This window comes from Nansenia antarctica (assembly GCF_963989245.1).
Source record: "Nansenia antarctica genome assembly, chromosome: 18".
Classification (NCBI taxonomy): Eukaryota; Metazoa; Chordata; class Actinopteri; order Argentiniformes; family Microstomatidae; genus Nansenia; species Nansenia antarctica.
The window spans coordinates 18,277,651-18,349,739 of record NC_137691.1 but is presented as its reverse complement, the minus strand read 5'-3'; the positions used below and the strand labels follow the sequence as shown (position 1 = coordinate 18,349,739).

General features: G+C 45.1%; 1 protein-coding gene across 1 annotated transcript; it reads left to right on the top strand.

The window, feature by feature from the left end:
- Positions 1–51,519: 51,519 nt before the first annotated feature.
- LOC308173052 (monocarboxylate transporter 2-like) lies at positions 51,520–61,663 on the top strand (the record flags this gene model as incomplete). The annotated part of the gene is made up of 5 exons (XM_080548018.1): positions 51,520–51,732; positions 53,924–54,785; positions 59,862–60,005; positions 60,253–61,038; positions 61,250–61,663. The coding sequence occupies 5 exons, from the start codon at positions 51,520–51,522 to the stop codon at positions 61,516–61,518; spliced, it is 2,274 nt and encodes a 757-aa protein (XP_080404144.1). The 3' UTR covers positions 61,519–61,663.
- Between the last annotated feature and the right edge of the window lie 10,426 nt (positions 61,664–72,089).

Here is a 72,089-nt window from a genome sequence, read left to right as displayed (position 1 = left end):
CATGCCCCTCCTTGATGCACAGACGACACACCCTCTTTTGCCTGTCATGGATAACGCGGAAATATTCTGTGCCCTCCAGCGTTGAAAATTTCGTAGTATATGGCAGGGACTGGACCTGATCGGTGAACTCCACCTTGCAGAATCTGGTCCCGTCCACTATCTCAGTCCCCGGCCACATCCTCCTCTTAATTGGGGAAACTGCCTTTACCCTCCATAGTTAATATGGTTTATCCAAAATGTCACTGTCCTCTATATAAACTGGTAAGTTCATGAATGATACAACTAGTTCATTTTTGTTCATGTCTCTTGCCATTATTCTACTGTTTTTGATTTTGAACCCATCTATCATCTTCTCCTTTCCCTTCAAATGGCTCATTGTGACTTCATATTTTCTGGGTGACTTGTATCGACAGCCGATTACAGTCCCACATGCTGCCTTTATCCCACGCAATAACTCCATCATTGTTACTTTATCCTCCCCGACAATCTCCACTCCTACCGTCAGATCTTTTCCGTACATTGTTGTTTTCCCGTTTATGCCATCATCACTTGTCGTTGTCTTATCCGTTCCATGTTCATTTTCCATTATCAGTCAAGAAAAAAAGCGATATACGTCCCCCAACCAGCACTAAGCTGTCGGGGGAACGCACTCCAAAACGAAACTGAATTTAAATTGAAAAAAACAAATACGCATAAACAGAAAACAAAGAATTTAAACAAACAAAAAAAGTTTCTCAGTTAAACAGCTCAGTCACCAAACAAACGCACCTCCTCCAACTCACGCTAATTTAATCCAGCTACTTAGACCGCTCGGCCACGCTACCTGACTGTAGGCCTTTTAAAGCTGAGCCTGCCACTCTCCCTTTTAATGGAGTCGAGAAAAGAGTTTGGAGATTTGGAACAAGGTCAGAATGAGATGGTATTCTGTCCTCTTTCTCTGTGGAGCATCCTCGCTTCTCATCTTTGAAAAAATGGCAGTGGTTGGATTCGAACCCACGCCTCCGGAGAGACTGGAGCCTTAATCCAGCGCCTTAGACCGCTCGGCCACACTACCCCTTAGTCCCAACAGAAGATAGTCAAAACTCTTTCTGGGTTTAAGGATCTGATGAGAAAAGGGACTAGGCCAATAGCCTAGCAGGACGAGGGAGCCTAATTTTTAAGCTGGAGAAGAATACTAAATTCAATTGATGGAGATCACAGTGCTATTAGTTATATAATGCATAGCTTGTATTGGGACAGCTTCTTTAAAGATGGCAGCGGTGGGATTTGAACCCACGCCTCCAGAGAGACTGGAGCCTAAATCCAGCTTCTTAGACCGCTCGGCCACGCTACCTGACTGTAGGCCTTTTAAAGCTGAGCCTGCCACTCTCCCGTTTAATGGAGTCGAGAAAAGAGTTCGGAGATTTGGAACAAGGTCAGAATGAGATGGTATTCTGTCCTCTTTCGCTGTGGAGCCATCCTAGCTTCTCATCTTTGAAAATGTGGCAGTGGTGGGATTTGAACCCACGCCTCCGGAGAGACTGGAGCCTTAATTCAGCGCCTTAGACCGCTCGGCCACTCTACCCCTTAGTCCCAGCAGAAGATAGTCAAAACTCTTTCTGGGTTTAAGGATCTGATGAGAAAAGGGACTAGGCCAATAGCCTAGCAAGATGAGGGAGCTGAGTTTTTAAGCTGGAGAAGAATACTAAATTCTATTGATGGAGATCACAGTGCTATTAGTTATATAATGCCTAGCTTGTATTGGGACAGCTTCTTTAAAGATGGCAGCGGTGGGATTTGAACCCACGCCTCGAGAGAGACTGGAGCCTAAATCCAGCGCCTTAGATCGCTCGGCCACGCTACCTGACTGTAGGCCTGTGAAAGCTGAGCCTGCCACTCTCCCTTTTAATGGACTTTAATGGAGTCGAGAAAAGGGTTTGGAGATTTGGAACAAGGTCAAAATGAGATGGTATGTATGATGTGGCTCTTTCTGGAACCCCCCCCCAAAAATTGGGCTCTTGGTCTCCGACCGGTTGACCACCCCTGATCTAGTGGGAGGAGCCACCGACTTACCCGATTGGGAATCCATCCTGGGCCGCAGTGGTGAGTGTGGTGTTTGTCTTTTGCTAGATAATGTTCCAAGTGTCCTGACTCAGCACAGACATGATTGTCAACAGCTTACTCTGTGTCCCAAAAAGCCCTACAGCTCAAGGTTGGCGATGTAGCTCAGTGGTAAAGTGCATGTCTGAGGTCCATGATTCAATCCCCTGCATCTCCAAGAAGTTCTTAGATGATGCCTACATTTTCAGCAAAGGCTACTGCTTCTGTATCCAACAGTGACCCTCTAAGTTGGAAATGTGAAGACCTGGCACAATTCCTGTCACCCTTCGATAGCTCAGTTGGTAGAGCGGAGGACTGTAGGTTCAACAGCAGCAATCCTTAGGTCGCTGGTTCAAATCCGGCTCGAAGGAGGCCACCATTTTACTTCTGGATGACTTTTAACAACGTGTAGTGTAGGGATGGGAGGTGGAGGGTTGTATCTTGACAAAACGTGTTCCCTGACCGGGAATCGAACCCGGGCCGCGCCGAATCCTAACCACTAGACCACCAGGGACTGGCCCTTGTCCTGTGTCTTTGATGTTGTCTCCTTTTCTAGATAATCTTCCTGACTCAGGACAGACAAGAGGGTCAACAGGCTACTCTACCATTCTATAGCTTTGTGTCCCAAAAATCCCTGCAACTCAAGGTTGGGGATGTAGCTCAGTGGCTGATCTTTTTGATAACAGAGCCTGCCGAGCTTCATTTTCAATTGGTGCTGTGGCTTCGGTGCAGGCATTGGCTATGTGGAAAAGGGGACATAGGTTGCATTGGCCGGGAATCGAACCCGGGTCAACTGCTTGGAAGGCAGCTATGCTCACCACTATACCACCAATGCTTTCACATGATCCCGATATCATATGGTACGATCATGGAGGACCATCACGTTCATGTAACGATCGAGGACTCACCCCTTCAAAATTTGGCGGCGTCCTAGCTGTCACTTTAATTTCATGAGTTGCATTACTCAAATCTCAAATCTTTCCCCAAATGGAAGCGCTTTGGCTCAATGCTTCAACACATGCTGTCGGCAGGTGGCTGCAGAATTCCAAGGTCAAAAAGCATTTCATCACATCCTGGATTGAAGGATCTGGTGGGAGGAGCCAACGACTTACCCGATTGGGAATCCATCCTGGGCCGCAGTGGTGAGTGTGGTGTTTGTCTTTTGCTAGATAATGTTCCAAGTGTCCTGACTCAGCACAGACATGATTGTCAACAGCTTACTCTGTGTCCCAAAAAGCCCTACAGCTCAAGGTTGGCGATGTAGCTCAGTGGTAAAGTGCATGTCTGAGGTCCATGATTCAATCCCCTGCATCTCCAAGAAGTTCTTAGATGATGCCTACATTTTGAGCAAAGGCTACTGCTTCTGTATCCAACAGTGTTCGAACTAAGTTGGAAATGTGAAGACCTGGCAGAATTCCTGTCACCCTTCGATAGCTCAGTTGGTAGAGCGGAGGACTGTAGGTTCAACAGCAGCAATCCTTAGGTCGCTGGTTCAAATCCGGCTCGAAGGAGGCCACCTTTTTACTTCTGGATGACTTTTAACAACGTGTAGTGTAGGGATGGGAGCTGGAGGGTTGTATCTTGACAAAACGTGTTCCCTGACCGGGAATCGAACCCGGGCCGCGCCGAATCCTAACCACTAGACCACCAGGGACTGGCCCTTGTCCTGTGTCTTTGATGTTGTCTCCTTTTCTAGATAATCTTCCTGACTCAGGACAGACAAGAGGGTCAACAGGCTACTCTACCATTCTATAGCTTTGTGTCCCAAAAATCCCTGCAACTCAAGGTTGGGGATGTAGCTCAGTGGCTGAGCTTTTTGATAACAGAGCCTGCCGAGCTTCATTTTCAATCGGTGCTGTGGCTTCAGTGCAGGCATTGGCTATGTGGAAAAGGGGACATAGGTTGCATTGGCCGGGAATCGAACCCGGGTCAACTGCTTGGAAGGCAGCTATGCTCACCACTATACCACCAATGCTTTCACATGATCCCGATATCATATGGTACGATCATGGAGGACCATCACGTTCATGTAACGATCGAGGACTCACCCCTTCAAAATTTGGCGGCGTCCTAGCTGTCACTTTAATTTCATGAGTTGCATTACTCAAATCTCAAATCTTTCCCCAAATGGAAGCGCTTTGGCTCAATGCTTCAACACATGCTGTCGGCAGGTGGCTGCAGAATTCCAAGGTCAAAAAGCATTTCATCACATCCTGGATTGAAGGATCTGGTGGGAGGAGCCAACGACTTACCCGATTGGGAATCCATCCTGGGCCGCAGTGGTGAGTGTGGTGTTTGTCTTTTGCTAGATAATGTTCCAAGTGTCCTGACTCAGCACAGACATGATTGTCAACAGCTTACTCTGTGTCCCAAAAAGCCCTACAGCTCAAGGTTGGCGATGTAGCTCAGTGGTAAAGTGCATGTCTGAGGTCCATGATTCAATCCCCTGCATCTCCAAGAAGTTCTTAGATGATGCCTACATTTTGAGCAAAGGCTACTGCTTCTGTATCCAACAGTGTTCGAACTAAGTTGGAAATGTGAAGACCTGGCAGAATTCCTGTCACCCTTCGATAGCTCAGTTGGTAGAGCGGAGGACTGTAGGTTCAACAGCAGCAATCCTTAGGTCGCTGGTTCAAATCCGGCTCGAAGGAGGCCACCTTTTTACTTCTGGATGACTTTTAACAACGTGTAGTGTAGGGATGGGAGCTGGAGGGTTGTATCTTGACAAAACGTGTTCCCTGACCGGGAATCGAACCCGGGCCGCGCCGAATCCTAACCACTAGACCACCAGGGACTGGCCCTTGTCCTGTGTCTTTGATGTTGTCTCCTTTTCTAGATAATCTTCCTGACTCAGGACAGACAAGAGGGTCAACAGGCTACTCTACCATTCTATAGCTTTGTGTCCCAAAAATCCCTGCAACTCAAGGTTGGGGATGTAGCTCAGTGGCTGAGCTTTTTGATAACAGAGCCTGCCGAGCTTCATTTTCAATCGGTGCTGTGGCTTCAGTGCAGGCATTGGCTATGTGGAAAAGGGGACATAGGTTGCATTGGCCGGGAATCGAACCCGGGTCAACTGCTTGGAAGGCAGCTATGCTCACCACTATACCACCAATGCTTTCACATGATCCCGATATCATATGGTACGATCATGGAGGACCATCACGTTCATGTAACGATCGAGGACTCACCCCTTCAAAATTTGGCGGCGTCCTAGCTGTCACTTTAATTTCATGAGTTGCATTACTCAAATCTCAAATCTTTCCCCAAATGGAAGCGCTTTGGCTCAATGCTTCAACACATGCTGTCGGCAGGTGGCTGCAGAATTCCAAGGTCAAAAAGCATTTCATCACATCCTGGATTGAAGGATCTGGTGGGAGGAGCCAACGACTTACCCGATTGGGAATCCATCCTGGGCCGCAGTGGTGAGTGTGGTGTTTGTCTTTTGCTAGATAATGTTCCAAGTGTCCTGACTCAGCACAGACATGATTGTCAACAGCTTACTCTGTGTCCCAAAAAGCCCTACAGCTCAAGGTTGGCGATGTAGCTCAGTGGTAAAGTGCATGTCTGAGGTCCATGATTCAATCCCCTGCATCTCCAAGAAGTTCTTAGATGATGCCTACATTTTGAGCAAAGGCTACTGCTTCTGTATCCAACAGTGTTCGAACTAAGTTGGAAATGTGAAGACCTGGCAGAATTCCTGTCACCCTTCGATAGCTCAGTTGGTAGAGCGGAGGACTGTAGGTTCAACAGCAGCAATCCTTAGGTCGCTAGTTCAAATCCGGCTCGAAGGAGGCCACCTTTTTACTTCTGGATGACTTTTAACAACGTGTAGTGCAGGGATGGGAGCTGGAGGGTTGTATCTTGACAAAACGTGTTCCCTGACCGGGAATCGAACCCGGGCCGCGCCGAATCCTAACCACTAGACCACCAGGGACTGGCCCTTGTCCTGTGTCTTTGATGTTGTCTCCTTTTCTAGATAATCTTCCTGACTCAGGACAGACAAGAGGGTCAACAGGCTACTCTACCATTCTATAGCTTTGTGTCCCAAAAATCCCTGCAACTCAAGGTTGGGGATGTAGCTCAGTGGCTGAGCTTTTTGATAACAGAGCCTGCCGAGCTTCATTTTCAATCGGTGCTGTGGCTTCAGTGCAGGCATTGGCTATGTGGAAAAGGGGACATAGGTTGCATTGGCCGGGAATCGAACCCGGGTCAACTGCTTGGAAGGCAGCTATGCTCACCACTATACCACCAATGCTTTCACATGATCCCGATATCATATGGTACGATCATGGAGGACCATCACGTTCATGTAACGATCGAGGACTCACCCCTTCAAAATTTGGCGGCGTCCTAGCTGTCACTTTAATTTCATGAGTTGCATTACTCAAATCTCAAATCTTTCCCCAAATGGAAGCGCTTTGGCTCAATGCTTCAACACATGCTGTCGGCAGGTGGCTGCAGAATTCCAAGGTCAAAAAGCATTTCATCACATCCTGGATTGAAGGATCTGGTGGGAGGAGCCAACGACTTACCCGATTGGGAATCCATCCTGGGCCGCAGTGGTGAGTGTGGTGTTTGTCTTTTGCTAGATAATGTTCCAAGTGTCCTGACTCAGCACAGACATGATTGTCAACAGCTTACTCTGTGTCCCAAAAAGCCCTACAGCTCAAGGTTGGCGATGTAGCTCAGTGGTAAAGTGCATGTCTGAGGTCCATGATTCAATCCCCTGCATCTCCAAGAAGTTCTTAGATGATGCCTACATTTTGAGCAAAGGCTACTGCTTCTGTATCCAACAGTGACCCTCTAAGTTGGAAATGTGAAGACCTGGCAGAATTCCTGTCACCCTTCGATAGCTCAGTTGGTAGAGCGGAGGACTGTAGGTTCAACAGCAGCAATCCTTAGGTCGCTGGTTCAAATCCGGCTTGAAGGAGGCCACCTTTTTACTTCTGGATGACTTTTAACAACGTGTAGTGTAGGGATGGGAGGTGGAGGGTTGTATCTTGACAAAACGTGTTCCCTGACCGGGAATCGAACCCGGGCCGCGCCGAATCCTAACCACTAGACCACCAGGGACTGGCCCTTGTCCTGTGTCTTTGATGTTGTCTCCTTTTCTAGATAATCTTCCTGACTCAGGACAGACAAGAGGGTCAACAGGCTACTCTACCATTCTATAGCTTTGTGTCCCAAAAATCCCTGCAACTCAAGGTTGGGGATGTAGCTCAGTGGCTGAGCTTTTTGATAACAGAGCCTGCCGAGCTTCATTTTCAATCGGTGCTGTGGCTTCGGTGCAGGCATTGGCTATGTGGAAAAGGGGACATAGGTTGCATTGGCCGGGAATCGAACCCGGGTCAACTGCTTGGAAGGCAGCTATGCTCACCACTATACCACCAATGCTTTCACATGATCCCGATATCATATGGTACGATCATGGAGGACCATCACGTTCATGTAACGATCGAGGACTCACCCCTTCAAAATTTGGCGGCGTCCTAGCTGTCACTTTAATTTCATGAGTTGCATTACTCAAATCTCAAATCTTTCCCCAAATGGAAGCGCTTTGGCTCAATGCTTCAACACATGCTGTCGGCAGGTGGCTGCAGAATTCCAAGGTCAAAAAGCATTTCATCACATCCTGGATTGAAGGATCTGGTGGGAGGAGCCAACGACTTACCCGATTGGGAATCCATCCTGGGCCGCAGTGGTGAGTGTGGTGTTTGTCTTTTGCTAGATAATGTTCCAAGTGTCCTGACTCAGCACAGACATGATTGTCAACAGCTTACTCTGTGTCCCAAAAAGCCCTACAGCTCAAGGTTGGCGATGTAGCTCAGTGGTAAAGTGCATGTCTGAGGTCCATGATTCAATCCCCTGCATCTCCAAGAAGTTCTTAGATGATGCCTACATTTTGAGCAAAGGCTACTGCTTCTGTATCCAACAGTGTTCGAACTAAGTTGGAAATGTGAAGACCTGGCAGAATTCCTGTCACCCTTCGATAGCTCAGTTGGTAGAGCGGAGGACTGTAGGTTCAACAGCAGCAATCCTTAGGTCGCTGGTTCAAATCCGGCTCGAAGGAGGCCACCTTTTTACTTCTGGATGACTTTTAACAACGTGTAGTGCAGGGATGGGAGCTGGAGGGTTGTATCTTGACAAAACGTGTTCCCTGACCGGGAATCGAACCCGGGCCGCGCCGAATCCTAACCACTAGACCACCAGGGACTGGCCCTTGTCCTGTGTCTTTGATGTTGTCTCCTTTTCTAGATAATCTTCCTGACTCAGGACAGACAAGAGGGTCAACAGGCTACTCTACCATTCTATAGCTTTGTGTCCCAAAAATCCCTGCAACTCAAGGTTGGGGATGTAGCTCAGTGGCTGAGCTTTTTGATAACAGAGCCTGCCGAGCTTCATTTTCAATCGGTGCTGTGGCTTCAGTGCAGGCATTGGCTATGTGGAAAAGGGGACATAGGTTGCATTGGCCGGGAATCGAACCCGGGTCAACTGCTTGGAAGGCAGCTATGCTCACCACTATACCACCAATGCTTTCACATGATCCCGATATCATATGGTACGATCATGGAGGACCATCACGTTCATGTAACGATCGAGGACTCACCCCTTCAAAATTTGGCGGCGTCCTAGCTGTCACTTTAATTTCATGAGTTGCATTACTCAAATCTCAAATCTTTCCCCAAATGGAAGCGCTTTGGCTCAATGCTTCAACACATGCTGTCGGCAGGTGGCTGCAGAATTCCAAGGTCAAAAAGCATTTCATCACATCCTGGATTGAAGGATCTGGTGGGAGGAGCCAACGACTTACCCGATTGGGAATCCATCCTGGGCCGCAGTGGTGAGTGTGGTGTTTGTCTTTTGCTAGATAATGTTCCAAGTGTCCTGACTCAGCACAGACATGATTGTCAACAGCTTACTCTATGTCCCAAAAAGCCCTACAGCTCAAGGTTGGCGATGTAGCTCAGTGGTAAAGTGCATGTCTGAGGTCCATGATTCAATCCCCTGCATCTCCAAGAAGTTCTTAGATGATGCCTACATTTTGAGCAAAGGCTACTGCTTCTGTATCCAACAGTGACCCTCTAAGTTGGAAATGTGAAGACCTGGCAGAATTCCTGTCACCCTTCGATAGCTCAGTTGGTAGAGCGGAGGACTGTAGGTTCAACAGCAGCAATCCTTAGGTCGCTGGTTCAAATCCGGCTTGAAGGAGGCCACCTTTTTACTTCTGGATGACTTTTAACAACGTGTAGTGTAGGGATGGGAGGTGGAGGGTTGTATCTTGACAAAACGTGTTCCCTGACCGGGAATCGAACCCGGGCCGCGCCGAATCCTAACCACTAGACCACCAGGGACTGGCCCTTGTCCTGTGTCTTTGATGTTGTCTCCTTTTCTAGATAATCTTCCTGACTCAGGACAGACAAGAGGGTCAACAGGCTACTCTACCATTCTATAGCTTTGTGTCCCAAAAATCCCTGCAACTCAAGGTTGGGGATGTAGCTCAGTGGCTGAGCTTTTTGATAACAGAGCCTGCCGAGCTTCATTTTCAATCGGTGCTGTGGCTTCGGTGCAGGCATTGGCTATGTGGAAAAGGGGACATAGGTTGCATTGGCCGGGAATCGAACCCGGGTCAACTGCTTGGAAGGCAGCTATGCTCACCACTATACCACCAATGCTTTCACATGATCCCGATATCATATGGTACGATCATGGAGGACCATCACGTTCATGTAACGATCGAGGACTCACCCCTTCAAAATTTGGCGGCGTCCTAGCTGTCACTTTAATTTCATGAGTTGCATTACTCAAATCTCAAATCTTTCCCCAAATGGAAGCGCTTTGGCTCAATGCTTCAACACATGCTGTCGGCAGGTGGCTGCAGAATTCCAAGGTCAAAAAGCATTTCATCACATCCTGGATTGAAGGATCTGGTGGGAGGAGCCAACGACTTACCCGATTGGGAATCCATCCTGGGCCGCAGTGGTGAGTGTGGTGTTTGTCTTTTGCTAGATAATGTTCCAAGTGTCCTGACTCAGCACAGACATGATTGTCAACAGCTTACTCTGTGTCCCAAAAAGCCCTACAGCTCAAGGTTGGCGATGTAGCTCAGTGGTAAAGTGCATGTCTGAGGTCCATGATTCAATCCCCTGCATCTCCAAGAAGTTCTTAGATGATGCCTACATTTTGAGCAAAGGCTACTGCTTCTGTATCCAACAGTGACCCTCTAAGTTGGAAATGTGAAGACCTGGCACAATTCCTGTCACCCTTCGATAGCTCAGTTGGTAGAGCGGAGGACTGTAGGTTCAACAGCAGCAATCCTTAGGTCGCTGGTTCAAATCCGGCTCGAAGGAGGCCACCTTTTTACTTCTGGATGACTTTTAACAACGTGTAGTGTAGGGATGGGAGGTGGAGGGTTGTATCTTGACAAAACGTGTTCCCTGACCGGGAATCGAACCCGGGCCGCGCCGAATCCTAACCACTAGACCACCAGGGACTGGCCCTTGTCCTGTGTCTTTGATGTTGTCTCCTTTTCTAGATAATCTTCCTGACTCAGGACAGACAAGAGGGTCAACAGGCTACTCTACCATTCTATAGCTTTGTGTCCCAAAAATCCCTGCAACTCAAGGTTGGGGATGTAGCTCAGTGGCTGATCTTTTTGATAACAGAGCCTGCCGAGCTTCATTTTCAATCGGTGCTGTGGCTTCGGTGCAGGCATTGGCTATGTGGAAAAGGGGACATAGGTTGCATTGGCCGGGAATCGAACCCGGGTCAACTGCTTGGAAGGCAGCTATGCTCACCACTATACCACCAATGCTTTCACATGATCCCGATATCATATGGTACGATCATGGAGGACCATCACGTTCATGTAACGATCGAGGACTCACCCCTTCAAAATTTGGCGGCGTCCTAGCTGTCACTTTAATTTCATGAGTTGCATTACTCAAATCTCAAATCTTTCCCCAAATGGAAGCGCTTTGGCTCAATGCTTCAACACATGCTGTCGGCAGGTGGCTGCAGAATTCCAAGGTCAAAAAGCATTTCATCACATCCTGGATTGAAGGATCTGGTGGGAGGAGCCAACGACTTACCTGATTGGGAATCCATCCTGGGCCGCAGTGGTGAGTGTGGTGTTTGTCCTTTGCTAGATAATGTTCCAAGTGTCCTGACTCAGCACAGACATGATTGTCAACAGCTTACTCTGTGTCCCAAAAAGCCCTACAGCTCAAGGTTGGCGATGTAGCGCAGTGGTAAAGTGCATGTCTGAGGTCCATGATTCAATCCCCTGCATCTCCAAGAAGTTCTTAGATGATGCCTACATTTTCAGCAAAGGCTACTGCTTCTGTATCCAACAGTGACCCTCTAAGTTGGAAATGTGAAGACCTGGCACAATTCCTGTCACCCTTCGATAGCTCAGTTGGTAGAGCGGAGGACTGTAGGTTCAACAGCAGCAATCCTTAGGTCGCTGGTTCAAATCCGGCTCGAAGGAGGCCACCTTTTTACTTCTGGATGACTTTTAACAACGTGTAGTGTAGGGATGGGAGGTGGAGCATTTCATCACATCCTGGATTGAAGGATCTGGTGGGAGGAGCCAACGACTTACCCGATTGGGAGTCCATCCTGGGCCGCAGTGGTGAGTGTGGTGTTTGTCCTTTGCTAGGTTAATGTTCCAAGTGTCCTGACTCAGCACAGACATGATTGTCAACAGCTTACTCTGTGTCCCAAAAAGCCCTACAGCTCAAGGTTGGCGATGTAGCTCAGTGGTAAAGTGCATGTCTGAGGTCCATGATTCAATCCCCTGCATCTCCAAGAAGTTCTTAGATGATGCCTACATTTTCAGCAAAGGCTACTGCTTCTGTATCCAACAGTGACCCTCTAAGTTGGAAATGTGAAGACCTGGCACAATTCCTGTCACCCTTCGATAGCTCAGTTGGTAGAGCGGAGGACTGTAGGTTCAACAGCAGCAATCCTTAGGTCGCTGGTTCAAATCCGGCTCGAAGGAGGCCACCTTTTTACTTCTGGATGACTTTTAACAACGTGTAGTGTAGGGATGGGAGGTGGAGGGTTGTATCTTGACAAAACGTGTTCCCTGACCGGGAATCGAACCCGGGCCGCGGCGGTGAGAGCGCCGAATCCTAACCACTAGACCACCAGGGACTGGCCCTTGTCCTGTGTCTTTGATGTTGTCTCCTTTTCTAGATAATCTTCCTGACTCAGGACAGACAAGAGGGTCAACAGGCTACTCTACCATTCTATAGCTTTGTGTCCCAAAAATCCCTGCAACTCAAGGTTGGGGATGTAGCTCAGTGGCTGAGCTTTTTGATAACAGAGCCTGCCAAGCTTCATTTTCAATCGGTGCTGTGGCTTCGGTGCAGGCATTGGCTATGTGGAAAAGGGGACATAGGTTGCATAGGCCGGGAATCGAACCCGGGTCAACTGCTTGGAAGGCAGCTATGCTCACCACTATACCACCAATGCTTTCACATGATCCAGATATCATATGGTACGATCATGGAGGACCATCACGTTCATGTAACGATCGAGGACTCACCCCTTCAAAATTTGGCGGCGTCCTAGCTGTCACTTTAATTTCATGAGTTGCATTACTCAAATCTCTCCCCAAATGGAAGCGCTTTGGCTCAATGCTTCAACACATGCTGTCGGCAGGTGGCTGCAGAATTCCAAGGTCAAAAAGCATTTCATCACATCCTGGATTGAAGGATCTGGTGGGAGGAGCCAACGACTTACCTGATTGGGAATCCATCCTGGGCCGCAGTGGTGAGTGTGGTGTTTGTCCTTTGCTAGATAATGTTCCAAGTGTCCTGACTCAGCACAGACATGATTGTCAACAGCTTACTCTGTGTCCCAAAAAGCCCTACAGCTCAAGGTTGGCGATGTAGCTCAGTGGTAAAGTGCATGTCTGAGGTCCATGATTCAATCCCCTGCATCTCCAAGAAGTTCTTAGATGATGCCTACATTTTCAGCAAAGGCTACTGCTTCTGTATCCAACAGTGACCCTCTAAGTTGGAAATGTGAAGACCTGGCACAATTCCTGTCACCCTTCGATAGCTCAGTTGGTAGAGCGGAGGACTGTAGGTTCAACAGCAGCAATCCTTAGGTCGCTGGTTCAAATCCGGCTCGAAGGAGGCCACCTTTTTACTTCTGGATGACTTTTAACAACGTGTAGTGTAGGGATGGGAGGTGGAGGGTTGTATCTTGACAAAACGTGTTCCCTGACCGGGAATCGAACCCGGGCCGCGGCGGTGAGAGCGCCGAATCCTAACCACTAGACCACCAGGGACTGGCCCTTGTCCTGTGTCTTTGATGTTGTCTCCTTTTCTAGATAATCTTCCTGACTCAGGACAGACAAGAGGGTCAACAGGCTACTCTACCATTCTATAGCTTTGTGTCCCAAAAATCCCTGCAACTCAAGGTTGGGGATGTAGCTCAGTGGCTGAGCTTTTTGATAACAGAGCCTGCCAAGCTTCATTTTCAATCGGTGCTGTGGCTTCGGTGCAGGCATTGGCTATGTGGAAAAGGGGACATAGGTTGCATTGGCCGGGAATCGAACCCGGGTCAACTGCTTGGAAGGCAGCTATGCTCACCACTATACCACCAATGCTTTCACATGATCCAGATATCATATGGTACGATCATGGAGGACCATCACGTTCATGTAACGATCGAGGACTCACCCCTTCAAAATTTGGCGGCGTCCTAGCTGTCACTTTAATTTCATGAGTTGCATTACTCAAATCTCTCCCCAAATGGAAGCGCTTTGGCTCAATGCTTCAACACATGCTGTCGGCAGGTGGCTGCAGAATTCCAAGGTCAAAAAGCATTTCATCACATCCTGGATTGAAGGATCTGGTGGGAGGAGCCAACGACTTACCTGATTGGGAATCCATCCTGGGCCGCAGTGGTGAGTGTGGTGTTTGTCCTTTGCTAGATAATGTTCCAAGTGTCCTGACTCAGCACAGACATGATTGTCAACAGCTTACTCTGTGTCCCAAAAAGCCCTACAGCTCAAGGTTGGCGATGTAGCTCAGTGGTAAAGTGCATGTCTGAGGTCCATGATTCAATCCCCTGCATCTCCAAGAAGTTCTTAGATGATGCCTACATTTTCAGCAAAGGCTACTGCTTCTGTATCCAACAGTGACCCTCTAAGTTGGAAATGTGAAGACCTGGCACAATTCCTGTCACCCTTCGCTAGCTCAGTTGGTAGAGCGGAGGACTGTAGGTTCAACAGCAGCAATCCTTAGGTCGCTGGTTCAAATCCGGCTCGAAGGAGGCCACCTTTTTACTTCTGGATGACTTTTAACAACGTGTAGTGTAGGGATGGGAGGTGGAGCATTTCATCACATCCTGGATTGAAGGATCTGGTGGGAGGAGCCAACGACTTACCCGATTGGGAGTCCATCCTGGGCCGCAGTGGTGAGTGTGGTGTTTGTCCTTTGCTAGGTTAATGTTCCAAGTGTCCTGACTCAGCACAGACATGATTGTCAACAGCTTACTCTGTGTCCCAAAAAGCCCTACAGCTCAAGGTTGGCGATGTAGCTCAGTGGTAAAGTGCATGTCTGAGGTCCATGATTCAATCCCCTGCATCTCCAAGAAGTTCTTAGATGATGCCTACATTTTCAGCAAAGGCTACTGCTTCTGTATCCAACAGTGACCCTCTAAGTTGGAAATGTGAAGACCTGGCACAATTCCTGTCACCCTTCGATAGCTCAGTTGGTAGAGCGGAGGACTGTAGGTTCAACAGCAGCAATCCTTAGGTCGCTGGTTCAAATCCGGCTCGAAGGAGGCCACCTTTTTACTTCTGGATGACTTTTAACAACGTGTAGTGTAGGGATGGGAGGTGGAGGGTTGTATCTTGACAAAACGTGTTCCCTGACCGGGAATCGAACCCGGGCCGCGGCGGTGAGAGCGCCGAATCCTAACCACTAGACCACCAGGGACTGGCCCTTGTCCTGTGTCTTTGATGTTGTCTCCTTTTCTAGATAATCTTCCTGACTCAGGACAGACAAGAGGGTCAACAGGCTACTCTACCATTCTATAGCTTTGTGTCCCAAAAATCCCTGCAACTCAAGGTTGGGGATGTAGCTCAGTGGCTGAGCTTTTTGATAACAGAGCCTGCCAAGCTTCATTTTCAATCGGTGCTGTGGCTTCGGTGCAGGCATTGGCTATGTGGAAAAGGGACATAGGTTGCATAGGCCGGGAATCGAACCCGGGTCAACTGCTTGGAAGGCAGCTATGCTCACCACTATACCACCAATGCTTTCACATGATCCAGATATCATATGGTACGATCATGGAGGACCATCACGTTCATGTAACGATCGAGGACTCACCCCTTCAAAATTTGGCGGCGTCCTAGCTGTCACTTTAATTTCATGAGTTGCATTACTCAAATCTCTCCCCAAATGGAAGCGCTTTGGCTCAATGCTTCAACACATGCTGTCGGCAGGTGGCTGCAGAATTCCAAGGTCAAAAAGCATTTCATCACATCCTGGATTGAAGGATCTGGTGGGAGGAGCCAACGACTTACCTGATTGGGAATCCATCCTGGGCCGCAGTGGTGAGTGTGGTGTTTGTCCTTTGCTAGATAATGTTCCAAGTGTCCTGACTCAGCACAGACATGATTGTCAACAGCTTACTCTGTGTCCCAAAAAGCCCTACAGCTCAAGGTTGGCGATGTAGCTCAGTGGTAAAGTGCATGTCTGAGGTCCATGATTCAATCCCCTGCATCTCCAAGAAGTTCTTAGATGATGCCTACATTTTCAGCAAAGGCTACTGCTTCTGTATCCAACAGTGACCCTCTAAGTTGGAAATGTGAAGACCTGGCACAATTCCTGTCACCCTTCGATAGCTCAGTTGGTAGAGCGGAGGACTGTAGGTTCAACAGCAGCAATCCTTAGGTCGCTGGTTCAAATCCGGCTCGAAGGAGGCCACCTTTTTACTTCTGGATGACTTTTAACAACGTGTAGTGTAGGGATGGGAGGTGGAGGGTTGTATCTTGACAAAACGTGTTCCCTGACCGGGAATCGAACCCGGGCCGCGGCGGTGAGAGCGCCGAATCCTAACCACTAGACCACCAGGGACTGGCCCTTGTCCTGTGTCGTCTCCTTTTTTAGATAATCTTCCTGACTCTGGACAGACAAGAGGGTCAACAGGCTACTCTACCATTCTATAGCTTTAAGTCCCAAAAATCCCTGCAACTCAAGGTTGGGGATGTAGCTCAGTGGCTGAGCTTTTTGATAACAGAGCCTGCCGAGCTTCATTTTCAATCGGTGCTGTGGCTTCGGTGCAGGCATTGGCTATGTGGAAAAGGGGACATAGGTTGCATTGGCCGGGAATCGAACCCGGGTCAACTGCTTGGAAGGCAGCTATGCTCACCACTATACCACCAATGCTTTCACATGATCCCGATATCATATGGTACGATCATGGAGGACCATCACGTTCATGTAACGGTCGAGGACTCACCCCTTCAAAATTTGGCGGCGTCCTAGCTGTCACTTTAATTTCATGAGTTGCATTACTCAAATCTCAAATCTTTCCCCAAATGGAAGCGCTTTGGCTCAATGCTTCAACACATGCTGTCGGCAGGTGGCTGCAGAATTCCAAGGTCAAAAAGCATTTCATCACATCCTGGATTGAAGGATCTGGTGGGAGGAGCCAACGACTTACCCGATTGGGAATCCATCCTGGGCCGCAGTGGTGAGTGTGGTGTTTGTCCTTTGCTAGGTTAATGTTCCAAGTGTCCTGACTCAGCACAGACATGATTGTCAACAGCTTACTCTGTGTCCCAAAAAGCCCTACAGCTCAAGGTTGGCGATGTAGCTCAGTGGTAAAGTGCATGTCTGAGGTCCATGATTCAATCCCCTGCATCTCCAAGAAGTTCTTAGATGATGCCTACATTTTCAGCAAAGGCTACTGCTTCTGTATCCAACAGTGACCCTCTAAGTTGGAAATGTGAAGACCTGGCACAATTCCTGTCACCCTTCGATAGCTCAGTTGGTAGAGCGGAGGACTGTAGGTTCAACAGCAGCAATCCTTAGGTCGCTGGTTCAAATCCGGCTCGAAGGAGGCCACCTTTTTACTTCTGGATGACTTTTAACAACGTGTAGTGTAGGGATGGGAGGTGGAGGGTTGTATCTTGACAAAACGTGTTCCCTGACCGGGAATCGAACCCGGGCCGCGGCGGTGAGAGCGCCGAATCCTAACCACTAGACCACCAGGGACTGGCCCTTGTCCTGTGTCTTTGATGTTGTCTCCTTTTCTAGATAATCTTCCTGACTCAGGACAGACAAGAGGGTCAACAGGCTACTCTACCATTCTATAGCTTTAAGTCCCAAAAATCCCTGCAACTCAAGGTTGGGGATGTAGCTCAGTGGCTGAGCTTTTTGATAACAGAGCCTGCCGAGCTTCATTTTCAATCGGTGCTGTGGCTTCGGTGCAGGCATTGGCTATGTGGAAAAGGGGACATAGGTTGCATTGGCCGGGAATCGAACCCGGGTCAACTGCTTGGAAGGCAGCTATGCTCACCACTATACCACCAATGCTTTCACATGATCCCGATATCATATGGTACGATCATGGAGGACCATCACGTTCATGTAACGGTCGAGGACTCACCCCTTCAAAATTTGGCGGCGTCCTAGCTGTCACTTTAATTTCATGAGTTGCATTACTCAAATCTCAAATCTTTCCCCAAATGGAAGCGCTTTGGCTCAATGCTTCAACACATGCTGTCGGCAGGTGGCTGCAGAATTCCAAGGTCAAAAAGCATTTCATCACATCCTGGATTGAAGGATCTGGTGGGAGGAGCCAACGACTTACCCGATTGGGAATCCATCCTGGGCCGCAGTGGTGAGTGTGGTGTTTGTCCTTTGCTAGGTTAATGTTCCAAGTGTCCTGACTCAGCACAGACATGATTGTCAACAGCTTACTCTGTGTCCCAAAAAGCCCTACAGCTCAAGGTTGGCGATGTAGCTCAGTGGTAAAGTGCATGTCTGAGGTCCATGATTCAATCCCCTGCATCTCCAAGAAGTTCTTAGATGATGCCTACATTTTCAGCAAAGGCTACTGCTTCTGTATCCAACAGTGACCCTCTAAGTTGGAAATGTGAAGACCTGGCACAATTCCTGTCACCCTTCGATAGCTCAGTTGGTAGAGCGGAGGACTGTAGGTTCAACAGCAGCAATCCTTAGGTCGCTGGTTCAAATCCGGCTCGAAGGAGGCCACCTTTTTACTTCTGGATGACTTTTAACAACGTGTAGTGTAGGGATGGGAGGTGGAGGGTTGTATCTTGACAAAACGTGTTCCCTGACCGGGAATCGAACCCGGGCCGCGGCGGTGAGAGCGCCGAATCCTAACCACTAGACCACCAGGGACTGGCCCTTGTCCTGTGTCTTTGATGTTGTCTCCTTTTCTAGATAATCTTCCTGACTCAGGACAGACAAGAGGGTCAACAGGCTACTCTACCATTCTATAGCTTTAAGTCCCAAAAATCCCTGCAACTCAAGGTTGGGGATGTAGCTCAGTGGCTGAGCTTTTTGATAACAGAGCCTGCCGAGCTTCATTTTCAATCGGTGCTGTGGCTTCGGTGCAGGCATTGGCTATGTGGAAAAGGGGACATAGGTTGCATTGGCCGGGAATCGAACCCGGGTCAACTGCTTGGAAGGCAGCTATGCTCACCACTATACCACCAATGCTTTCACATGATCCCGATATCATATGGTACGATCATGGAGGACCATCACGTTCATGTAACGGTCGAGGACTCACCCCTTCAAAATTTGGCGGCGTCCTAGCTGTCACTTTAATTTCATGAGTTGCATTACTCAAATCTCAAATCTTTCCCCAAATGGAAGCGCTTTGGCTCAATGCTTCAACACATGCTGTCGGCAGGTGGCTGCAGAATTCCAAGGTCAAAAAGCATTTCATCACATCCTGGATTGAAGGATCTGGTGGGAGGAGCCAACGACTTACCCGATTGGGAATCCATCCTGGGCCGCAGTGGTGAGTGTGGTGTTTGTCCTTTGCTAGGTTAATGTTCCAAGTGTCCTGACTCAGCACAGACATGATTGTCAACAGCTTACTCTGTGTCCCAAAAAGCCCTACAGCTCAAGGTTGGCGATGTAGCTCAGTGGTAAAGTGCATGTCTGAGGTCCATGATTCAATCCCCTGCATCTCCAAGAAGTTCTTAGATGATGCCTACATTTTCAGCAAAGGCTACTGCTTCTGTATCCAACAGTGACCCTCTAAGTTGGAAATGTGAAGACCTGGCACAATTCCTGTCACCCTTCGATAGCTCAGTTGGTAGAGCGGAGGACTGTAGGTTCAACAGCAGCAATCCTTAGGTCGCTGGTTCAAATCCGGCTCGAAGGAGGCCACCTTTTTACTTCTGGATGACTTTTAACAACGTGTAGTGTAGGGATGGGAGGTGGAGGGTTGTATCTTGACAAAACGTGTTCCCTGACCGGGAATCGAACCCGGGCCGCGGCGGTGAGAGCGCCGAATCCTAACCACTAGACCACCAGGGACTGGCCCTTGTCCTGTGTCTTTGATGTTGTCTCCTTTTCTAGATAATCTTCCTGACTCAGGACAGACAAGAGGGTCAACAGGCTACTCTACCATTCTATAGCTTTGTGTCCCAAAAATCCCTGCAACTCAAGGTTGGGGATGTAGCTCAGTGGCTGAGCTTTTTGATAACAGAGCCTGCCAAGCTTCATTTTCAATCGGTGCTGTGGCTTCGGTGCAGGCATTGGCTATGTGGAAAAGGGGACATAGGTTGCATTGGCCGGGAATCGAACCCGGGTCAACTGCTTGGAAGGCAGCTATGCTCACCACTATACCACCAATGCTTTCACATGATCCAGATATCATATGGTACGATCATGGAGGACCATCACGTTCATGTAACGATCGAGGACTCACCCCTTCAAAATTTGGCGGCGTCCTAGCTGTCACTTTAATTTCATGAGTTGCATTACTCAAATCTCTCCCCAAATGGAAGCGCTTTGGCTCAATGCTTCAACACATGCTGTCGGCAGGTGGCTGCAGAATTCCAAGGTCAAAAAGCATTTCATCACATCCTGGATTGAAGGATCTGGTGGGAGGAGCCAACGACTTACCTGATTGGGAATCCATCCTGGGCCGCAGTGGTGAGTGTGGTGTTTGTCCTTTGCTAGATAATGTTCCAAGTGTCCTGACTCAGCACAGACATGATTGTCAACAGCTTACTCTGTGTCCCAAAAAGCCCTACAGCTCAAGGTTGGCGATGTAGCTCAGTGGTAAAGTGCATGTCTGAGGTCCATGATTCAATCCCCTGCATCTCCAAGAAGTTCTTAGATGATGCCTACATTTTCAGCAAAGGCTACTGCTTCTGTATCCAACAGTGACCCTCTAAGTTGGAAATGTGAAGACCTGGCACAATTCCTGTCACCCTTCGATAGCTCAGTTGGTAGAGCGGAGGACTGTAGGTTCAACAGCAGCAATCCTTAGGTCGCTGGTTCAAATCCGGCTCGAAGGAGGCCACCTTTTTACTTCTGGATGACTTTTAACAACGTGTAGTGTAGGGATGGGAGGTGGAGGGTTGTATCTTGACAAAACGTGTTCCCTGACCGGGAATCGAACCCGGGCCGCGGCGGTGAGAGCGCCGAATCCTAACCACTAGACCACCAGGGACTGGCCCTTGTCCTGTGTCTTTGATGTTGTCTCCTTTTCTAGATAATCTTCCTGACTCAGGACAGACAAGAGGGTCAACAGGCTACTCTACCATTCTATAGCTTTGTGTCCCAAAAATCCCTGCAACTCAAGGTTGGGGATGTAGCTCAGTGGCTGAGCTTTTTGATAACAGAGCCTGCCAAGCTTCATTTTCAATCGGTGCTGTGGCTTCGGTGCAGGCATTGGCTATGTGGAAAAGGGGACATAGGTTGCATTGGCCGGGAATCGAACCCGGGTCAACTGCTTGGAAGGCAGCTATGCTCACCACTATACCACCAATGCTTTCACATGATCCAGATATCATATGGTACGATCATGGAGGACCATCACGTTCATGTAACGATCGAGGACTCACCCCTTCAAAATTTGGCGGCGTCCTAGCTGTCACTTTAATTTCATGAGTTGCATTACTCAAATCTCTCCCCAAATGGAAGCGCTTTGGCTCAATGCTTCAACACATGCTGTCGGCAGGTGGCTGCAGAATTCCAAGGTCAAAAAGCATTTCATCACATCCTGGATTGAAGGATCTGGTGGGAGGAGCCAACGACTTACCTGATTGGGAATCCATCCTGGGCCGCAGTGGTGAGTGTGGTGTTTGTCCTTTGCTAGATAATGTTCCAAGTGTCCTGACTCAGCACAGACATGATTGTCAACAGCTTACTCTGTGTCCCAAAAAGCCCTACAGCTCAAGGTTGGCGATGTAGCTCAGTGGTAAAGTGCATGTCTGAGGTCCATGATTCAATCCCCTGCATCTCCAAGAAGTTCTTAGATGATGCCTACATTTTCAGCAAAGGCTACTGCTTCTGTATCCAACAGTGACCCTCTAAGTTGGAAATGTGAAGACCTGGCACAATTCCTGTCACCCTTCGATAGCTCAGTTGGTAGAGCGGAGGACTGTAGGTTCAACAGCAGCAATCCTTAGGTCGCTGGTTCAAATCCGGCTCGAAGGAGGCCACCTTTTTACTTCTGGATGACTTTTAACAACGTGTAGTGTAGGGATGGGAGGTGGAGGGTTGTATCTTGACAAAACGTGTTCCCTGACCGGGAATCGAACCCGGGCCGCGGCGGTGAGAGCGCCGAATCCTAACCACTAGACCACCAGGGACTGGCCCTTGTCCTGTGTCGTCTCCTTTTTTAGATAATCTTCCTGACTCTGGACAGACAAGAGGGTCAACAGGCTACTCTACCATTCTATAGCTTTAAGTCCCAAAAATCCCTGCAACTCAAGGTTGGGGATGTAGCTCAGTGGCTGAGCTTTTTGATAACAGAGCCTGCCGAGCTTCATTTTCAATCGGTGCTGTGGCTTCGGTGCAGGCATTGGCTATGTGGAAAAGGGGACATAGGTTGCATTGGCCGGGAATCGAACCCGGGTCAACTGCTTGGAAGGCAGCTATGCTCACCACTATACCACCAATGCTTTCACATGATCCCGATATCATATGGTACGATCATGGAGGACCATCACGTTCATGTAACGGTCGAGGACTCACCCCTTCAAAATTTGGCGGCGTCCTAGCTGTCACTTTAATTTCATGAGTTGCATTACTCAAATCTCAAATCTTTCCCCAAATGGAAGCGCTTTGGCTCAATGCTTCAACACATGCTGTCGGCAGGTGGCTGCAGAATTCCAAGGTCAAAAAGCATTTCATCACATCCTGGATTGAAGGATCTGGTGGGAGGAGCCAACGACTTACCCGATTGGGAATCCATCCTGGGCCGCAGTGGTGAGTGTGGTGTTTGTCCTTTGCTAGGTTAATGTTCCAAGTGTCCTGACTCAGCACAGACATGATTGTCAACAGCTTACTCTGTGTCCCAAAAAGCCCTACAGCTCAAGGTTGGCGATGTAGCTCAGTGGTAAAGTGCATGTCTGAGGTCCATGATTCAATCCCCTGCATCTCCAAGAAGTTCTTAGATGATGCCTACATTTTCAGCAAAGGCTACTGCTTCTGTATCCAACAGTGACCCTCTAAGTTGGAAATGTGAAGACCTGGCACAATTCCTGTCACCCTTCGATAGCTCAGTTGGTAGAGCGGAGGACTGTAGGTTCAACAGCAGCAATCCTTAGGTCGCTGGTTCAAATCCGGCTCGAAGGAGGCCACCTTTTTACTTCTGGATGACTTTTAACAACGTGTAGTGTAGGGATGGGAGGTGGAGGGTTGTATCTTGACAAAACGTGTTCCCTGACCGGGAATCGAACCCGGGCCGCGGCGGTGAGAGCGCCGAATCCTAACCACTAGACCACCAGGGACTGGCCCTTGTCCTGTGTCTTTGATGTTGTCTCCTTTTCTAGATAATCTTCCTGACTCAGGACAGACAAGAGGGTCAACAGGCTACTCTACCATTCTATAGCTTTAAGTCCCAAAAATCCCTGCAACTCAAGGTTGGGGATGTAGCTCAGTGGCTGAGCTTTTTGATAACAGAGCCTGCCGAGCTTCATTTTCAATCGGTGCTGTGGCTTCGGTGCAGGCATTGGCTATGTGGAAAAGGGGAATCGAACCCGGGTCAACTGCTTGGAAGGCAGCTATGCTCACCACTATACCACCAATGCTTTCACATGATCCCGATATCATATGGTACGATCATGGAGGACCATCACGTTCATGTAACGGTCGAGGACTCACCCCTTCAAAATTTGGCGGCGTCCTAGCTGTCACTTTAATTTCATGAGTTGCATTACTCAAATCTCAAATCTTTCCCCAAATGGAAGCGCTTTGGCTCAATGCTTCAACACATGCTGTCGGCAGGTGGCTGCAGAATTCCAAGGTCAAAAAGCATTTCATCACATCCTGGATTGAAGGATCTGGTGGGAGGAGCCAACGACTTACCCGATTGGGAATCCATCCTGGGCCGCAGTGGTGAGTGTGGTGTTTGTCCTTTGCTAGGTTAATGTTCCAAGTGTCCTGACTCAGCACAGACATGATTGTCAACAGCTTACTCTGTGTCCCAAAAAGCCCTACAGCTCAAGGTTGGCGATGTAGCTCAGTGGTAAAGTGCATGTCTGAGGTCCATGATTCAATCCCCTGCATCTCCAAGAAGTTCTTAGATGATGCCTACATTTTCAGCAAAGGCTACTGCTTCTGTATCCAACAGTGACCCTCTAAGTTGGAAATGTGAAGACCTGGCACAATTCCTGTCACCCTTCGATAGCTCAGTTGGTAGAGCGGAGGACTGTAGGTTCAACAGCAGCAATCCTTAGGTCGCTGGTTCAAATCCGGCTCGAAGGAGGCCACCTTTTTACTTCTGGATGACTTTTAACAACGTGTAGTGTAGGGATGGGAGGTGGAGGGTTGTATCTTGACAAAACGTGTTCCCTGACCGGGAATCGAACCCGGGCCGCGGCGGTGAGAGCGCCGAATCCTAACCACTAGACCACCAGGGACTGGCCCTTGTCCTGTGTCTTTGATGTTGTCTCCTTTTCTAGATAATCTTCCTGACTCAGGACAGACAAGAGGGTCAACAGGCTACTCTACCATTCTATAGCTTTAAGTCCCAAAAATCCCTGCAACTCAAGGTTGGGGATGTAGCTCAGTGGCTGAGCTTTTTGATAACAGAGCCTGCCGAGCTTCATTTTCAATCGGTGCTGTGGCTTCGGTGCAGGCATTGGCTATGTGGAAAAGGGGACATAGGTTGCATTGGCCGGGAATCGAACCCGGGTCAACTGCTTGGAAGGCAGCTATGCTCACCACTATACCACCAATGCTTTCACATGATCCCGATATCATATGGTACGATCATGGAGGACCATCACGTTCATGTAACGGTCGAGGACTCACCCCTTCAAAATTTGGCGGCGTCCTAGCTGTCACTTTAATTTCATGAGTTGCATTACTCAAATCTCAAATCTTTCCCCAAATGGAAGCGCTTTGGCTCAATGCTTCAACACATGCTGTCGGCAGGTGGCTGCAGAATTCCAAGGTCAAAAAGCATTTCATCACATCCTGGATTGAAGGATCTGGTGGGAGGAGCCAACGACTTACCCGATTGGGAATCCATCCTGGGCCGCAGTGGTGAGTGTGGTGTTTGTCCTTTGCTAGGTTAATGTTCCAAGTGTCCTGACTCAGCACAGACATGATTGTCAACAGCTTACTCTGTGTCCCAAAAAGCCCTACAGCTCAAGGTTGGCGATGTAGCTCAGTGGTAAAGTGCATGTCTGAGGTCCATGATTCAATCCCCTGCATCTCCAAGAAGTTCTTAGATGATGCCTACATTTTCAGCAAAGGCTACTGCTTCTGTATCCAACAGTGACCCTCTAAGTTGGAAATGTGAAGACCTGGCACAATTCCTGTCACCCTTCGATAGCTCAGTTGGTAGAGCGGAGGACTGTAGGTTCAACAGCAGCAATCCTTAGGTCGCTGGTTCAAATCCGGCTCGAAGGAGGCCACCTTTTTACTTCTGGATGACTTTTAACAACGTGTAGTGTAGGGATGGGAGGTGGAGGGTTGTATCTTGACAAAACGTGTTCCCTGACCGGGAATCGAACTCGGGCCGCGGCGGTGAGAGCGCCAAATCCTAACCACTAGACCACCAGGGACTGGCCCTTGTCCTGTGTCTTTGATGTTGTCTCCTTTTCTAGATAATCTTCCTGACTCAGGACAGACAAGAGGGTCAACAGGCTACTCTACCATTCTATAGCTTTGTGTCCCAAAAATCCCTGCAACTCAAGGTTGGGGATGTAGCTCAGTGGCTGAGCTTTTTGATAACAGAGCCTGCCAAGCTTCATTTTCAATCGGTGCTGTGGCTTCGGTGCAGGCATTGGCTATGTGGAAAAGGGGACATAGGTTGCATTGGCCGGGAATCGAACCCGGGTCAACTGCTTGGAAGGCAGCTATGCTCACCACTATACCACCAATGCTTTCACCTGATCCAGATATCATATGGTACGATCATGGAGGACCATCACGTTCATGTAACGATCGAGGACTCACCCCTTCAAAATTTGGCGGCGTCCTAGCTGTCACTTTAATTTCATGAGTTGCATTACTCAAATCTCTCCCCAAATGGAAGCGCTTTGGCTCAATGCTTCAACACATGCTGTCGGCAGGTGGCTGCAGAATTCCAAGGTCAAAAAGCATTTCATCACATCCTGGATTGAAGGATCTGGTGGGAGGAGCCAACGACTTACCTGATTGGGAATCCATCCTGGGCCGCAGTGGTGAGTGTGGTGTTTGTCCTTTGCTAGATAATGTTCCAAGTGTCCTGACTCAGCACAGACATGATTGTCAACAGCTTACTCTGTGTCCCAAAAAGCCCTACAGCTCAAGGTTGGCGATGTAGCTCAGTGGTAAAGTGCATGTCTGAGGTCCATGATTCAATCCCCTGCATCTCCAAGAAGTTCTTAGATGATGCCTACATTTTCAGCAAAGGCTACTGCTTCTGTATCCAACAGTGACCCTCTAAGTTGGAAATGTGAAGACCTGGCACAATTCCTGTCACCCTTCGATAGCTCAGTTGGTAGAGCGGAGGACTGTAGGTTCAACAGCAGCAATCCTTAGGTCGCTGGTTCAAATCCGGCTCGAAGGAGGCCACCTTTTTACTTCTGGATGACTTTTAACAACGTGTAGTGTAGGGATGGGAGGTGGAGGGTTGTATCTTGACAAAACGTGTTCCCTGACCGGGAATCGAACCCGGGCCGCGGCGGTGAGAGCGCCGAATCCTAACCACTAGACCACCAGGGACTGGCCCTTGTCCTGTGTCGTCTCCTTTTTTAGATAATCTTCCTGACTCTGGACAGACAAGAGGGTCAACAGGCTACTCTACCATTCTATAGCTTTAAGTCCCAAAAATCCCTGCAACTCAAGGTTGGGGATGTAGCTCAGTGGCTGAGCTTTTTGATAACAGAGGCTGCCGAGCTTCATTTTCAATCGGTGCTGTGGCTTCGGTGCAGGCATTGGCTATGTGGAAAAGGGGACATAGGTTGCATTGGCCGGGAATCGAACCCGGGTCAACTGCTTGGAAGGCAGCTATGCTCACCACTATACCACCAATGCTTTCACATGATCCCGATATCATATGGTACGATCATGGAGGACCATCACGTTCATGTAACGGTCGAGGACTCACCCCTTCAAAATTTGGCGGCGTCCTAGCTGTCACTTTAATTTCATGAGTTGCATTACTCAAATCTCAAATCTTTCCCCAAATGGAAGCGCTTTGGCTCAATGCTTCAACACATGCTGTCGGCAGGTGGCTGCAGAATTCCAAGGTCAAAAAGCATTTCATCACATCCTGGATTGAAGGATCTGGTGGGAGGAGCCAACGACTTACCCGATTGGGAATCCATCCTGGGCCGCAGTGGTGAGTGTGGTGTTTGTCCTTTGCTAGGTTAATGTTCCAAGTGTCCTGACTCAGCACAGACATGATTGTCAACAGCTTACTCTGTGTCCCAAAAAGCCCTACAGCTCAAGGTTGGCGATGTAGCTCAGTGGTAAAGTGCATGTCTGAGGTCCATGATTCAATCCCCTGCATCTCCAAGAAGTTCTTAGATGATGCCTACATTTTCAGCAAAGGCTACTGCTTCTGTATCCAACAGTGACCCTCTAAGTTGGAAATGTGAAGACCTGGCACAATTCCTGTCACCCTTCGATAGCTCAGTTGGTAGAGCGGAGGACTGTAGGTTCAACAGCAGCAATCCTTAGGTCGCTGGTTCAAATCCGGCTCGAAGGAGGCCACCTTTTTACTTCTGGATGACTTTTAACAACGTGTAGTGTAGGGATGGGAGGTGGAGGGTTGTATCTTGACAAAACGTGTTCCCTGACCGGGAATCGAACCCGGGCCGCGGCGGTGAGAGCGCCGAATCCTAACCACTAGACCACCAGGGACTGGCCCTTGTCCTGTGTCTTTGATGTTGTCTCCTTTTCTAGATAATCTTCCTGACTCAGGACAGACAAGAGGGTCAACAGGCTACTCTACCATTCTATAGCTTTAAGTCCCAAAAATCCCTGCAACTCAAGGTTGGGGATGTAGCTCAGTGGCTGAGCTTTTTGATAACAGAGCCTGCCGAGCTTCATTTTCAATCGGTGCTGTGGCTTCGGTGCAGGCATTGGCTATGTGGAAAAGGGGAATCGAACCCGGGTCAACTGCTTGGAAGGCAGCTATGCTCACCACTATACCACCAATGCTTTCACATGATCCCGATATCATATGGTACGATCATGGAGGACCATCACGTTCATGTAACGGTCGAGGACTCACCCCTTCAAAATTTGGCGGCGTCCTAGCTGTCACTTTAATTTCATGAGTTGCATTACTCAAATCTCAAATCTTTCCCCAAATGGAAGCGCTTTGGCTCAATGCTTCAACACATGCTGTCGGCAGGTGGCTGCAGAATTCCAAGGTCAAAAAGCATTTAATCACATCCTGGATTGAAGGATCTGGTGGGAGGAGCCAACGACTTACCCGATTGGGAATCCATCCTGGGCCGCAGTGGTGAGTGTGGTGTTTGTCCTTTGCTAGGTTAATGTTCCAAGTGTCCTGACTCAGCACAGACATGATTGTCAACAGCTTACTCTGTGTCCCAAAAAGCCCTACAGCTCAAGGTTGGCGATGTAGCTCAGTGGTAAAGTGCATGTCTGAGGTCCATGATTCAATCCCCTGCATCTCCAAGAAGTTCTTAGATGATGCCTACATTTTCAGCAAAGGCTACTGCTTCTGTATCCAACAGTGACCCTCTAAGTTGGAAATGTGAAGACCTGGCACAATTCCTGTCACCCTTCGATAGCTCAGTTGGTAGAGCGGAGGACTGTAGGTTCAACAGCAGCAATCCTTAGGTCGCTGGTTCAAATCCGGCTCGAAGGAGGCCACCTTTTTACTTCTGGATGACTTTTAACAACGTGTAGTGTAGGGATGGGAGGTGGAGGGTTGTATCTTGACAAAACGTGTTCCCTGACCGGGAATCGAACCCGGGCCGCGGCGGTGAGAGCGCCGAATCCTAACCACTAGACCACCAGGGACTGGCCCTTGTCCTGTGTCTTTGATGTTGTCTCCTTTTCTAGATAATCTTCCTGACTCAGGACAGACAAGAGGGTCAACAGGCTACTCTACCATTCTATAGCTTTAAGTCCCAAAAATCCCTGCAACTCAAGGTTGGGGATGTAGCTCAGTGGCTGAGCTTTTTGATAACAGAGCCTGCCGAGCTTCATTTTCAATCGGTGCTGTGGCTTCGGTGCAGGCATTGGCTATGTGGAAAAGGGGACATAGGTTGCATTGGCCGGGAATCGAACCCGGGTCAACTGCTTGGAAGGCAGCTATGCTCACCACTATACCACCAATGCTTTCACATGATCCCGATATCATATGGTACGATCATGGAGGACCATCACGTTCATGTAACGGTCGAGGACTCACCCCTTCAAAATTTGGCGGCGTCCTAGCTGTCACTTTAATTTCATGAGTTGCATTACTCAAATCTCAAATCTTTCCCCAAATGGAAGCGCTTTGGCTCAATGCTTCAACACATGCTGTCGGCAGGTGGCTGCAGAATTCCAAGGTCAAAAAGCATTTCATCACATCCTGGATTGAAGGATCTGGTGGGAGGAGCCAACGACTTACCCGATTGGGAATCCATCCTGGGCCGCAGTGGTGAGTGTGGTGTTTGTCCTTTGCTAGGTTAATGTTCCAAGTGTCCTGACTCAGCACAGACATGATTGTCAACAGCTTACTCTGTGTCCCAAAAAGCCCTACAGCTCAAGGTTGGCGATGTAGCTCAGTGGTAAAGTGCATGTCTGAGGTCCATGATTCAATCCCCTGCATCTCCAAGAAGTTCTTAGATGATGCCTACATTTTCAGCAAAGGCTACTGCTTCTGTATCCAACAGTGACCCTCTAAGTTGGAAATGTGAAGACCTGGCACAATTCCTGTCATCCTTCGATAGCTCAGTTGGTAGAGCGGAGGACTGTAGGTTCAACAGCAGCAATCCTTAGGTCGCTGGTTCAAATCCGGCTCGAAGGAGGCCACCTTTTTACTTCTGGATGACTTTTAACAACGTGTAGTGTAGGGATGGGAGGTGGAGGGTTGTATCTTGACAAAACGTGTTCCCTGACCGGGAATCGAACCCGGGCCGCGGCGGTGAGAGCGCCGAATCCTAACCACTAGACCACCAGGGACTGGCCCTTGTCCTGTGTCTTTGATGTTGTCTCCTTTTCTAGATAATCTTCCTGACTCAGGACAGACAAGAGGGTCAACAGGCTACTCTACCATTCTATAGCTTTAAGTCCCAAAAATCCCTGCAACTCAAGGTTGGGGATGTAGCTCAGTGGCTGAGCTTTTTGATAACAGAGCCTGCCGAGCTTCATTTTCAATCGGTGCTGTGGCTTCGGTGCAGGCATTGGCTATGTGGAAAAGGGGACATAGGTTGCATTGGCCGGGAATCGAACCCGGGTCAACTGCTTGGAAGGCAGCTATGCTCACCACTATACCACCAATGCTTTCACATGATCCCGATATCATATGGTACGATCATGGAGGACCATCACGTTCATGTAACGGTCGAGGACTCACCCCTTCAAAATTTGGCGGCGTCCTAGCTGTCACTTTAATTTCATGAGTTGCATTACTCAAATCTCAAATCTTTCCCCAAATGGAAGCGCTTTGGCTCAATGCTTCAACACATGCTGTCGGCAGGTGGCTGCAGAATTCCAAGGTCAAAAAGCATTTCATCACATCCTGGATTGAAGGATCTGGTGGGAGGAGCCAACGACTTACCCGATTGGGAATCCATCCTGGGCCGCAGTGGTGAGTGTGGTGTTTGTCCTTTGCTAGGTTAATGTTCCAAGTGTCCTGACTCAGCACAGACATGATTGTCAACAGCTTACTCTGTGTCCCAAAAAGCCCTACAGCTCAAGGTTGGCGATGTAGCTCAGTGGTAAAGTGCATGTCTGAGGTCCATGATTCAATCCCCTGCATCTCCAAGAAGTTCTTAGATGATGCCTACATTTTCAGCAAAGGCTACTGCTTCTGTATCCAACAGTGACCCTCTAAGTTGGAAATGTGAAGACCTGGCACAATTCCTGTCACCTTTCGATAGCTCAGTTGGTAGAGCGGAGGACTGTAGGTTCAACAGCAGCAATCCTTAGGTCGCTGGTTCAAATCCGGCTCGAAGGAGGCCACCTTTTTACTTCTGGATGACTTTTAACAACGTGTAGTGTAGGGATGGGAGGTGGAGGGTTGTATCTTGACAAAACGTGTTCCCTGACCGGGAATCGAACCCGGGCCGCGGCGGTGAGAGCGCCGAATCCTAACCACTAGACCACCAGGGACTGGCCCTTGTCCTGTGTCTTTGATGTTGTCTCCTTTTCTAGATAATCTTCCTGACTCAGGACAGACAAGAGGGTCAACAGGCTACTCTACCATTCTATAGCTTTGTGTCCCAAAAATCCCTGCAACTCAAGGTTGGGGATGTAGCTCAGTGGCTGAGCTTTTTGATAACAGAGCCTGCCAAGCTTCATTTTCAATCGGTGCTGTGGCTTCGGTGCAGGCATTGGCTATGTGGAAAAGGGGACATAGGTTGCATTGGCCGGGAATCGAACCCGGGTCAACTGCTTGGAAGGCAGCTATGCTCACCACTATACCACCAATGCTTTCACATGATCCAGATATCATATGGTACGATCATGGAGGACCATCACGTTCATGTAACGATCGAGGACTCACCCCTTCAAAATTTGGCGGCGTCCTAGCTGTCACTTTAATTTCATGAGTTGCATTACTCAAATCTCTCCCCAAATGGAAGCGCTTTGGCTCAATGCTTCAACACATGCTGTCGGCAGGTGGCTGCAGAATTCCAAGGTCAAAAAGCATTTCATCACATCCTGGATTGAAGGATCTGGTGGGAGGAGCCAACGACTTACCTGATTGGGAATCCATCCTGGGCCGCAGTGGTGAGTGTGGTGTTTGTCCTTTGCTAGATAATGTTCCAAGTTTCCTGACTCAGCACAGACATGATTGTCAACAGCTTACTCTGTGTCCCAAAAAGCCCTACAGCTCAAGGTTGGCGATGTAGCTCAGTGGTAAAGTGCATGTCTGAGGTCCATGATTCAATCCCCTGCATCTCCAAGAAGTTCTTAGATGATGCCTACATTTTCAGCAAAGGCTACTGCTTCTGTATCCAACAGTGACCCTCTAAGTTGGAAATGTGAAGACCTGGCACAATTCCTGTCACCCTTCGATAGCTCAGTTGGTAGAGCGGAGGACTGTAGGTTCAACAGCAGCAATCCTTAGGTCGCTGGTTCAAATCCGGCTCGAAGGAGGCCACCTTTTTACTTCTGGATGACTTTTAACAACGTGTAGTGTAGGGATGGGAGGTGGAGGGTTGTATCTTGACAAAACGTGTTCCCTGACCGGGAATCGAACCCGGGCCGCGGCGGTGAGAGCGCCGAATCCTAACCACTAGACCACCAGGGACTGGCCCTTGTCCTGTGTCGTCTCCTTTTTTAGATAATCTTCCTGACTCTGGACAGACAAGAGGGTCAACAGGCTACTCTACCATTCTATAGCTTTAAGTCCCAAAAATCCCTGCAACTCAAGGTTGGGGATGTAGCTCAGTGGCTGAGCTTTTTGATAACAGAGCCTGCCGAGCTTCATTTTCAATCGGTGCTGTGGCTTCGGTGCAGGCATTGGCTATGTGGAAAAGGGGACATAGGTTGCATTGGCCGGGAATCGAACCCGGGTCAACTGCTTGGAAGGCAGCTATGCTCACCACTATACCACCAATGCTTTCACATGATCCCGATATCATATGGTACGATCATGGAGGACCATCACGTTCATGTAACGGTCGAGGACTCACCCCTTCAAAATTTGGCGGCGTCCTAGCTGTCACTTTAATTTCATGAGTTGCATTACTCAAATCTCAAATCTTTCCCCAAATGGAAGCGCTTTGGCTCAATGCTTCAACACATGCTGTCGGCAGGTGGCTGCAGAATTCCAAGGTCAAAAAGCATTTCATCACATCCTGGATTGAAGGATCTGGTGGGAGGAGCCAACGACTTACCCGATTGGGAATCCATCCTGGGCCGCAGTGGTGAGTGTGGTGTTTGTCCTTTGCTAGATAATGTTCCAAGTGTCCTGACTCAGCACAGACATGATTGTCAACAGCTTACTCTGTGTCCCAAAAAGCCCTACAGCTCAAGGTTGGTGATGTAGCTCAGTGGTAAAGTGCATGTCTGAGGTCCATGATTCAATCCCCTGCATCTCCAAGAAGTTCTTAGATGATGCCTACATTTTCAGCAAAGGCTACTGCTTCTGTATCCAACAGTGACCCTCTAAGTTGGAAATGTGAAGACCTGGCACAATTCCTGTCACCCTTCGATAGCTCAGTTGGTAGAGCGGAGGACTGTAGGTTCAACAGCAGCAATCCTTAGGTCGCTGGCTCGAAGGAGGCCACCTTTTTACTTCTGGATGACTTTTAACAACGTGTAGTGTAGGGATGGGAGGTGGAGGGTTGTATCTTGACAAAACGTGTTCCCTGACCGGCAATCGAACCCGGGCCGCGGCGGTGAGAGCGCCGAATCCTAACCACTAGACCACCAGGGACTGGCCCTTGTCCTGTGTCTTTGATGTTGTCTCCTTTTCTAGATAATCTTCCTGACTCAGGACAGACAAGAGGGTCAACAGGCTACTCTACCATTCTATAGCTTTAAGTCCCAAAAATCCCTGCAACTCAAGGTTGGGGATGTAGCTCAGTGGCTGAGCTTTTTGATAACAGCGCCTGCCGAGCTTCATTTTCAATCGGTGCTGTGGCTTCGGTGCAGGCATTGGCTATGTGGAAAAGGGGACATAGGTTGCATTGGCCGGGAATCGAACCCGGGTCAACTGCTTGGAAGGCAGCTATGCTCACCACTATACCACCAATGCTTTCACATGAACCCGATATCATATGGTACGATCATGGAGGACCATCACGTTCATGTAACGGTCGAGGACTCACCCCTTCGAAATTTGGCGGCGTCCTAGCTGTCACTTTAATTTCATGAGTTGCATTACTCAAATCTCAAATCTTTCCCCAAATGGAAGCGCTTTGGCTCAATGCTTCAACACATGCTGTCGGCAGGTGGCTGCAGAATTCCAAGGTCAAAAAGCATTTCATCACATCCTGGATTGAAGGATCTGGTGGGAGGAGCCAACGACTTACCCGATTGGGAATCCATCCTGAGCCGCAGTGGTGAGTGTGGTGTTTGTCCTTTGCTAGATAATGTTCCAAGTGTCCTGACTCAGCACAGACATGATTGTCAACAGCTTACTCTGTGTCCCAAAAAGCCCTACAGCTCAAGGTTGGCGATGTAGCTCAGTGGTAAAGTGCATGTCTGAGGTCCATGATTCAATCCCCTGCATCTCCAAGAAGTTCTTAGATGATGCCTACATTTTGAGCAAAGGCTACTGCTTCTGTATCCAACAGTGACCCTCTAAGTTGGAAATGTGAAGACCTGGCACAATTCCTGTCACCCTTCGATAGCTCAGTTGGTAGAGCGGAGGACTGTAGGTTCAACAGCAGCAATCCTTAGGTCGCTGGTTCAAATCCGGCTCGAAGGAGGCCACCTTTTTACTTCTGGATGATTTTAACAACGTGTAGTGTAGGGATGGGAGGTGGAGGGTTGTATCTTGACAAAACGTGTTCCCTGACCGGGAATCGAACCCGGGCCGCGGCGGTGAGAGCGCCGAATCCTAACCACTAGACCACCAGGGACTGGCCCTTGTCCTGTGTCTTTGATGTTGTCTCATTTTCTAGATAATCTTCCTGACTCAGGACAGACAAGAGGGTCAACAGGCTACTCTACCATTCTATAGCTTTGTGTCCCAAAAATCCCTGCAACTCAAGGTTGGGGATGTAGCTCAGTGGCTGAGCTTTTTGATAACAGAGCCTGCCAAGCTTCATTTTCAATCGGTGCTGTGGCTTCGGTGCAGGCATTGGCTATGTGGAAAAGGGGACATAGGTTGCATTGGCCGGGAATCGAACCCGGGTCAACTGCTTGGAAGGCAGCTATGCTCACCACTATACCACCAATGCTTTCACATGATCCAGATATCATATGGTACGATCATGGAGGACCATCACGTTCATGTAACGATCGAGGACTCACCCCTTCAAAATTTGGCGGCGTCCTAGCTGTCACTTTAATTTCATGAGTTGCATTACTCAAATCTTTCCCCAAATGGAAGCGCTTTGGCTCAATGCTTTAGCACATGCTGTCGGCAGGTGGCTGCAGAATTCCAAGGTCAAAAAGCATTTCATCACATCCTGGATTGAAGGATCTGGTGGGAGGAGCCAACGACTTACCTGATTGGGAATCCATCCTGGGCCGCAGTGGTGAGTGTGGTGTTTGTCCTTTGCTAGATAATGTTCCAAGTGTCCTGACTCAGCACAGACATGATTGTCAACAGCTTACTCTGTGTCCCAAAAAGCCCTACAGCTCAAGGTTGGCGATGTAGCTCAGTGGTAAAGTGCATGTCTGAGGTCCATGATTCAATCCCCTGCATCTCCAAGAAGTTCTTAGATGATGCCTACATTTTGAGCAAAGGCTACTGCTTCTGTATCCAACAGTGACCCTCTAAGTTGGAAATGTGAAGACCTGGCAGATTTCCTGTCACCCTTCGATAGCTCAGTTGGTAGAGCGGAGGACTGTAGGTTCAACAGCAGCAATCCTTAGGTCGCTGGTTCAAATCCGGCTCGAAGGAGGCCACCTTTTTACTTCTGGATGACTTTTAACAACGTGTAGTGTAGGGATGGGAGGTGGAGGGTTGTATCTTGACAAAAAGTGTTCCCTGACCGGGAATCGAACCCGGGCCGCGGCGGTGAGAGCGCCGAATCCTAACCACTAGACCACCAGGGACTGGCCCTTGTCCTGTGTCTTTGATGTTGTCTCATTTTCTAGATAATCTTCCTGACTCAGGACAGACAAGAGGGTCAACAGGCTACTCTACCATTCTATAGCTTTGTGTCCCAAAAATCCCTGCAACTCAAGGTTGGGGATGTAGCTCAGTGGCTGAGCTTTTTGATAACAGAGCCTGCCGAGCTTCATTTTCAATCGGTGCTGTGGCTTCGATGCAGGCATTGGCTATGTGGAAAAGGGGACATAGGTTGCATTGGCCGGGAATTGAACCCGGGTCAATTGCTTGGAAGGCAGCTATGCTCACCACTATACCACCAATGCTTTCACATGATCCCGATATCATATGGTACGATCATGGAGGACCATCACGTTCATGTAACGATCGAGGACTCACCCCTTCAAAATTTGGCGGCGTCCTAGCTGTCACTTTAATTTCATGAGTTGCATTACTCAAATCTCAAATCTTTCCCCAAATGGAAGCGCTTTGGCTCAATGCTTCAACACATGCTGTCGGCAGGTGGCTGCAGAATTCCAAGGTCAAAAAGCATTTCATCACATCCTGGATTGAAGGATCTGGTGGGAGGAGCCAACGACTTACCCGATTGGGAATCCATCCTGGGCCGCAGTGGTGAGTGTGGTGTTTGTCCTTTGCTATATAATGTTCCAAGTGTCCTGACTCAGCACAGACATGATTGTCAACAGCTTACTCTGTGTCCCAAAAAGCCCTACAGCTCAAGGTTGGCGATGTAGCCAGGGTTCGAGTTATGTGGGAGCCAATGGGAGCTGAGCTCCCATAAGGAAGGTCTGAGCTCCCATGAAAGCAGTAAAATCATACATCTGTGGGGGTCGCTAATAATACATTACCACAACCATTATTTGATCAAAAATGTCAATGTAATGAGTATTATTTATATTTATTTATATGATAAATATGCTAAAATAAATACGTTTTCCAAAAGAACTACGCGCACCAGCATTAATCTCCTGTGAATGACAGTATGCCTTTGACTGCCTGCACTTTACCACCAAGACACTATGGGGCGCAGTAGAATATTGTGCAACAGCAGAATATGATCGTTGAGAACTTGCGAACGTGAAAACACGATTATTGAGAAGAAAACATTCAGTAGCTAGCTATCATGCCGCCCCAAAAAAGGCCACTGCTGCCGACCGAGTCGACAAGCCTGGAAAGTTTCGGGTTTTCATCCAAGAAACCAAACTTGAATTCAGCTGCACCTGTTATGACACCTTACGTTGAAACTGTTGAAATAGCAGAGCTCAAACAAAAGCAAGTGCTTCCGAAGAAAGTAGCAGAACTCACCTCCAGAGACAGCTAGTTTGTTCAGGGCAGCCTATACTGTCGCTAAAGAAAGGATGCCTTATACAAAACTGAATCCAATTATGAAACTTAATGAGATGAATGGCGCGACAGTTGGCCCCTGCTCACCGATCCGATCATTCATGTGCCCAGATTGTAGAGCACATTGCACAAGAGATGAAACAAATTCCTTTCTAATGTCAAATCACTTGATTCCCGTAGTAGCATAACATTAGATGAAAGCACAATTCATGGACGAGCATACATGATTATTTATGTCAGGTGCGATGTCACTGGAAATGGAGATGTGGACAATGTGTCGTGCTAACAGTGAAAGTGAATGGACTGTATAGCAAAAACAACAAAATTATTGGCCGAGATACCCGTGACTATCGCTTATAGCTGTTGTTTCATGTGGTGCTGTTGATGTGGTGAAATGAGTAGCCTATGGCTAATTAAAACTTGTAAGTCCCAACGCTGTGTGGGCATGATTCGCGCGCGTGCATGAGAACATTTCGCACTGTTATTTTGGAGACCCCCACAAAGCTCAGCTTATAACTCGAACCCTGGATGTAGCTCAGTGGTAAAGTGCATGTCTGAGGTCCATGATTCAATCCCCTGCATCTCCAAGAAGTTCTTAGATGATGCCTACATTTTGAGCAAAGGCTACTGCTTCTGTATCCAACAGTGACCCTCTAAGTTGGAAATGTGAAGACCTGGCAGAATTCCTGTCACCCTTCGATAGCTCTACCTAGCTCTACCGAGAGCACATTAGTCTGTTCATTACAACGTGCACATCCAAACATATCGCCAAATGCATTAGTGGTGTCCAATCATGTCGCCCAATGCTTTAGCGGTTGCTTTAGTGCAGCCAATCAATGCCTTAGAATGCTTTAGTGGTGCTTTAGTGGTGGCCAATCATGTTGCCCAAATGCTTTAGTGGTGGTGCACGTCATCACACACCAGCAAGTCGACGCTAAGCGCATGCGCAATGAGTTGGGAACTTGTCGGCTGTCAATCACACTGGACTGGCTGTCATCACCTGTGGTAAGTACAGCTACCTTCATATAATGACTTGATCAATATTGTTCATATAGATTAATACGGTGTTGTCTTATGAGTTCATAGCAAGACACTTGCAGCTCTCGTTGTTGACGAGAGACAGACGCGGTGATGCAGCCCGCCGTTAGATAGCTAGCTAGTTCTACGTTTGTTGAAAACGCAACAGGGCATAAAGACAACAATAATGAATGATTAAATCAGAGCTCTTGTATTAGTTGAATGACTAATATCTCATGATGAAATATGTGGTTGTCACTGGTTTGCTGGCGAAATATTCATAACTTGGCTGTCATTGAGCGCAGCTGCGCGAGCCTTCATGTATTTATGTGCTGACGAGATCGGATATTAGAGATGTGATTGTATTAACAGTGCATATTAATGTGGAAAGATTTTGAACTGGCACATTTGTTGTGTGTGCCTGATGTGTAGTGGGTTATTGTCTATAAATAGTCTGTAAGTGTTACATTACGCATACTGTACTATGTCATACTGTATTTTGTGTGTAGAGCCTCTAACTTTGAGTCGTTTTGGTATTTGATTGATGACTTATTATTAATTATTATTATATTATTATTATTATTAATATTTTCCTACTCATCCAAACTTTATTATTTGCTCTTTAAAGCTCAGGCATAGAGGCATAGGTATAGATCAGTCCCAGTGTATAGCCTTCACTGTACTGTGTATTGTATATGGTTATAGTCAGGGGACGGGAAGGGATAGATATTAGATTAGATTAGATTAGATTCAACATTATTGTCATTGCAGAGTACAAGTACCAGACAATGAAATGCAGTTCAGCATCTAACCAGTAGTGCTGTAACAATTCTGGAGTATTGTATTTTGACTGTACATATCTGTGCTTGTGTGTATGTTTATACTAACAAGATTATTGCTTTCGTCAACAGGAGAGATGATTGGTGTGGACTACCTGTACAGGCAGACAGGGAGAACCCTGCAGGACATGGACCCTGAGGCAGAGGATATTGACCAGCTGCTGGAGGACCTGGCCACGAAGGAGGAACTAGAGGATGAGGACTTCCAAGACGACACCATTGACCCCACTTTCATTTTTTACTTTGCGTCCCACCACCAACCCCCCCCCCCCCCCCCCTACCGCCCTTGTGTTTGCTGTCCCTCCTGTCGTTTTCTCAACACCTGTTTGCTCCACCTGCCCCTCATCTGGCTGTCCCAAAGGTCCACCAAAGGTCCACCTCATCTGGCATTGTCCCTCGTTTAGTCTCTGACTAAGGAGCACTAGTTGGATAAGATGAGGAAGTAGGAAGGCAAACGTCTGTCTCCCCCAAACCAACCCCACTGCATTATGCACTATCCCACCTGGAGAGGGGAAACAGCTACGCGAGACTGCTCTTTGTGGACTTCAGCTCTGCCTTCAACACCATCCTTCCAGACAGGCTAGTGACCAAACTACTAGACCTGGGACTATCACACTCTATATGTGCATGGATCATGGACTTCCTGTCTGACCGCCCCCAGAGGGTGCGGGTGGGCTCCCACACCTCCACAGCCCTCAGACTCAGCACTGGGTCCCCCCAGGGCTGCGTGCTAAGCCCCATCCTCTACAACCTCTACACCTACGACTTCACCCCCGTCCACCCCAGCAACTCCATCGTAAAGTTTGCAGACGACACCACCGTGGTGGGCTGCATCTCGGGGGGGGACGAGGCGGCGTACAGGGATGAGGTAGAGCAGCTGAGCAAGCTGTGCAAGGTTAACAACCTGCTCCTGAACCAGTCAAAGACCCAGGAAATCATTGTGGACTTCAGGAGGAAAAAATCTGAGGTCCAGCCCCTGCTCATCAACGGAGGGAGCGTGGAGAGAGTCTCAACCCTCCGATTCCTGGGGGTGCACATACAGGATGACCTGTCCTGGAAGAACAACACAGCAGCCATCATCAAGAAGGCACAACAGCGGCTCTTCTTCCTGAGAGTCCTCAGGAAAGACCACATCGGACAGGAGATGCTGGTGGCCTTCTACCGCTGCGCAGTGGAGAGCATCCTCACCTACTGCATCTGCAACTGGTTCTCCAGCTGCACAGCCGCAGAGAGGAATGCGCTACAGAGAGTCGTGGGATCGGCCCAGAAGATCACCGGCGCCCCCCTCCCCTCTCTGGAAGAGCTGTACAACACACGCTGCCTCAGGAAGGCCTCCAAGATCTCCAGAGACCCATCCCACCATGGGTACGAACACTTTGCTCGGCTGCCCTCGAACAGGCGGTTCAGGACCATGTTCGCAAGGACAAACAGACTGAAGCTCAGCTTCTACCCCATGGCCATTCAGGCCCTGAACACAGCAAAGACCTAGGTTCTGGGCCCTGGACAGTCTGGACGGATTGATGGTAGCTGCTGGATTGAAATCAGGTGTAGTGCTGAGGCACAAATGTGTACATTTCAAGCCTGCAAACTGCGACACTTTAAATGAATGTGCAATAACACTATGTGCAATATGACAACCCTAGGGTACATAAGGTTCAGAGAATAGGAAATGTTAGAATAGGTATAGCATAGCCTAGAGTACAGCACAGTGTTTTATTTGTATAGTATAGTATAGTGGATAGTGTACATAGCCTTTATTTATGTAAACCAGCTCCTTTCCCTTCTTGTTTTTTTGTTTTTGTTTTCCTAGCAGCAGGGGAGCCCCCCCTCCCAAATTTCGTTGTTTGGTACCTGTACTATATCAATGACAATAAAGACCAATCATTCATTCATTCATTCATTCATTCATTAATAATATATATTATAACTAACTACATACTGCCTGATTACTTGAACACTACTTCTACTGAAACATATGTACTGCTCCATATCTGTACCATATTGCACAAGTTCAAGTTGTAGTCAGGTGGTGCATAAAATGCTGTGCAGGTAGCAGTGAGACATAGATGGTGTGTATGACAGTGTATTACATCTCACTGCTACCTGCACAGCATGTTATGCACCACCTGACTACTACTTGAACTTGTACTGTATCATATCTGAACTATATTATTGCATACTGTATGATATTACATCCCATGTCATTGGAATCTGCACAGCTTTTTACACCACTGTTCTACAGCAGCATGACTGGTGCAGCTGTAGTACTGCTGTAGTCTCTTATCACCCTACTCATTTACTTTTATTGTTTGCATTCTGCTGCTATTGATGCTACTGATACTATTGCTGCTATTATTGATTGTTGATTTTGTTGTTCTCATATCCTGCTTATTGATTGTTGATTTTGTTGTTTTTATATCATACTTTATTTTATTATTGATCTTGTATTCTGCTGCAATGCCAATGTTGAATTTACCTGAACCCAAGAATTGTACTCTGTGTACCTGTACATTGGTGCAATAAAAGCAATTCTGATTCTGATTCTGAGTAGCTCTCTCTTCTTCTCTTTGTAAAAAAGTTATTCATTCAACCTCAGGGCTTTTAAGAGGCTAACTTGTTTATTTGTACTATTATTATAATATATAATATTATACTATTATTCTTTTTATTGATGTTTAAACATCAATAAAACAACAGCTAGTGTCTATAAACTTCTGTTATGTCACAAAAAGCAACTTTTGGCTCAAGTGATTTTGAATTGACACAAAACAACACTTTTGGAGACATCTAACAGACTATTGTGCACCTCGCCTGGTCTAGTGGATAGTGAGTTGGACTTGTGATCGGAAGGTTGTGAGTTCAAATCCCGCCTGAAACCACACCACTACTAGTGTGCCCTTGAGTAAGGCACTTAGCCCTCAGTTACTCCACGGGGAATGTCCCTGTAATTCGTAATTGTAAATAGCTTTGGATTAAAAGCGTCTGCTAAATGGCAAAATTAAAATTAAATTAATGCTAGCCCGGCTATTATTCATTAGGCTAACGATCAGTGTGAGCATGTTTATGACTATGACCTATCAGGACTATAGCTCTAACTCCTAGCGTCAGTTAGTAACTATGTACGCAATGTTTAAGGCATTTCTGCTTTAATGGGATAGAGGCAGTAGATATTGACAGGAAAGATGGGTGAGAGAGAGCAGGGATGACAGGCAGTAATACATGTCCGCGGCCGGATTCGAACCGGCGACCTTGAGATGACATGGCTGACGCCTTGAAATTGTCTATGGACAACACACAATAAAGTAGCTTTAAGAAGACAGTTCACGGTCAATAAATATCAAAAAGTGTGGTTGATCTGGCTTTATTGTTATGGATCAAGGGTCGGACATACAGGTCCAGATCAAGGTTCTGACATACAGGTCGCACTCGAGTTCATAGTGCCGTCTCGTACCTGCGACCTTAGAATAGGCCAGAACCGAGCCCCGCGGTGGCGTAGCGGTCTAAGCACTAGCCACTAGTGCAAGCTGCCCACCGGGGACTGGGATCGAATCCCGGTCTCACCAGACCCGGATATGGCCAGCGCACACAGGGAGCGGCATATTGAGCGGCGCTCCCGAGGGCGGTATAGGACTATTTCCGGACAAGGATCCGTCGCGCAACACCGCCCCCTGGGTGCCAGAATAACGGTGTCGGGCTCGAGGAGCCAGTCAGCTAGTCTGCCTGGCGATCTCCTCTGGGGCTGCCGGCTACGGGGTCGGGCGGCGGATCCTACGCAATAGGCAGGGGATAATTGGATGCTAGGTTGGGTTCAATTGGATACCAAATTGGGTGAAAAAGGGATAAAATTAAAAAAAGAAAAAAAGAATAGGCCAGAACCGCTATTGTTCTCGGACGTAACCACAAGACCACCGAGAAGCTAACGGAATTATGACGGCGGTTAGGTCAATTATTTTTGGATAATAATTAATATGGACAATAATCTAATTTGCCATATGGGGCCTGCATACAATTACATGTTTAAATAACTCCAAGCCTTATGTTTGTAACTTCAAAATACAGTCATTACTCCCAGATGAAGTTCTGGCAATAGCCAATTGGCTGCAAAACAATTTAGCTTCAGTAGCTGAATGCAGTAACACGAATGGATGGAGTATTTTTCATCCACGTTGACTGATTGGTGACACATGACATCGATCTGGCATATCAGCTATGCAAAACAAAACATTTGATATGTTTTGCATACCAATCAGGAATTGTATCTGGATGTACTGTATCTGGAAGGGCGTCTGCTTATCCAAATAATTGGAATGGATTTACCGCGATTCGGTTATAGAAAAAGGTAGGCGTTTGTCTATTAATTACGGCTGTGCTTTGTGCTTATCGTTTTGCGGGCTGAGTGTGCACAGAGGCCATGGCGGTGGAGTGCATTGCCTACTGTCCTTTCTGTCACAGTTGTACCTGCTGCCTCCAAGTCTTTCTGGAGCTCTTTCCTAGTGGTCCTTGGCTCTTTGGCTACTCTTCTAAGTATCCTTCTGACTCCCTGATCAGAAATCTTGCGAGGAGCTCCTGTGCGTGGCCGGCTGATGGTGGAGTGATGTTGCTTCCACTACGGAATATAATGCCCCCAATGGTTTACTGGAAGATTCACAAGTTGTGTTGTCTGTAGCCAATTCCATTTTCATGTTTTGCAACAATCTGGTTGCGAAGGTCTTAAGACAGCTCTTTGCTTTTACCCATCATTAGATGTTTAAAAAAAATAAAAATAAAGGGCATTTCTGCTTTAATGGGATAGAGGCAGTCGATATTGACAGGAAAGATGGGTGAGAGAGAGCAGGGATGACAGGCAGTAATACATGTCCGCGGCCGGATTCGAACCGACGACCTTGAGATGACATGGCTGACGCCTTGAAATTGGCTATGGATAACACACAATAAAGTAGCTTTAAGAAGACAGTTCACGGTCAATAAATATCAAAAAGTGTGGTTGATCTGGCTTTATTGTTATGGATCAAGGGTCGGACATACAGGTCGCACTCGAGTTCATAGTGCCGTCTCGTACCTGCGACCTTAAAATAGACCAGAACCGCTATTGTTCTCGGACGTAACCACAAGACCACCGAGAAGCTAACGGAATTATGACGGCGGTTAGGATATTTAAACCTTTCGAACGTTAAATTATTTTTGGATAATAATTGTGTTAACCTAACTTATGAATAATGGGAATGCCATCCAGGATTCAAGTTAACCATTTATTGTAGAATGGTAAGTAACAACGTGGTACTCTGGTCACTTGCTAGCTTAATCTGGGACCCCAGCTATTCAACAGGTAACTCAGCCCAATGCATCTGGTGGTCCCCTACTGGCGTGGGGTGGTACTACAGGTAGTCTAACCAGGATATCACATTCCTCCCCCCTTAAGCTGAACCTACCTGAGACACAACATAAACAATAAACAATATAATTATTCTTCACTTGAAAACTAGGAAGGTGGGTAGACTGTCACCTTCCCAGCAAGCTCCCAGAGCGCATTCTTGCTCTTTCTTGAGGGAGCTCACTATTATTATTATACAAAGTCTTTCAGATGAGCAGGAGTCTGTTTTGTCCTCATGGAGCGACGTAGTGCCATTTTCATGTTTTGCAACAATCTGGTTGCGAAGGTCTTAAGACAGCTCTTTGCTTTTACCCGTCATTAGATGTTTGAAGAAAAAAAAAGTCGATATTGACAGGAAAGATGGGTGAGAGAGAGCAGGGATGACAGGCAGTAATATATGTCCGCGGCCGGATTCGAACCGGCGACCTTGAGATGACATGGCTGACGCCTTGAAATTGGCTATGGATAACACACAATAAAGTAGCTTTAAGAAGACAGTTCACGGTCAATAAATATCAAAAAGTGTTGTTGATCTGGCTTTATTGTTATGGATCAAGGGTCGGACACATACAGGTCCAGATCAAGGTTCTGACATACAGGTCGCACTCGAGTTCATAGTGCCGTCTCGTACCTGCGACCTTAAAATAGACTATCTTCTGCTGGGACCAGGGTTTCCGTTCGAAAAAATTGCCGCCGGACATGTGTCTGGGAAGATTTCGATTTACCGGACAAACGTGAATTATTCCGGTCATCATATTAAAATATAGCTGTTTGTCGCGGTGATTACTGTTGTGTAGCGGCCTATATATGCCATTTAATGTCTATTTCTCATCCGATACGATTAGATGCGAGCTATATAATATATAATAATATAACATGATTCGCATGCGCGCTATGCCATTATGTCCAGCGCTGAACGGGCGCCTCACTGGGAACTGAACAGACAGCATCGATCAATGAACGGACTCCACATTACGTTAACTGTAGTTTGTTAAATTGTTTGGGATTAATGTGAGTTTTCTATTTTCTCTTTCCAGTTTTACCCTTTTTTTTTTATCAATAAAACAACGTCATTTCTATAACCAGGTCTCGCTGGTTGGGAAGGCATTTCGTTTAGCTGCCTGTCAAATCATACTTAATCGGACTCGGGAGTATGACAATGAGGAGAACATAACTGTTTATTGAGAAACAATTGATAGGCAGGCTGGTACGTATATAAAGAAATACCACAATGTCTAGATGTATAACATTTGTTTATACAAAAGAAGAGGTTTGGTGAGGCTGCATTCTCATGTTATGCACCCAGATTGTGTCTCACTGCCAGTTTACATTAGGGATGCAACCTCAGCACTTTATGTTCAAGTCAAGACTAAAAACCCATCTTTTTAATATTGCCTTTAAATGACTAAATAATTAAATTAAGATTATATAATGGTTAAAGCACTTTGAGCTGCAACGTTTGCAGGAAAAGCGCTATACAAATAAAGTTATTATTATTATTATTATTATTATTATTATAAATAGGAACCGCGCATGCAAGGGACTCTCGCGCACACAGCGTCACCGGAGAGAATACGCACGAGGGGTTCCGTTGGATTGAATGTCCAACAAGTTTGTCTCCATCTTAGTGTAAATGTTGTCCGTTTCGTTTGTTATCCTTGTTATTGTGCGATAAAGTTAAGGCGCTCCGCTTGGGGCCACCATTTTCAGCTGAGCACCAAACACACACACACAGCTGAAAATGGTGGCCCGAAGCCCAAAAAAATTTTAATAGAAGGAATCAGAATGTGAACTTTAGCAAATTGTATTCAAATTGTGCTTAGAGGGAATTATTTTCACCGGACATTATGTCCGACGAGTTTTCAATTTGTCGGACTTCAACAAATTTTACCGGACAAAGACCGGTAATTACCGGTTAACGGAAATCCTGGCTAGGACTAATGGGTAGTGTGGCCGAGCGGTCTAAGGCGCTGGATTTAGGCTCCAGTCTTTCTGGAGGCGTGGGTTCAAATCCCACCGCTGCCATCTTTAGAGAAGCTGTCCCAATACCAGCTATGCATTTTATAACTAATAGCACTGTGATCACCATCAATAGAATTTAGTATTCTTCTCCAGCTTAAAAACTCAGCTCCCTCGTCTTGCTAGGCTATTGGCCTAGTCCCTTTCCTCATCAGATCCTTAAAGCCAGAAAGAAGTTTGACTTTCTTCTCCTGGGACTAAGGGGTAGTGTGGCCGAGCGGTCTAAGGCGCTGGATTAAGGCTCCAGTCTCTCCGGAGGCGTGGGTTCAAATCCCACCACTGCCATATTTTCAAAGATGAGAAGCTAGGATGGCTCCACAGCGAAAGAGGACAGAATACCATCTCATTCTGACCTTGTTCCAAATCTCCAAACTCTTTTCTCGACTCCATTAAAGTCCATTAAAAGCTAGAGTGGCAGGCTCAGCTCAAAAAGGCCTACAGTCAGGTAGCGTGGCCGAGCGGTCTAAGTCGCTGGATTAAGGCTCCAGTCTCTTTGGAGGCGTGGGTTCGAATCCCACCTCTGCCATCTTTAGAGAAGCTGTCCCAATACAAGCTATGCATTATATAACTAATAGCACTGTGATCTCCATCAATAGAATTTAGTATTCTTCTCCAGCTTAAAAACTCAGCTCCCTCGTCTTGCTAGGCTATTGGCCTAGTCCCTTTTCTCATCAGATCCTTAAAGCCAGAAAGAAGTTTGATTATCTTCTGCTGCGACTAATGGGTAGTGTGGCCGAGCGGTCTAAGGTGCTGGATTTAGGCTCCAGTCTCTCTGGAGGCGTGGGTTCGAATCCCACAGCTGCCATCTTTAGAGAAGCTGTCCCAATACAAGCTATGCATTATATAACTAATAGCACTGTGATCTCCATCTATAGCAGCGGTTCCCAACCTTTTTGGACTCACGACCCACTTTACAAATCTGTACAGTATTCGCGGCCCACTCAGGCCTAGTTTTTTTCGCGTGCACGCGCATGAAACGCGCACGAGCTCTCAAAACAACGACGTAATTTCACCAAAAACTAGAGGGAGCGTGGCAAAAAAAAAAAAAAAAAATAGCGGTTAAACCATTAAAGCCGAGCGGCGATGTTTTATATAGCAGGTGATCAAATACCAAGATCGTAAATGTTGTATGTGTTCAATATTTACGACCAAACATCCTTATGTGTGTGGGCAACTCCCGACTCCCGACTAGGGTTGCCAGATGGGCTCAGTTTTTTTTGTGTGGAATTAGCGGTTTTAGACTGTAGTTAGGGTGGAAAATGTCTATCCCATCTGGCAACCCTGTTCACGAGTCCGATTGTGACGGGGATGGAATGTAGCCAATCAAGAAGCGAGCTGACTTCTTCTTTTCGGTTGGAAATATCGGCGCACACCACACACAACACACACAAGGCTGTTCAATCCAAGATTTTTTATCTTTTTAAAATTAAAACGTTTTTGTAACAAAAAAACGTCAATAAAACCATTTTTTTGCCCATGATTTGGCGGCCCACTTGCAGTACTCTCGCGGACCACCAGAGGGCCGCGGCCCATAGGTTGGGAACCGCTGATCTATAGAATTTAGTATTCTTCTCCAGCATAAAAACTCAGCTCCCTCGTCTTGCTAGGCTATTGACCTAGTAGTCTAGCAGCAAGTCCTCAAAAAAGGCTTTAGTTTTTGAGATACCCCTACCCGAGGTAGAGCAAGTTACAACAATGATTTTTCTTATCTTTAGGGTCTCCCATTAATGAAATTGATTGTTGTAAAATTTTATTTTTGGGGAAAAGATGTTTTTTTGGTTGTTCTTTAGAGCTACCCCAATCCCTGAAAAAGAGCCAAATTAGACCAGGCCGAATATGGGGAAGGTGACAAAAAAGCCCATAACTTGAGAATGATCACTCTTTTCCTCTTCAGATTTGCTGAGGTATGAACCAGGTGGTTGTCCTACATCACCAAATAGTCAGACAACTATTTACCTAAATAAATACTGAATTATAGTCCTGTAAACTTAGCTTTAGTTTAGACGGAAATTGTACTTTTTGGTGACAGGAACATAGGACTCCATCACTTTTCTCTCATTTATCAGAAAAACAGAAATCCCTGAAAAATATATCATTACTGAATTGTCTAGGGTGCTATTGAACAATAACCAGTAGTTGTATGGAAATATCTCATACAGTTCTATTGCAAATGAGATTTCTTTAGACATAGGCCTACCTCTTCTCTGATACAGTCAAATTCCGAATGGGGGATAAGTGGCATAATAGCCTATAAGTTAAGAATGCTCACTCTGATGGTCATCATATTTGGAGAGGGAAATACCAGGTGGCTGAACTACATCACAAAATAGTCAGAATAAGAGTAACCCAATAAAATAAAGTGTGTTAGTTCTAAATTGCAAGCCTCTAAAACATAGGTGTAAATAGTACAGGTTTTATTAAAACTGGAACCTTAATTCAAAGTACAGTATGGAAATAATTGTGAAGCTTGACAGTGGAACACTCTCTGCCACTCTGGTTTGAGTGACAGCTGCATGTTTCAAAACATTGTAGCCAACTGGTCAGCAGCAGCCATAACATTCTCCATCTCAGAGGGAGAGGGGCTGTGGATTGACAGTTCTGTTCAGATGATCACCAATCTAATGACAGATAACAGGTAACACATATGTCCAACTATGATATTAATATGTTGTTGAATATGTTGTTAGATTTGTGAGCTTTTAAACTATAGTGCAGGCATTCTGATCTAGGCAGAGGCTAGCAAGCAGAGGCTAGCAAGCAGAGGCTAGCTAGCAGAGGCTAGCTAGCAGAGGCTAGCTAACAGAGGCTAGCTAACAGAGGCTAGCTAACAGAGGCTAGCTAACAGAGGCTAGCATAAATTAATTGTGTGTGTGTGTGTGTGTGTTTTCCATATTTACCAGAGTTCACTGTAACAATGGAGCCAACAGGGCCAACGCAGACAGCTAGCCAGCCATATTTACAGACACTGGATGAAAAAGTCTGCTTATTATGTGAAAAAGCTCTACAAGGACATCAAAATAATCCATATGTCAAGAATCCCACTTTACAAGGACTCAGAACCATACTGAACGTTGCTCAAGGACGAGATGATGAAGTTCATAAGAGACTATCGCCCCACTCAGATGACATACTGTCCTTCAAGGTCAAGGTTTCATATCACAAGTCATGTCGGGCCAGTTATTCAAGCACAACTAACTATATGCCTACAACCAGTGATCAAGAACCACCCCAGGATCAGTGTCAAAGTAAAAGACTTAGACTGTCCAGAGACACTATATTTGACATCCGTAGCCAGTGTTTCATTTGCAGCCAATGTTTCAATTGCAGCCAGAAATTCACAAAGAGAGAAGGCCTGACCCCTATCTGTACCGGTACAGGTGAAAGTACAAGGTCAAAGGTCCTCAATGCAGCCTCAGAGAGGTTTGATGAAATAATACATCACCGTATGCTGACCTATCAAGATCTTTTTGCCTATGATGCAAAGTATCACAGAAGTTGCCTAGGACACTATCTTTCAGAAAGGAACATTCTATCAGCTCGAAACAAACATTTAACAGAAAAGAAGTTAAATGAACATGAAAGAGCTTTCATTGAGCTAACTGAAGAATTAACCAAGACAGTTTTTTCAAAGCATATGACTGTCACAACACTGAGTGCTGTAACTGAGAGCTATATAGGAAAACTGAGTACAGCTACAGAACCAACAATGTATAAATCCTGGAAACTCAAAGAAAAGATGAACCAGCATTATGGGGATAAACTCATCTTCATTGAACGTCCTGGAAAATCTGATCTGATCTGTTCTGGTGCCATGACTGTTGGCCATGCAATGAGAGAAGCTTCTCTCCTCAGAGAAAACATAACAGAAGACAGGGAGACAATGCCTCCACAGAGAACAGAGACCCTCACTGACACTCAAATCCTCCACCAGGCTGCACATATATTGAGGAAAACTATGGAAAAGGTTGAGCATGAGCCTCAATTCTACATAAGCAGTGACAAGCTTTCCCTTCTCCAGTGTAGTGAATATGTGCCAAACACTCTGTATGATTTTGTGAACTGGTGTGTCAATGCAGGTGCATTTAAAAATGTGCAGACCTGTGACGAGGACCCAGCTCTGAAGAATAACACAAGTGTTATAACCTTTTGCCATGATCTAATTGCACAATGCTGCAGCAGACGTACACCTATCACACTAGGACTTGGGATTATGATCCATCATGAGTTTGGCAGCAAGGCCCTTATCAACAAGCTACACATGATGGGTCATTGTGTGTCGTATGATGAAGTGCGTCAATTTCTCACATCAGTAGCAGCAGATCAATTACAGAGAAGCAAAGGTGTTTACATTCCAAATGGACTGACAAGAACCACAGAACATGGGATAATTGATGCAGCCATTGACAACTTTGACCAGAATGAAGAGACGCTGGATGGCAAAAATACAACACATTCCATGGCAATTGTTGTATACAGAAGAGGTGATGTTGCCACAGCACACAACCCCATCCTGAGAATCCCGGAGAGATCTCTCCATGCCCTGGACAGCTGTGATTTGGATAATGAAGAGGTTCAGAGGTAAATATTATAGACCAACTATCTGCCAGACACATGCAATACTTGATTGAAATGGCTCGGATATACTGTATGTTAATGCAATATAATCCAATATTAAAATGTTAAATGTGTAATGTGCACTGGAGGCTTCAAGTTTCACATTACACTTGTGTAAGTCAGACTAGCATTTGTCCAATATTCAAGTTACACATTATTTGTGAGGTCACACATCATAATCTAAGGAATCTGGAGTGTTGTTGTTTGTAAGGGAATTTTGTTAAAGATTGAATTTTATGACAAAAGATGCCTAATGACTTGTTCTTGAATTTCAGATACATCAAGCCAGGTAGGCGATCTGAACCACCAGCAGTTCTACCACAGGTCCTCAAATCAGACAGCACAAAAGCTCAGGCAGCAGAAGGCCAAGACTTACTTTGGAAGGTGAGCCGTATCATGAAAGAAGAAGAACAGAGAATCCCAGGATGGTCTGCATTCAATGCCTATGTATCCACGTCAGACATCCCATTAACAACAGTACAATATATGCCCTTCATAAGAGCTTCACCATCAGACCTATCTACAATCTATACAGCTCTTTTGCAGCTCACACAGCTTGCTCAAGAACTGGGACAGAGGCATATACTTGTAACTGCTGACCTTGCCATCTACAGCAAAGCACAGCAAATTCTGTGGAGCAAACCTGAAGCTTTGGATGGCAAGATCACCATGAGAATTGGAGGAATGCACGTCACCATGGCCTTTCTGGCAAGCATTGGGAAGGTGTATGCAGACGGGGGCCTCTTTGACATGATAACCGAGTCTGGAGTCTATGCTGACGCAACAGCTCGGCAGATGCTTCAGGGTAAACAACTGACAAGAGGTGTGAGGAGCATCAAGGTTGTTTCAGAGGCTCTGTTCAGGCTCTTCTGGATGGCACTGGTCTCCTGGCTGAACAAAAAAGGCCAAAGTCCATTGTCTGCTGAACAAGAACACCTCCTGCGAGATGTGCAGCATGCCTTTCATGGCAACGACCAGGTCTCTGCCAGACAGTTCTTAAGTGAAGCGGAGACAGACCTTCCTGAACTGAGGAGAAGAATACAACAGTTTTCAGAGAGGGGAGTTCAACAATCAGCAACTTTTAAGTACTGGCTGAATTTCCTCAAAGGGGCTGATCTCTTACTCAGAATGCTACGATCAGAGCGTGAAGCTAACTTTGACCTTCATCTCAACTGCATGTCTGAAGCAATACCATGGTTCCGGGCTGCTGGCAGGATGAACTATGCAAAGTACATGCCAGTCTACATAGCTGAAATGAAAGCCCTTGAAAAAAGCCAACCAGAGTCCTACAAATTCAAAGTCCTACAAAGTTATGGAGTCCTATTGGCAAGGGGTGGATTATCAGAGATGGGGCCATTCAACCTGTCCTTTTTACAAAACCCCCAGCACCTACAGAAGTGAGAGACATCACTCATTTATATTGCAAAGATGCAAAGTGTGGAGAGAGTGGAAAGTGCCAGTGCCTCTCTGTTGGCCTTCCCTGTACAGAGTTCTGCACCTGCTGTGCAGAATGTCAAAATGTGTCCCCTAATGTTTGAGGACTGTATTTAATTGTACTTTGAATTAAGGTTCCAGTTTTAATAAAACCTGTACTATTTACACCTATGTTTTAGAGGCTTGTAATTTAGAACTAATAAACTTTATTTTATTGGGTTACTCTTATTCTGACTATTTTGTGATGTAGTTCAGCCACCTGGTATTTCCCTCTCCAAATATGATGACCATCAGAGTGAGCATTCTTAACTTATAGGCTATTATGCCACTTATCCCCCATTCGGAATTTGACTGTATCAGAGAAGAGGTAGGCCTATGTCTAAAGAAATCTCATTTGCAATAGAACTGTATGAGATATTTCCATACAACTACTGGTTATTGTTCAATAGCACCCTAGACAATTCAGTAATGATATATTTTTCAGGGATTTCTGTTTTTCTGATAAATGAGAGAAAAGTGATGGAGTCCTATGTTCCTGTCACCAAAAAGTACAATTTCCGTCTAAACTAAAGCTAAGTTTACAGGACTATAATTCAGTATTTATTTAGGTAAATAGTTGTCTGACTATTTGGTGATGTAGGACAACCACCTGGTTCATACCTCAGCAAATCTGAAGAGGAAAAGAGTGATCATTCTCAAGTTATGGGCTTTTTTGTCACCTTCCCCATATTCGGCCTGGTCTAATTTGGCTCTTTTTCAGGGATTGGGGTAGCTCTAAAGAACAACCAAAAAAACATCTTTTCCCCAAAAATAAAATTTTACAACAATCAATTTCATTAATGGGAGACCCTAAAGATAAGAAAAATCATTGTTGTAACTTGCTCTACCTCGGGTAGGGGTATCTCAAAATCTGAGGGCCCTTCCTGCTAGACTATAGTCCCTTTTCTCATCAGATCCTTAAAGCCAGAAATAAGTTTGACTATCTTCTCCTGGGACTAAGGGGTAGTGTGGCCGAGCGGTCTAAGGCGCTGGATTCAATCAGTGAGAGTGGGAGCAGGTGTGATTGCCAGAGCTCAGAGGACTGCTGGTTGAGACTGAAAACTTTTTGCTTGTTTAAATCTTTATTTTCTGTTTATGCGTAGTAGTTTCTTTCGATTTAATTTCGGTTTCGTTTTGGAGTGCGTTCCCCCGACAGCTTAGTGCTGGTTGGGGGACGTAAATCGCCTTTTTCTGACTGATAATGGACAATGAACACGGAACGGATAAGACAACGACTGATGATGATGGCATAAACGGGAAAACAACAATGTACGGGAAAGAGCTGACGGTAGGAGTGGAGATTGTCGGGGAGGATAAAATAACAATGATGGAGTTATTGCGTGGGATAAAGGCAGTATGTGGGACTGTAATCGGCTGTCGATACAAGGCACCAGGCAAATATGAAGTGACAATGAGCCATTTGAAGGGAAAGGAGAAGTTGATAGATGGGTTCAAAATCAAAAATAGTAGAATACTGGCAAAAGACATGAACAAGAACGAACTAGTAGTGTCATTCATGAGCTTACCCGTTTATATAGAGGACAGTGACATTATAGAGAAATTACACCTATGGCGGGTAAACGCGGTTTCCCCAATTAAGAGGAGGAAGTGGCCGGGGACGGAGATATTGGACGGGACCAGATTCTGCAAGGTGGAGTTCACCGAGGAGGTCCGGTCCCTGCCATACACCACGAAATTTTCGACGCTGGAGGGCACGGAATATTTCCGTGTCATCCATGACAGGCAAAAGAGGGTATGTCGTTTGTGCATCAAGGAGGGGCATGTGATCCGTGAGTGTCCAGAGTTCATATGCCACAATTGCTGCGAGCAGGGGCATTACAAACGGGAATGTCCCCTCACCATGTGCAAGGGCTGCTGGAGACAACCGAGGGACTGCAAATGCGGAGCGGAGGAGGAGGGCGAGCAGACCGGGCAGGAAAATGAACCAGCACCGGAGGCGGAGGAGGAGGAGGGCGATCAGACCGGGCAGGACAGTGAAGCAGCACCAGAGGCAGACGGAGAGGGGGACATACCAGACCTGGAGAGCAGTGATGCGGAGGAGGGCGGAGAGGGAACAGCGACCCGCACACCCGAGGAAGACCCAAGGATGACGGGAGCGGACCAGATGGGGGACACCTATGACGAGGTTAGTGGAGTGGAGGACGGCCAGACGCAGGAGGATTCGCAGACGGGCGGAGTGGGGGTCGGCAAGGCGCCTACCCCGTCCCAGGGCGAAGACTCCGGTGGGTCGGGTGTGCGGGTCGCTGCCTCCGGAGGCCTGGTCTTTGGGACAGGTGGGACCCCAGTGGTGACAGGCGCGGCCCGAGTGACGCCGAGGGAGGATGCGGTGGAGATGGAGACAGGAGGAGCGGCTGGGAGACAACCTACCACCTCGTTGGGAAAGCGCCCCCTTGCAGAGGAGGGAGGAGGAGAAGGAGAGAAAGCCAGAAGGAAGAAGAAAGGTGAGCCAACAAAATGATGGGGTGCATTGCCTTTCTTCTCTATCTATTCATGCTGATAGCATCATTTAATGCAAATGGATTAAGAAAGGACTTAAAAATGCAGATGATGATGCTATCAGTAAAGGCGGACATATTATGTGTGCAAGAGACACATTGGACGGTGGACAGCATGATACATGTGAAAAAGTACTGGTCGGAGAAGATTTTTGTGAATCATGGGACTGAGAGATCTTGTGGAGTGGCAATTCTGGCCAGGAATGTGACTAAAATGAAGAGTATTTATAATGACTGTGGTGGGAGACTCCTTGGGGTAGAGTTTGAGCATAATAATGAAACGTACCAACTATTTAATATATATGCACCAAATAATAAGAGGGAGAGGAAGGATTTTTTTGTTAAATTAAAACCATTATGTCAGGGGAAATGTTTAGTTATTGGAGACTTTAATGTACACTGTACAAGGCTAGACACTTCATGTTTTAGGCAAGATATGTCTAGGAAAGTTTTGTTTGATTTAATAGAGGAAAATCTTTTGGTTGATTGTTGGAGGGCAGGGAATGCAAATGCACAACAGAGCTCTAGAAGACAGGTGGTGATGGGAGAAATGAAATGGAGTAGAATTGATTTGTGTTTAGTTAAGAATTATATTTTGGGGTGTATTAACAGGGTAGATTATAATTTTACTGGTCTGAGTGACCATGCAGTGCTTAAAGTGAATATGGGAGTGGGAAGGGAGGAAAGAGGGGGAGGGGTGTGGTGCTTAAATTCTAGCATGCTAAGGGAGGAGTTGTTGCAGTGTAGGGTGGGGGGATGTATTGTGAGGGAATTGGAAGATCCATTGATGGAAACTGATATTTGTAAATGGTGGGAGAATGTGAAAAGAAAAATACGGACAGTGTGTGTGAGATATGCACGGCAAAGGAGTTTTTTGCAGAAACAAGAGGGGAGGGAATTACAAGAACGATTGGAAACAGAATTTAAATTATGCGAGCAAAATCCAAATCATGATGTAGCTGAATATTTGAAAATTGAGGGGGAATTGGGTCAGTGTGTTAAGAGGAAATGTGAGGGAGCCATGGTGAGGAGCAGAGCAAAGTATGCGCTGGAGGGAGAAAAGAGCACTTCCTTCTTTCTGGGGTTGGAGAAGAAGAGACAGGAAAGAAACTATATTAGGGAGTTAGAAAATGAGAAGGGGGAGAAGGTGGGAGATTATGTGGGTCTGTTAGGGGTGGTAGAGGATTATTATAAAAAACTTTTTCAAAAACAGGGCAGTGATCAGGAGAGAGTGAGGGAGGTGCTGGGGCATGTAGAGGCCAAGATAGCAGAGGAGGAAAAAAAGATGTGTGACAATGGGATTTTGTTGGAAGAGGTAGTAACAGCTATCAAACAAATGCAATCAAATAAAAGCCCGGGGATAGATGGTCTGACCAATGAATTTTACAAGACCTTTGTAGAGATATTGGCGCCGATATTGTTGAGGGTTTTTAATGGGATGGAAGAGGGGCAGGAGGTGCCGGATTCAATGGCTACTGGGATTTTAACCATTTTATATAAAGACAAGGGGGATAAAGTAAGCTTAGACAATTACAGGCCTATAACGTTGTTAACAAGCGACTATAAAATCTTAACCAAGGTACTTGCAAATAGGATGAAGAGGGTCATGGGGACAATAATATCACCAACACAAGCCTACAGCGTCCCGGGCAGGGATATAGTTGACACAATCTGCACAGTAAGGGATGTAGTGGATAGTATGGGGAATAGTGAGGAGGGGGGGATTATGCTTAGCTTAGATTTAAATAAGGCTTTTGATAGGGTGGAGCACGATTTTTTATTCTCAACAATGGAGAGCTTTAATTTTGGGCATAGGATGGTGAACTGGGTGAAGTTATTGTATAGTAAAGCGAAGAGTTGTGTCAAAGTCAATGGGAGCCTAACTGACTGCTTTCCGTTGGAGAGGTCAGTGAGGCAGGGCTGTCCTCTTTCAGCTCTGCTGTATGCCATCTCGGCAGAGCCGTTGGCATGCCTGGTGAAGGCAGATGTCAAATTAAAAGCAGTGGAAATACCATTCCAAGGAAAAAGCCTTATCCACCAATATGCAGATGACACCACCTTTACCGTTAGGGATACAGATAGCATAGGGAGGATTATGAAGCATGTACAAGTATATGGGGAAGCTTCGGGGGCGAAAGTGAATATGGGAAAGTCTGAGATAATGTACATTGGGGAGGTAAATAAAGGGAATTTTCCTTTTAAAATAGCAGAGCAGCATATCAGGGTTCTGGGGGTATTTGTAGGGTCAAATAGTAGTGTAGCGAGGGATATGACATGGACAGGGGTGTTAAATAAATTCAAAAAAACACTGAATTTTTGGAGATTTAGGGATTTAAAATTAAGAGGGAGGGTAATTGTGGTAAATGCCCTATTAATGTCAAAGCTAATATATGTCATGGGGGCGATTGATTTGCCAGAATGGGTGTTAAAGGAGGTGAAGAGTGCTGTGGGGAAGTTTTTGTGGAGGGGGAAAAGTGTGTTGATTGCACATAATACACTGATAGCGGGGTATGAGGAGGGAGGGTTAAAATTGGTGGACTTAGAAAGTAAAAGAAAGGCTTTCCGAATAAAATTAGTGAAGAAATATTTATATGACAAGGTGGAATATGGGTGGAAATGTTTTTTTAAGCATTTTATTTCCATTTGTGGGGGGTGTGGGGATAATGGGTTGTTGATGTGTGTGAAGAAGAGGATGTATTCTAGAATGCCAATGTTTTATCAAGAAGTGTTTGCAGCATGGACGGAGTTCGTTCCGTCTCTGGAATACAAATGTGACACGAGCAATCTGGTGTTAAACCAACCTCTGTTTTTAAATCCAAAAATAAGTAAAGGTAATAGGATGTTTTATAATGAAGTGTTTATGGGGGCTGGGGTAAGACAGGTGAAGGATATAGCGTATGAAGTTGTACCTGGGTTTATGCCAAACGAAGGGGTATATGAGTATGTGGCCGAATATGATGAGGATGTGAGAGGGGAGTTGGTGGATCATGTGTGTGAAAATGTAAAGACTAGCCTGCCCAGTAGCTGGGTAGGTATAATAGAGAAGGAAGCAGGGGGGGGAGGAGGATGTACTTTTCCAGAATTGTTTGTGGACTCTGTGGAGGAAAACAATCGTGTATCGGACCTGACGACTAAAAAGATTTATGAGAGGGTGATTAAAAACATCCTGAAAGTGCCGGCAGCGGAAGCGGTATGGGGCAAGGTTTTCAAAGATATCAAAGTGAGGAATTTGTGGCAAAATCTAAGAATAAAATACAACAGTATCGAGGGCGAACATTTTGATTTTCGATTAAGACATAATAGGATTTTTTCAAATGTGGTAATACATAAAATGAATGGGGACGTTAAAAGAGAGTGTGATGTATGCGATACTGAGGTGGAAACTGTAATGCATATGTTTTTGGAGTGTAGGGATTTGAGGCATTTTTTCGTTAGGTTAAAGGAATTGTTATGTAGTAACTGGGATAGAGGGTATATTGGAAAATTGGAGTGGAGAAAATTGTTTCTGTTTGGGGTATGTGGGAAAAGTTTGCAATGGAATGTGAATCTATTGAATTTTGTGTTGAGTCATGCTAGGCATGCAGTGTGGAGGCGGAGAAATATAGCTCACTTTGAGGAAAGAAAAGTAGATGCTTGGGGTTTATTTGAATCTGCAATGAGAAGAGATGTTTTTTTGATGTTTAAATATTTGAAGAAGGAGGTGTTTGAGAAGGATTTTGTCCGCGGGAGTGGTTTGATTTCTTTAAATAGGGGTGGGGAAATGGAAATGAAAATCTGAGGCCTGCCCTTTATGTATTATGTGATAATGTTTATGTTTTTCTAAATTTGTACCCAAGCCTGGTTGCTTTGACTTGAAGTGAGCATGACGGACTTTATGTATCCTTGTATGTATGTCTGTTTCATTATGATATGTAAATGAATATACTTTGATATTTTTATAATAAAAAGAGAAAAAAAAAAAAGGCGCTGGATTAAGGCTCCAGTCTCTCCGGAGGCGTGGGTTCAAATCCCACCACTGCCATATTTTCAAAGATGAGAAGCTAGGATGGCTCCACAGCGAAAGAGGACAGAATACCATCTCATTCTGACCTTGTTCCAAATCTCCAAACTCTTTTCTCGACACCATTAAAAGGGAGAGTGGCAGGCTCAGCTTAAAAAGGCCCACAGTCAGGTAGCGTGGCCGAGCGGTCTAAGTCGCTGGATTAAGGCTCCAGTCTCTTTGGAGGCGTGGGTTCGAATCCCACCTCTGCCATCTTTAGAGAAGCTGTCCCAATACAATCTATGCATTATATAACTAATAGCACTGTGATCTCCATCAATAGAATTTAGTATTCTTCTCCAGCTTAAAAACTCAGCTCCCTCGTCTTGCTAGGCTATTGGCCTAGTCCCTTTTCTCATCAGATCCTTAAAGCCAGAAAGAAGTTTGACTATCTTCTGCTGGGACTAAGGGGTAGTGTGGCCGATCTCCGCTCAGTATACACCAACGAATTGCATTGTGAATAAGGATAGAGAGACCAGTGAATCTGCTGCAGTGCACCAGCAGCAGTGAGAGAAATCATTGCAGAAGTTGTGAGGACTCTGGATGCACCAGAGATGTAGCTATAGCGCTCTTTGGTGCTCAAATATATATAAAACGCTCTCTCACATAGAGGTTTTTCACCTTTCAAACCATTTTTGGCAACCTGTATGCCATCATAACATGATGTTTCCCAAAATGACTTTGCATACCATATAGACCAGCTTATTGTTTGCAGTTGTGTTATACTCACCCACACTATCTCTCTGACGTTAATTAATTAATTAATTAATTTTGCCATTTAGCAGACGCCTTTATCCAAAGCGACTTACAATTACGAATTACAGGGACATTCCCCCTGGAGTAACTGAGGGCTAAGTGCCTTACTCAAGGGCACACTAGTAGTGGTGTGGCTTCAGGCGGGATTCGAACTCACAACCTTCCGATCACAAGTCCAACTCACTATCCACTAGACCACCACTACCCCTGACGTGTGTTCTTCTCAGGTCCCATAAGCAGTATCCTGGTTAATAAGTACGGCAGTCGCCCTGTCATGATGTTGGGAGGCTGCCTGGCTGGATCTGGACTCGTTGCTGCCTCCTTCTGCAACTCAGTCGAAGGGCTCTACCTCTGTGTGGGAGTGATTGGAGGTATCTCATTTTGGTTCTCCATGATTTAGAGTTACAATTCAAAAAATTTGAAACTCACTTTTTCGATGTAAATTCCTTTTATACTGGGTTAGGGTTTGTTGTAGGGTTAGTTTTCATTACTGAAAGTTGAATGTAAAATGTGATAGTTGATTTACAGTATGTATCTTTTAATCGTGTGTAAGTAAAATACTAAATTAATGAAATACTGATTACTTCAATTATGTGTGTAACAGTTTGTTTTTGGTAGGTTTGGGACTGGCATTCAATCTCAATCCTGCTCTCACTATGATTGGCAAGTACTTCTACAACAAGCGCCCCATCGCCAATGGAATTGCCATGGCAGGCAGTCCTGTCTTCCTCTCCACCCTGGCTCCCCTTAACAGCTGGCTCTTTGACCAGTTTGGCTGGAGGGGGAGTTTCCTGATCCTGGGAGGCCTGCTTCTCAACTGCTGTGTGGCTGGTTCTCTCATGCGACCCATCGGACCAAAACCCCAACCTGCCGTGAGCGATAGTGACGAAGCAAAAGAGAGCACAACTTGCCTAAAGAAGGTCAACAGCTTTATTGACCTCACCCTTTTCAAACACCGAGGCTTTCTGCTCTACATCATGGGAAACATTGTCATGTTCTTCGGCCTCTTCTCACCGTTGGTGTATCTTAGTAATTATGCCAAGAGTAAGGACATCCCCAAAGAGAAGGCAGCCTTCCTGCTCTCTGTGCTGGCCTTTGTGGACATGTTTGCCCGGCCCTCCATGGGCCTGTTGGCCAACACCAAGTGGGTCCGGCCCAGGATACAATACTTCTTTGCGGCCTCTGTGCTGTATAATGGCGTGTGCCATGTGCTGGCCCCCCTCTCTGTGGACTACACAGGCTTCGTCATCTATGCCCTCTTCTTTGGCTTTGCTTTCGGCTGGCTGAGCTCTGTTCTCTTTGAAACCCTGATGGACTTGGTGGGTCCCCAGCGCTTCTCAAGTGCAGTGGGTCTAGTCACCATTGTGGAGTGTGGGCCTGTGTTGTTAGGGCCCCCCTTACTAGGTGAGTACACATGAGCATCGTGCAAACACACATGCACACCCATCCGCGTATACACACGCACACATGCACGCACACACGCACACGCACACACACACACACACACGCACACAAACACTCACACAGTTGACTTACATATTGTATAACATGTTGTTTACTAATGCTTTGTTTTTCCATATTCAATGTTAAAAGGAAACTCTCTTAATCTCCACAGGAAAATTCAATGACATCTACAATGACTACCAATACACATACCAAAGCTGTGGGGTCATCGTCATTATTGCCAGTGTGTTCCTGTTTGCTGGAATGGGCATCAACTACCGGTTGTTGGACAAAGAGAAGAAAGAGGAGGAGAGGAGGGCCAAACTGGAGGGCAAAGAAGAGGAGTCGAACAAGGACAATGCTGCCATGGAGGCCAGCGATGACGTGACATTGCCTCTGAGATCCATGGATGTGGCCAGAGCTGAAGAAGACGTAGTCTAACTTAATATCCTCTCGACCGAATTCACACTCAGTTGATGTATCAATGTAGTCAATGAGATCATGTTCATCTCCAATGACAGAAACAGCAGAAATGCGAGTCATTTTGAATTAAGCTGTATAGCAATCTATCACAGTATTCACAAAAACCTACACAGTATCACTTCCCCATTTCCATTTATGCAGGTAGTTTATGTGTTAATATGTTAAATATCTCTTCAGCAATGCTCATTTGCAGTGCAATGTCTCCAAACATGACTGCAAATGTTTTCTGTGAAAGCACTTAATGGCTATTATAGTATTCTTATACGGTTTAATGAATCCCTTAAAAAAATAATCACACTGCCATTTTCTATTAAACTATTGTTTATCTCAGACTATTTCAGGCAACCTTCAGGACTTTCAACATCATCCTGGAGGAAATTGTTTGCACATTATATTGCAAGATGATGTCGTTTTTTTGCTGAGGATTTCAGTTTTGTGCACAGTAACTTTGAACATATGCCAGATATAAACATGTTAAGCTTGCACTGAATATCTTTTAGACCTTGAAACTTTTAATTCTGAATTTAAAAGTTTGCTCCAATTGTAATACAGGAGCATTAGAACCAGCATTCTTGATCTTGATGAGCAGACCAAGACCTCGGTCATCATTATTTTTCAAATGCTCTAGGGGTTTATTGTGGGACTGTTGGTAATAGCAAATCTAAGATCATGTGCATGTGTTTCATTGTACATATTTGTGTCCATTAAATGGTGACCATAATGTTTTCACCAAAACATCATGGAATGATGAAATCATATAAATGTGTTTATAGCCAAACAAGGATAAGGCAGCAGTGTATACAATAGAACATAAATGCATTTATAAATAAAACAAATTTGTAAACAAGTACAATTTATTATTTGCATCTGCTCTGGTCTGTAAATACAAATTATGTCTGGCCTTAGGGTGGGAAAATCAACTATAATAATAATAATAATAATAATAATAATAATAATAATAATAATAAATCAATACATAACACAACATTGAATAATACTTTCATGGCATAGGCCTACACATATAACATCAACACTGTTGAAATGTCACAATGTTGTCGCTAGGAAAGAAACAAAGAATAAAGTAGGAATATGGACATTGGCTGTGTTCGGAATAGCGTACTAGCATACTACTCATACTAGATATGACGTAGATTTTGAGTATGTAGTACGTTCCGAACTGTACAGTATGCGAGGTTTGAGTATGCGAGAAATGTAGTAGGCGAGCAGTTATTTCCGGGAAATTTGAAGTCGGTTTTGATGGACACTTGAATTTCAGCCACGCCCACTGCAGCTCGAGCTCAAACTCACCTCACCTCACCTGCTTGTAGAACGTCGAGAACAAACTGCCGTTTAAACAGCTGTCTCCCTCAATCGACAGGTCACGGTAATTCACCGTCGTGTGAAACACGGTTTTATATTACAAATTGCCTCAATTATTTATCGAAATATCATATTGCTAAATACCCTTGCTCATAAGCTTACCAGTATATGCTTTATTTAGCATCTCGACGGACTGTTTGAGCTGCCTGGCTAGTGGCTAGCCCACTGTTAGCATGTTATAGCTAGCTGATCCTTGTCAGTCAATCAGCTAACGTTAACGGACTTTAAATGTAGCTAGTTGGGAACTGTATAATTAATTGTACCAATTGAGGTAATTGTAGTAAATAACATTAGCAACACATTCTAAGGCCGTAATGTTTGCCGTGTCTATGTTATCTATGCCAATAGGACCACAGTGCTGACAGGATGGAGAGAGATAGAGGATTCAACTTAATGAACTTCAAGCTGCTGGTGCCTCCCAGACTCACAGGACAGGTGTCCACCGTTAAACCTGTTAAACCTCAGGAAAGCTTCGAGGACATGTGTGGCTACAGGCCTTCTGTGCAGGAACAGGTATGTCTAGCTAGTTTTATTTTATTTTGATCTTAAAAGAAAGGGTTACATTGCCACAGACTATAGTACGAATGTATTTAACATGCTAGGTACAGTACATGACATGAACTGCTTGGACCCGTTGGGCTACAACGGCAGTTGGTCTCGAGACAGAATAGCATCCAAATATATTCAAATGAAACATTGATACATTGAAATAAACATGTCGTGACGTTAGAATTATAAGGTTCTATCTCCATTTTTGTCAACATTGAGGTTTTTTTACATAATCTGATCCATTAGGTGTTTATTAATGCCTGTGTGGTGTTATTTTTTAAATGTTGACATTTTTGAGTTAGTAATTCATAAAATACAAAGGTTCCATCTCACAAAACATAATGGAATGTCAAAACTTTGACGCTCAATATCTCTGAGCTACCCTAAACGGAGATAGAACCTTATCATTCTAAACGGAGATAGAACCTTATCATTCTAAACGGAGATAGAACCTTATCATTCTAAACGGAGATAGAACCTTATCATTCTAAACGGAGATAGAACCTTATCATTCTAAACGGAGATAGAACCTTATCATTCTAAACGGAGATAGAACCTTATCATTCTAAACGGAGATAGAACCTTATCATTCTAAACGGAGATAGAACCTTATCATTCTAAACGGAGATAGAACCTTCTCATTCTAAACGGAGATAGAACCATATCATTCTAAACTCACGTAATGTTGTAGATGTAGCTAGATGATGTAGCTTTGTCTACGTTACTACGGCACGCGTTGGACTGTTGGAAATTGACGCCTAAGGACTGTAACATGCCATGTGTAACAACACAAACTGCTCAACATTGTAGGCTTATATATATATTAACCTCCAGTAGCTCATATGTCAAGTAGGGGTCCTAGGTAGTATTGTACTGACAGCAACTGGGGGCAACTCAATGTAAAGTCTACAACCAAACAAAAGCAAGCCAGTACATTTGGTGCGACAGTGTTTCACTTTAACAATGAGGCATACTTAAGCTACTGTGTTTATTTATTTTTTATTGTAGGGCTACAATAAATATTTTGAAAAAGCATCAAGTATGCCGTTTCCCAATGCAAAGGTCGTGCCTATGAAGCCCACCAGAGCAGGTATGTCATTGATTTGAATCATATTGGTGCCACACTAATGCTTGTACCCATCCAAATATAACTCTACTATTTTCCTAAACATAAGTTATTGTGTAGGCCTGATTTCTTAGACAATGTGTGTCAACTGGAATTGTTGTAAAAAAAAAAAAGTGTGAGTCGCACATAGATCTGGAGGTAGCAGTATGTCCTCAGAGATTATTCTGTTTCTCAAAAGATGTAGGCCTATCCAGGATGACAGTTGTGCCAGAAGAAGAAGAAGATGAGGAAGTCAGTAAACATGAAATGCTTGTGTGAAGAGTGCAGACTTTTTCTCAAAGACCATTCTTGGTCTTGATATGTGTAGCTAACCTATATTATTGCTTTGTGTAACATTTCAGAGAGTAATACCATGTTACTGTATATTATAATTCTGACATATTGGCCTATGTGTGATATATTACCCTAGACTCTCAGACATATGTTTATGTGTGAATATATTCCCCTAGACTATTTGCAAACCGAGTCAACTGTGCTCAAAGCTATATGATGAAGTTGAGAAAGTCAAATGTTGGAAAGTCAAAGTGGACTCAGAAGCTGTACAGAAAGATAGGAAACTACAAGAAAATAAAAGAACAATTGAGACTCAACGCAAAGCCATCCAGGAATTGCAAGTAAGTAGAACAGGTTATATTTTGAAATGGCGGTGTAAATGACTTGCTGTTGTCCTTTGGTATATTCATCACAGATGTATTGTCTGCTTGTTACAGTTTGGAAATGAAAGTCTCAGCATAAAACTTGAGGAACAGATCGGTGACAATGCTGATCTTAGGAACAAGTATGTATAGTATTTGATTTTGTGTGAAATTAATATTTTGTCTTGTTATTAATTTACACTGTATAAGGCCCTACTCAACAATCTAGTCTTAGGCTAGGGTCAACAAAATGATCCCTGTGGTTGTTATCGGCTGATTTGTTGCAATAGAGGGCTAGATTCAGTGGAATCCACACTTTAAGAACAGTGACACTGAACCGAGGCTTCAAAGAGCCATCAATTAGTCAGAAAGAGTTGCGTGCTGTTTCATACAGTTGAAGTTGTACAATTAGTTTTAGTAATTAGAATGTGTAGGTTAGCTTCCAGATACCTTATATAATCATGAATGTGTTCTATATGTAGCTAATCCTTATTTCCCTGATAGAATGAATGCCACACGGAACTTATGTAACATACTGAAGGATACGTTTCAAAGATCAGCTGAGAAAATAAATCTATGTGAGTATAACATACCAAATGTTTTTACATGCTACCTTGCAGAATTAGACTGACGTGTTGTGGCCCATGTACTATATTATTAGTTCTAGTATATTGTACTATATTATTAGTTCTAGTATATTGTACTATACTTCATGTTTTCTTAGGTGAGTCTGAGAGAGAAGAAACCCATCAACTGTATATGGAGAATAGTGAGAATATCCAGGTGAATGTCATCACCTCATCTCTTGATTGAAATTATTTAATTCCTCTCCAAAAATACTTCTTTGGAGTATGTGCAGGGTAATATTAGTTGGTAGAAAAATTGTTTGTTGATGATCATGTTTATTGTTACTGTAGAGGATGATCAATGCCTTTGAGGGCCTCCGTGTTCAAGATGAAACTAACCGTCATGAAATGCAGAAAGGTATGAATAGGATGTAGAATTATTCTTCCCGGCAGAGGCTAACCGCAGTAACTACGCAAACAGTGAAACTGAGAAAATGGCTTTAAAGTTCTTTAATGACTATCCAGCCAAATGCAATACTGCAATTCTTTATATCACATTTCTCTAAAATTGATTGGATTGGTTGAACTCTGACATTTTGTAACAAGATAAAACAGATATTGAAATTTCACTTGTGATTTTCACTTAAAATGTCACTTATAATTTCACTTATAACTTATAAATGTTTTTAGGTATTGTGGTTAGCCTCTGCAGGGCAGTATTGGTTACCGGTAGTATAGATTCTGTTGTTGTGGACATTGTCTGATGTGAATTTTAATCGTATAGCCTAGGGCCTACAGTAACTATTAAAGGTTAAGTTCAATAACTCTTCTGTTCTAATCATTCAACAGTCAAAGAGGGCTTGCAACAATTTGAAGAACTAAAGGAGACTTTTGAGAAAGAATACAGCATGAAACAAAAGGAGGTTTGTCAGTAGCAGTAAATCTCTCTTTAATAAATGAATAAATTAGAGCTCTCCAATTCCAGTCCTGAAGTGCTGATGTAGGTATATGGTGTACAGGCTATTTAATATGTTGTGTTAGGGCAGGGCTGGAACAAGAGCCTGCACACTACATTACCGAAGTTGGAGACTCTTGGACTCTTGATATAGGCCTAGCTTATTAATAATGCATCTTGTGACTGGAATTTGACTGTGACCATGTAGGCTAAATCTGAAAACTGGAATTATCTTCCACAGATTGTAATACTTCAGGTTAAAATTAGGGACAAAGAAAATGAACTTCAGGAAATCCTGCTAAACCTCCATGAAACCCAGGAGAGTTTCAAACAGTTACAAGAGACCGCAAGTATGAAAGTTGTTTCAAGACAATGACATTTGTCATTGAGTTTATAAATGCAAATAGTGATATCAAGAAAGAAAAATATAAAGTTGAACACTGTTCAAAGTTATTTAAATACCAAGCACTTGCTTGATGTTACAAATTTGAGTCAATGAGCTCCAAGTTAATTATGCTATTGTACTAAATAACAGGTGTTGCCTACTGTATGTTATGCACTCACTTCAACTCCCAAAACATTGCTGTTTAGAGTTAGAGTAGGACTGAATGTTAGAGTAGGACTGACAATAAGTCATCATTGGTATATTATCATTAATTGTAAACTGTAAGAACATCGTATCTCATTTCACAGACCAACAACATGAAGTCCTTCAAAGTTCTAAACAGGAACAAGAATCCCTATTTGAAGAACTACAAAGAGCAGAGCAGCTCAATAAAGATACTGAGGTTAGTACAGTATGTTGTTTCATACGCTGTCTTTGGATGTAGAGAAAATAAAATGTCAATGAATTCACCCTGTATATTTAGAAAGAACCTTCTGGTCATTGGAGATACTTATTTAGCTTTATGTAATTTAAACCATGCATTATTTATTTTGAATGTTTAGGAAGGTCGTAAAGCTATTGCTGCTGCACTAGAGCTCAATAAAGAGGAATATGCAACAGTCCTCATCCAGAAAGATGCAAGCCTGGATGAGCTCAATAAAATTAAAGATCTACAAACAGACAAGCTTTTAGAGATTCAGGCCACAGCTCAGGAGCTGCAAACATCATTGACATTGGAGATAGAGAAGTAGGTTCAGCAGACACCCCCCCCCCCCCCCCAAATATTCATCACTGAAATGGTCTGTTTACTACAGTGTTAATGTTAACTTGCATCTCCCCAGGGCGAAAGAACTAGAACTGAAGGTGACCTCAATCACCAACGACCTTTACAGGAAAAACTCTGAACTAGGTAATGCATTATTCCAGTGAGGGGACATTTTTAATGTTTGTATCATTTTAGTTTAGTTTTGTAATATGCACTATATATTGAAGATCATTCTTGTCTTCTAGAGGAACTCAAAGAGCAGAAAGAAAATAAAGACAGACAGCTACAAATCCTTGAGGATGAATTGGTAATGACTAGAATGACTAATTTTAACTTTGAACACAAGTTGGCACTCTGCTTAAATGGTTGGTTCAGGGCTAGGAGAAACTTTAATCCATGGTTCAGACTTAAATAGCCACTACTAACTTCAGCTAACTTTAGTCACTGCTAACAAAAAAACAATGGGAGTGATGGGAGCTAAAAAAAAATAAAGAAGTTCAAGATCACTTCAATGAACTCTCTGACATGCTTGGAAGTTACTTTGAGGGCGATTTGGCTGCAAATATTGAACACTTTTTTTGAGCCCCCATCACTCCCAATGTTGTTTTTGTTAGTTAGGCTAAAGGTAGCTGTAGTGGCTATATAAACAACTCTGAATCCTGAATTAAAGTTTATCCTAGCCCATAGACTATTTTCAGGCTAAGGAACCAGACCATCAATTGAAACATCCTGAACAAATTCTTACATTTTTGTAATTAATAGTGTGTGTCATAATTATTTAATTATTGTCTGTAGGATGTCAAATCCAAATATATCCTGTCACAGGAGGAAAAGATTGAAGAAGTGAATAACAGAACATTGGAACTCACTTATGATCTTGCAGAGATCAGCAAGAAAGTTCAGCAATTCAAGGTGAGATAACATTCAATTCTATAGATACAATTATATAGATACATTTCTGTCCATTACAAATAATCTATTCTAGTCTACAACACAACTTTAAGCGGAAGTATTTTGCTTCAACTTTATTTCATATTACTGTTTGCACTGGTATTTACTTGTTTTTGTTATTAGGTACTGTAATTATGTGGCTACAATGGGTATGTTATAGTAATTTACGCCAAAGAATCGTCTAGCTTTTTAAAAATGAATCCTTTATCCTTTCCTGGTTTGCTGTGTACAGAAATGTGTAATTAAAACATAAAGGCATTCAGGTTACTAATAGCTGTGTGATAAAATAGTTATATTTGAATTATAGGCATGTATTTTTACTCTTTTAGATTAAAATGGAGATAAGGTCTGTAGAGAACAATTCACTGGAGAAGGCTCTTAAAAAAGCTGAAGACACACACAATGATTTGAAGGAAAAAGCCCTTGTGACTGAGGTTTGATTCCATTGTCCACCTTTTCCTTGAATACATAAAAGCTGGTATACTTACCTGAACAACAATCACACCATGTTAAATGACTAGAATCACACCACTTATTTTATATTTCCCCAGAGTAAAGTACAAGAGGTTGAGGGTCAGTTATCTGTTGCGTTGAGGAAAGACGAAACATCCATCAAGGAGATAGAGAAATTAAAGAAAGACATTGCACAGCATGAGTGAGTTATTTTAGTTGGAATATCACACACACAACAATGTCAGGATGGTTTTCCTCCACTATAAAGATAATAATGTAATGTGACTTCCCCAGGATGAAGCATGAAGAGCTATCTATATGTTTCAACCAGCTGCAACTAGAGAAGAAAATCATTGTTGAGCAGATTAAGAATCAGTCCTCAGAGACGAAAATTATTGAAGCTCATCTTAAGGTTTGAATTGAAAATGTGGTGCTGTAAACAGAACATTTTAGCTATAATATTTAACTCATTGAGTGCTGAGGGTGAATAAAGTTGCCCCAAAGTTTTGTTGCTAGTTTAAAGGCCAATGCACACGGCGTGCGATTTTGTCTCACGACAACATTCGATTCTCAATTCACACCAATGAATGAATGAATGTGAATGGAGAATCGAATTCGGCGGTGCGACAAAATCGCACGCTGTGTGCATTGGGCTTAACACCACATAAAACACTTAGTGTTCCGGAACTCTTTGGTAGTTTGTGAGTTAAAGCCCCACAGTGTACTGTACTTTGCAAGACAATATGTTGCTTCTTTCATCTTTGTGTGTTGATGTGCTGGAAATATCTTCACGCCAATCAGGAGATTGAAACAAAAGAGATGACCATCACAAAAGAAACTGAACGACTTGAAGAAGAAAATCATCAATTACGGTTAGATTGAATATCCACATCTGTATATGAGTAATTATACACTGTAAAGAAAGACAATTTAAAAATCCTTCTCCTATTTACCAATAGAGAGGAAGTGAAGTCATTAAACACCAACATAAAAGAACAAGGTCAAGACACTGAGAATTTGGAGAAGAAGCTTGAAGAAAGTGTAAGAAAGTGAACGTGTCAACTTGTGTGTATACAAATCTCCATCCAAATATTACAGAATGTAGTATATGTTCTCTTTACTCATTTCTCTAGTGTGAAGAATTGCAGGCTGAACTCACTAAAAAAGAGAAGCACATTAAATCAGTGGAAACAAAGGTGATTAGGAAAAAACAAGGAATCAAACAAGTCCCCATGTCTGAAATCTAGAGTGTATGAAATGTGTCTTTTTTTTCTCTACAGCTATCCATCCTGAAGACAAAATTGGAGGGTAAAACTAAATCCCATGATGAATGTCAAAAAGAGGTGTGTAGTGACTATCAAATATCATCTGTAAAAATGTCCATCTCTCGACAACATAATTGTTTTTCATTTAGCTAATTGTTTCCTTGTTTGTTCCCAGATTAAAATGCTGAAAAAACAAAGAGTAAAGGAGGTGGAAAAATCCAGTCAACTTGAAAATGAGGTATGGCATGTTATGACTTATTTATTAAAAGCAGAATGCATCTACAGCAATATGTTAAAATATCTGTTTTGCTAATGAACCTAAATACATATTTTAAAGTATAGGGAAATGTTCCCACATTGTAATGCAGTTGTTATATCATCCACTTTAGATTCACAGATTAAAAGAGGAGTCAAATAATATTCAACAACTGAATGATGAGGAATGTCAAAAACTGATTGATGATCTTGGGACTAAATCAACCTCTGAAGCAGAGCTCCAGAAAGAGGTTATTCTTTGGACGTTTATGCAGTACATTTTCAGCTCCCAATAGATGTGTCTGAAAATACATGATATACAGTGTGTTCCCTGCAGGTACAACAGTGGAAGGTCACAGCTGTTGAAGCCATCAAGTGTAAGGAAGATGCAGAAATCAAATGTCAGCACAAAATAGCAGATATGGTCGCCTTGATGGAAAAGCACAAGGTAAGGTTGTCCTATGATAAATGTCCACAAAGTAATCCACTCCACTGCCGAAATGAAATGTTCCTCGTACTATTTAACATGTTGTTCCCTGTTGGTATCAGAACCAGTATGACAAAATGGTTGAAGAGAAAGATGCAGAGCTTGTTGAGAAGAATAGGAAAGAAACAGAGGTTGATGCTATTAGAACATCACTGGTATGCTCATTATAAGTATATATGTATAGTATATTGACATTTAATGTGAGTACTTCTGCTCTGAGCACTTTAAGGAAATGGCTCTTGAAATTCTCCTCAGGAATTGGAATTGTCACAGAAAAACATAGAAACCAAGAGTTTGAAAGAACAACTAAAACAATTAAAGAAGGAGTGTGTAAGTGTACAGTAGTAAGGACATTTTGACGTATCATTTATTTCATTACTCCAATGCAGTAATTTGATAAGACAATTATGTTCTGTATGGTGTTTTACTCATTCATGCTGTCCTGTTGGGTTTTAGGAGAACTTACAACAGGAGATAACAGAATTGAAAAAAAAAGACATGGCTTCTCTGCAAATGAGCCAGCAATTGGAGAAACAGAGTAAACAGGTATATACTGTATATCTGGGGATAAATGCTCTGTATTCCATTTGGTGTATTTTTAAAGTATCTGATAGTAATCCATTTCATTTTCTATGTTGAACAATTAGCTGCTTGAATCAAATTCAAAAAGAATAAAATACTCTGAGACCCCAAAAGTAGCTGTCTCCAAGAGGCCTGGGTTTGATTTCTCTAAGACAAAACAGAAGACTGTCACTC